The sequence below is a fragment of the Apium graveolens genome, chromosome 3, assembly GCF_009905375.1.
Source record: "Apium graveolens cultivar Ventura chromosome 3, ASM990537v1, whole genome shotgun sequence".
In the NCBI taxonomy this organism is placed as follows: Eukaryota; Viridiplantae; Streptophyta; class Magnoliopsida; order Apiales; family Apiaceae; genus Apium; species Apium graveolens.
The window spans coordinates 231,489,815-231,560,274 of record NC_133649.1 but is presented as its reverse complement, the minus strand read 5'-3'; the positions used below and the strand labels follow the sequence as shown (position 1 = coordinate 231,560,274).

Here is a 70,460-nt window from a genome sequence, read left to right as displayed (position 1 = left end):
TATCTTTGATTATTTGCTATTCATTTCAAGTATAAGTTTTAATACTTCTACTTCAATTATTTTATAAAGATTATTTTTATGGGAATATTATTTAAATAATAATATTCAGACATTTTCTAAATATTCTGGGGACTGATTTACTTCATTAAATCAGTTTTACTCCAAACACTCTTTAAAGTGTTTTCGAGTCTTTAAAATGATTTTCAAAAGTTAGAGCGGATCCCAAAACTATTTTTATATTTAAGATCTTCCTTTTAAAAAGGGGATTTAAATACTCGCTCAAAACCTGGGGGATCCGGCTCGGTGGTGTGTTTTATATTCACAACAAGGTTGCTGTCTTGGTAAAAGAGTTTTTGATTACTTACCCAATATTCGGGAAGTAAAATTCTTGGAACAAGTCAATCCATTAACAGGCATCGCCTGGGAAATATCGGTGAGTTTTCCTTTCCAACTAGGTACGACTTCTTGGTGGAGCCGTATCAACAAGTTTCTACTTGGGGAAAGGGGGAAACGAGCTTTACGTTTCAGAGTCATGGATTTCATCTGAACTAGGAGTGGCGTAAGTGGTCGAGTAGCGCCGGCCCAGCCTTATTATATTGGCCCAAATGGCCTGGAAGTTCCGCTAAGGCGGTCCATTCCTTAGGAGTTCAGTGTTTGGTTGACAAGTAAATCCGACAGGTTCTCCTCTACATGTAGAAAATGGTGGGGTTGTACTACTACGACTGATCATCGTAAGTGGTCTTCCTGGCGCGGTAAACTCCCGTAATGAGTTCATCATCCAATTGGATATTTCTGCAACACTACCCAAAGCACTTCGATAGAAAGGCTACGGTTGGGCGATTGTTGAGTGTTGGCAGGGTCAAGTTTTCAAAATAATGTTTGCATCAAATGAAGTATCTCATAACTTCATTTTATTTTGATGATATTTTAAAGGTTGAATCTATTCAAGTATTATCTTGTAGTCTCGTCTATGTGATGAACTTTGGAAACTAATTATAACTTGAATGGTGGTAGTTCAAGTAGTATTTGGAAAAGATATAAGTATATTGGAGTATTTTGTAACTTCATCTTTTAAACTTATATCTAGTAAATGATTATCTTATGCATGACAAAGATTTTCAGAAAAACGTTGAGACAAGGTTAGATATATGAGATCACCTTGCAACGATATTTTTATACAGTTATACACTGGAATTCTGTGTGTATTATGCATGGAAGAGGACTTCCAATATTTTGAAAAGTATATATGTATATATATATATACTGAATATTTTGCGACTTCATCGCATTAAGATATCAACTTGGTTCATTTCTTTTGACCAAGACTTTCATGAGTATTATGAGTAGGCTCATATATTGTAAATCATTATACATATTATTTTGGTGGGCTTGCTGCTCACCCTTGCTTTATTTCTTCATCACACAACAACAGTTAGGAAAGAAAGACCGTGACGACCCGGATCCCCGACCCCGGATCTGGGGGTGTTACAGAAATGGTATCAGAGCTAAGCGTTATAAACCTCAGAGATGATGGGACGTTAAGATAATAAGTTCACTAAGATAATAAGAACTCTTGCCAAGTTCATAGTCGGGCTACCTAACGTAGTACTGACGGTTAAAACCCTTATGGGAACCCTTATAAATATCGTGATAGGAGCGTAGTTCGTTATCGTATATGGTAGCGGGACTCTGAACCCTAAAGTTGAGGAATATCAACGCGATGATGTTTTATTAGTTATTGGAGATCAGATTGTGGATCCGATAGAGTGTCCTAATGCAGGACCGGATGGTGTTGATATTGAGGATGTTGTCCTAGTAGGGATAGTTGTTGAGAAGGACCCCATGGAGGATCCTGACAGGATTGGATAAAGGACCACTGATGAATTGATGACCATGGTTTGGTCGACTACCAGAGGTAGGATTGGACGGTCACTACCGGTGGTTCGTTCAAGTTGTAAAGATAGTAGCCCCTTTAACGCGGCTTACTCGTAAGACTGAGAAGTTCGAATGGACAGAGAAATGCGAGAACAGCTTTCAAGAACTGAAGCAGAGGTTGGTGATGGCCCCTATGCTGGCATTGCCGGATGGAAAAAGGAGATTTTGTGATTTGTAAGTGACGCTTCGCATAAGGAATTAGGGTGCTTCTTAGCATAGCAAGATAATCGCGTCTGCGTCAAGACAATTAAGGTAATATGAAATTTGATATCACCGCCCATGAGCTTAGGCTCGTGGCAATAGTTTTACCCTAAAGATTGGAGGCACTACTTGTATGGAGAGAAGTGCGAGAATTACCTAAGCCATAAGTGCTCTAGTACATTCTTACGTAGAAAGAGCTCAACATACGCTAGAGGAGGCGGTTAGAGCTAATCAAGAATTATGATTGGCAGATTCTTTATCATTCGGGGTAAGCCAATATGGTGGCTGATGCCCTTAGTAAAAAGGAGAGACTCAAGATGATAATGTCTTTTGGAGAGTTTATAAGAGATTTTGAGAAAATGGAAATAGTAGTGAAGGTAACCGGAGCCGGTACCGAAAAGCTGTTTGAGATAGCAATACAGCCCGAATTATTGGAAAAGATCATATTGTGCCAGAAAAAGTTATGAATGAAGGCAGAGAGCCAACAAATAGATAAGAGGTTAATATCGAGAAAGATGATAAGGGAATAATGAGGCATTCCTATAGAATTTGGGTTCCGAAAGTTCAAGAGCGTAAGGATGAGATCTTAGACGAAAGCTAGTTTGAGGAATAAGATTTAGAGCAAACCCTGAACGTGATAGTCAGGGAGGTCGCCATCAAGATAGAAGGAACCCATGACATAATGGAGTGGAAAATGAGGATTTTAAATTAAAAGATGACCCCAATTATGGGGAGTAGGATGAAACATTTCATACTAAGGAAATAGAAAGTCGAGTAAGGAAAGGAGACCCGAGACGGTACTCCTATACGGCAATTCATGGACCTGTCTAAAAAGAACTTAGACTATTATCCCCAACCACCACCCTGAGGAGACAGTGCGGTGAGAAATTCTTTCATGTCCTTTAAGTCGCTAAGCTCTCAGAGTTCCAAGGAACAAGCTGACCCAGTCGAGGCAAGAGCCTGGCTAAAGGAAATAGATGAATCATTTGAGATTCTAAATGATTGACGAACCACAAAAGACTGTTTTGTCACTTACCCTCCTAAGAGAGAGACCACCCGCTGGTGAAAGGCCAAGGAAGGCACGGAGCAAGAGATTATAATAAACTGATTTAAGTTCAGTCAATTGTTTTCAGGAAAGTACTTCCCAAGGTTATGGAGATAGTGTAAAAGCTTAAGAGCCAGAACAAAGGCAGACGAGTATGATGAATTATGAATCTAAGTTGTAAAAGTTATCAAGATTCGTTCTGAAGACACGAATCCAGAATGACGGGATGTTTGAAATCAATGCTTATGTTGTGTTGGTTCATGAAATAACGATAAGAGAAAGGAATATAAAGGCAAGAGAGTTTGGGGAATGATAAGGGAGTTGGGTATGAGGAAACCCTAAAGACTCGTAGAAATAGAAATAGAAAAGTATGTAATCGTCCGGATGAGAGTGATTCACCATGAGTTAAATTGATGGTTGAAGGTATAAGAGATACATATATTTTATCCCCTGTAAGTTGGGAAGATTCGAGGAAACCTTGAGATAATTCGAAGGATAAATATGAGACGCGGATAGACTGAGGAGACAAGGAAGTAAGAAATTAGGAAAATTGGATGAAGGAAGTGACCTTCAAGAATGTGAAGTGTAAGACCGGTGGCTTGATACCCAGAAAGGGAGACGCCAGGTATGAGAGATATCCCAACATTGAGATGACTGTTGAGATAAACAGCAAAAGTAAATAAGGAATTATTAAAAAGAAGTTCACGTTGAACATGACCAATATCTTCCAGAACATCCATGTTATCATTACCAAATCAGGAAAGAAAAGCAGATAACCATTGTTATCTTTTGAAGGCCATATGGATTGACCTCAATTTGAATAAGGATGCTATTATGAAGTTAGGTATAGACTATCGAGGTGGGAATGATGAATAAGATAATCTATCAAGGATATATGACTTGATTTATCCATGGAAGGATGCAGGTACCTTTTAAAGGTGGAATTAAGGATATAACTTCGATAACTTGAGATGAACCATAGGGGGAATGCATGAAGGTTGGCATTTCACCCTTAATAGGGATAGTATGAGTTTTGACAGTATGAATTGGAAAATATTAAGGTAATGATGACCTTTAAGTATCAGTGGAGAAAATTTTTCAGAAACATATAGATAATGGTTCTAGTATTAGTATAGGGTATGGTGATATGCCCTGTATCTAGGGAATACAGGAGGAACGATTCAAGGATAACCTTAGAGGTTTTGCAATGAGAAAGGTAATATTCAAAATTCTCAAGAATGGAAATGGTGATAAAGGAAATATGACGTAATTATAATGATGCCAAGTGAGGCACGTGTTAAACCACGAGAAGGTATGGATCGAACCAATAATGGTCGAAATTGTTCAGGGCAATTAGGACTTAAGATAAAGGATGTTCTAATTATGATTGAGAGTCAGTCATGACAGTGATTAACCTCTAAAGACTGAGGCAATAACTTATGGAAAAATGGTGATTTTTTTTTTTACTCATCAGATTTTAAGGAAAACATCTTCACATAAGTTGTGATTGAAATAAGGTGGAAAAATTTATTTGGAGGTGGTTAAAATGACATTGACTGTAAGGAAATTTTACTATCAGGAAAGGCTAAAGAGGTGGCCGACACTTTAAAGGTAAGAGGATAATTATAGGCGCTTGTGCCAAAGGAATACAATGATGATGGTCAAAGCTATGCAGATTGTATTATGGTTTGGAAGATTGACATTCCTTCTGATGACTGTGCAATACCCAACCGTAATAGTAGTTGGCAAAGGTTGAATTCGTGTAATCGCCATGAACGGGCTATCTATCTTATAAGGTCCTATCTTGAGATAAGCCAGAACCATGTTTCAAAAAGGACTAGATGAACCCTTGAGTTAATTCTTCTATTTAGGGCGTATGATTAAGAATGGTATTAACCTGCTATCGTTGCTTCGATTGAAACTCTTCTGCACTTTTATTTGCTTCATGTCATGTATGTATGTCAGGATCACGAGTGTTCTTCATGAATTGTGATTGGTGGTTATGTTAATTTCTTAGGAGAATTAGATACGACCTGTATGGACTCCGTATGGTTAGCTATTAAGACTTCATGGAAAATGAATGACGACAGTAGGTCAGTGGTGGACCATAGTGAGGCAGCAATGATTCTGCGAGTATTGAGCTGATTACAACCGTGAGAGTTGTATTGGAATGGGTGTTGAGATTGAGTACCACTAATCGGGTCGTGGTAGTGTATAAGTCATCATTAATAGACTAATTAAGTAGAGTATCTACATAGTGAATTATTATTCTTTCTTATCAATAGAGAGTCGTATTATTATACGAGGAAGGTTGCGGTGCAAGCATAGAATTCGAGTAACGATGATGTCTAGAATGAGATCCCAGATTCGATTTTCGATGTCGAGGGAGTTTCAAAGGTAATTGTGTATAAGCTCGAGGAAGAGCATGGGTCCATAGAATGATGGACGGGATAACGAAAATATTTAGGCACGTGAAATACGATGCTATAATACTTGATGTTGATATAAATACATATATGTTTTGTTCTCCTATGACAAACCTCTATAGTTCAGAGGTAGATTCCAAGCCAGATATTTTGTGGCAGTATATTTTTTTTCATATATACAATTCTCTTCAGTTCGTTCTTTTCTCTTCTTTTCATTTCATGTAAGCTGAGAAGAACAACCCTTCCAGAAAGGGGAGGTATTGCCGAATGACTATCTATCTGTGTGATAGAAGCCTAGTAGGATACCAGCTATTGTTTAATTGCTTGTCAAGTACTAAAGGCTGGCCACCTTCTGTACTAACTATGCGATATAACAAGTGTTCATGATCTTAGTGATCTCTCAACAAATTCCTTTACTTCTATTTGATTGATCAAATTTTGGAAAATAGAAGCAACTGAAAAAGGAGTAATAAAGTGGTGGTAGTATGCGGAATGGGAACACATTCGTGATACTAAGGTTGACGTGGTTATTAAAAGGTTATAGAATGCTAACGAGCAAAAGTATAACCAGTATAATATTAGGAACGGAAGGTAGTAGCGATTACGAACTGGAAAAGAATGGGTATTGAGAAGCAGAAGCTCTAATGTTAAAAGCAATAATGAGAGTCTGTGTAATAGACTTGAAAGAATTTGGAATGATCACTTAATTCGGATTGAGTTATCTTACGACAATAGATCATATGTCATTATCGAGATGTCGCCTTATGAGATCATTGAGGGAAGATAATGTCGATCTCCCTTATGTTAGGATGAAGTTGTAGAGCGCAAGATGCTCGGACCCGCAGTAGTCCAAAGGACCAAGGATATGATAGATCTAATCAGAGGACGGCTGGTAGTAGCCCAAGATGGTCATGATAAGTATGTTGATTTGACATGAAAGGATAAAGAGTATGAAATAGGGGACCTAGTAATGTTATAGGTATCCCTTGGAAAGGATTGATGAGGTTCGGAAAGAAAGGAAAGCTAAGTCTACAATTTGTTGGACCCTTGGATATATTAAGACGTTTGGGAAGTTAGCATATGAGCTAGCCCTAACCCAGAACATGTAGCTAGTCATAACGCGTTTCACGTATCAATGTTAAGGAAGTGTAATTCAGATGCCAGATAAATAGGGGCATATGAGCGCATAGATATGCAACCCGACGTAACCTATATGGAGCAACCAGGAAGGGTTATAGAGTGAAAAGGAACGAGTGCTTAGGAGAAGGGTTATCAAACTAGTAAGAGTTTGATGGTAGAACCACAATGTGGGAAAATTGACTTGAGAGTTAGAAAGTGCAATACTAAGAAAGTATCCCTATTTATTTCTATCCGATTCCGGGACGGAATCCTTTTAAGGAGGGGAGACTGTAATAACCCCAATTTTTTTGAGAAATTTTGAAACCCTTATGAATAGTGTTTTTGCTGAACGAGAAAACTTTTCATGCCACGCTATGTAGGGGTTCTGATATTGATCTTATGGGATATTATTAGTACTCTATGAAGTATATAAGTGTATGTAAAGATCGTCAGAATCCAATTCCGAACACTTTGGTTTTTCCCGGAAATCCACAAGATACGGAGAGAATTAAGTATAAGGTAACAGGATAAAAAGGATTTAAATAAAAGGATTATAGGAGAGGATCATAAAAGGGATATAATATATTGAGAAAGGTTAAGGGAACCTAAGTAATAAGATCCCGGGTATGATCCCTCAAACGATAAACGAAAACGAAAGTTAAGCGAACCGTATAACAGATCAGCGGTCATTAGGCAAACGATTAGGAAGTTAATCAAAGGGATTAGTGGGAATGATGTCATCCAACCAATAGAAAGAGGACAAGGAAGGGAGAATGACATCATGAGGATGACATAGGCATGACAAGGAAGGAAGGAGATGTGGTGACTTTTTAACCACACAAAAACCAAGGGCAACTAGGTAATTCACTAAAGCAAACAACAAAAATCAACCAACCAAGCAAATCATTTCATTTCACCAAGCAAAACACAAAAATATCTCTTCTTCTTCTTCAAGCTCTCGGGTTTTTTCTTAAAAAATGGAAGTCCAAGCTCCTCCACTTACTATTTAGCAAGGTAATTATCTAAGCTTCCCCATGGATAGTTACATACTTCCTATAAGTTTAAGCTCCTAATTCCAAGCCAATCTTTTTCTATAAATCATGAAAGAAGATGGTGAATAGTGTTTTCAAGAACTAAAATTTGTGTTCTTGAAGTTTTGTTTAGATTAAGCTTGGATAAGGGCTTTAAAGGTGATTCCAAGCCATTCTCTTGACTCTCCACTCTCCAAGGAAGGTATAAACTACAAACCCTAGCTTTAGTCTTGAGTAATTAGTATTGAATGTGTTTGATATAGCATATGTGAAGCATGATGCTTGATTGGTTGAAGTTTGGTTGAGTTTGTAGAGATTAGTTGGTTTTGTTGCATTGTTGGAGTTGTAAATCTTGGTAATTAGTTAAAGAACCTAAGTAAAGCTTTTAGTTCATGTGAGGAATAGGTATAAATGGTTAATGTGGATTTGTTGGGGCTGTTATGATGTGGTTTGGAGGGATATTGGTTGTATGATTGATTTGGGGTTGATTTGTGGTTGGTATTGAATGGTTTAAAATTGGGAAAACGCGTAAACATAGCCGTCGTAACGTCCGATTTTCTTTAGACTGTTTTTGTGCATAACATTAGGACCCGAGAACCCCCTGCTAGATTATGACCACTGCCATGATTAGATAGCTCATGTTACGAGCTTCGTTTTGATATGTAGTTCGTTCGATTCCGATGCACGGTTTAGGAGAAACGACCGTTTCAAGTAACGGCGTTTCGCGAACGAAACTTTTTCCCTCGCCTTACTTTGAAACATAGATTAAAGACCAAAAAGGGTTAATTAATGTATGAAACATTTATGGTAAGTGTGTTAGGCAGTTGGTAAGACACTCGCGAAGGAATCGCTTTAAAACTCGTAAAGGTTAAATTATTAAAAATGGTGGAGCCGAGGGTACCCGAGTGGCTTAAGCGAATCAGTGAGCGCAAAACAAGCGTTAGAGTCTAAGTTAGTTAAAGTATAGATTTACAAGTGATTTTGGTTTAATTCCAACTTACTTGTTGTTTATAGGTTACCAGACTCGTCCCGAGCCATTCGTAACCCCAGTCGCTCAGGCAAGTTTTCTACCCGTTATACTGTTGTTGTGATGTAAATATATGTATATGCATTATCTTGTGATATTGCATGATTGTTATTAGCAAATTTTGCGATATATTGGAGCATGCTAATATGGTATATATGCATGTCTGTTTCGTAATCTGGTTATCTATCTGTTGATTTCAATGCTTATAGTTGCATAATACCTATGCTAGAAATAAGCAAGTAGTTGCGTATACCCTTAGTATAGGGGATAAAAGGTGAACATATTTCTAAACCGGGAGTCGATGTTCCCGAGTATATATATATATATATATATATATATATATATTTATTTATATATATATATATATGGATATAGTTTTTAAAACTATTAATCGAATAAGGTTTATTCGATAACTTTAACTTTATTTTATTATTGAATATTATTTCAAATATTATTCGAAGGCGTATGACTCCTTTACATTATTTATTGAATATTATTTGAATATTCATTTGAGGATGTATGACTCCTTTATTTTATTTAATGAATATTATTTATAATATTCATTCGAGGTATTATGACTCAGCTTATTTTATTTATTGAATATTATTTGAATATTCATTTGAGGATCTATGACTCCGATTATTTGCTGAGATATATTCTTTAATTTATTAAAGAATAAGGTGTCGATAATCAAACTTATTTTTGATTATTCAAATAAAGATATTACTTTCGTATAAGTATATCTTTGATTATTTGCTATTCATTTCAAGTATAAGTTTTAATACTTCTACTTCAATTATTTTATAAAGATTATTTTTATGGGAATATTATTTAAATAATAATATTCAGACATTTTCTAAATATTCTGGGGACTGATTTACTTCATTAAATCAGTTTTACTCCAAACACTCTTTAAAGTGTTTTCGAGTCTTTAAAATGATTTTCAAAAGTTAGAGCGGATCCCAAAACTATTTTTATATTTAAGATCTTCCTTTTAAAAAGGGGATTTAAATACTCGCTCAAAACCTGGGGGATCCGGCTCGGTGGTGTGTTTTATATTCGCAACAAGATTGCTGTCTTGGTAAAAGAGTTTTTGATTACTTACCCAATATTCGGGAAGTAAAATTCTTGGAACAAGTTAATCCATTAACAGGCATCGCCTGGGAAATATCGGTGAGTTTTCCTTTCCAACTAGGTACGACTTCTTGGTGGAGCCGTATCAACAAGTTTCTACTTGGGGAAAGGGGGAAACGAGCTTTACGTTTCAGAGTCATGGATTTCATCTGAACTAGGAGTGGCGTAAGTGGTCGAGTAGCGCCGGCCCAGCCTTATTATATTGGCCCAAATGGCCTGGAAGTTCCGCTAAGGCGGTCCATTCCTTAGGAGTTCAGTGTTCGGTTGACAAGTAAATCCGACAGGTTCTCCTCTACATGTAGAAAATGGTGGGGTTGTACTACTACGACTGATCATCGTAAGTGGTCTTCCTGGCGCGGTAAACTCCCGTAATGAGTTCATCATCCAATTGGATATTTCTGCAACACTACCCAAAGCACTTCGATAGAAAGGCTACGGTTGGGCGATTGTTGAGTGTTGGCAGGGTCAAGTTTTCAAAATAATGTTTGCATCAAATGAAGTATCTCATAACTTCATTTTATTTTGATGATATTTTAAAGGTTGAATCTATTCAAGTATTATCTTGTAGTCTCGTCTATGTGATGAACTTTGGAAACTAATTATAACTTGAATGGTGGTAGTTCAAGTAGTATTTGGAAAAGATATAAGTATATTGGAGTATTTTGTAACTTCATCTTTTAAACTTATATCTAGTAAATGATTATCTTATGCATGACAAAGATTTTCAGAAAAACGTTGAGACAAGGTTAGATATATGAGATCACCTTGCAACGATATTTTTATACAGTTATACACTGGAATTCTGTGTGTATTATGCATGGAAGAGGACTTCCAATATTTTGAAAAGTATATATGTATATATATATACTGAATATTTTGCGACTTCATCGCATTAAGATATCAACTTGGTTCATTTCTTTTGACCAAGACTTTCATGAGTATTATGAGTAGGCTCATATATTGTAAATCATTATACATATTATTTTGGTGGGCTTGCTGCTCACCCTTGCTTTATTTCTTCATCACACAACAACAGTTAGGAAAGAAAGACCGTGACGACCCGGATCCCCGACCCCGGATCTGGGGGTGTTACATAAGTCACATAGTTGATTTAAATTTACAAATATTTTTAGGTTTGGCAGTATACTTATATACACATTAATAAATCATACCTGATTCGTTTTCTAATTTTCTGAGATTTATCGAACTCGTAATCACAATTAATAAGATCTGAAATGAATAACTATCGAAATTCAACTCGTCTCCGAAAGAAATTAAGATTTAAACTATTTTAAATGGAATCAGGTCATTTTTCTAAGTCTAAGGGCTTTTGTTTCGATTAAATCAGATAAACGGTCCAATTATTACGCAATAAACAACAATAAATCAATTAAAGTTCATTATAATTAATTATTCAAAAATAATTAAAGCTCAAATTTATTTTTAAATAAGTATCTAGGAAAAATCAAAATTTTAAAATGATTACCCCTAATTTTTGGAAATTAAATAGGATTTATTAAAAATTATTCAAATAAATTGATTAATTATAAAATAATTAATCAATTTAAATAAATCATAAATAAATAAGATATAAATAATTAAATAAATAATTTTTGGATTTTCTAAAATAAGAAAAACAGTTTAAATTTATTTATAGAATAATTTAAATAATTAATTAATTTAATTATTTGATTTTCTAAATAAAAGAAACTAATTTTCTGAATTTACAAAAATAAATATAAAATAAAATATCCAGAAATCAGAATTGGGTTTTGAAGATCAAAATCTGGTTTTAGTTTCAGAAAAATGGGTTGGGTCCGGGTTGGCAAGAACAACCCGCCGATATTCTTCACAACCCAGAACCCGGCGAGGTTTCGGCCACCGGAGCCCAACTCTGGCGAACTCAAATCCTGCCCAAACCCCTTCGTTTGCTGCTAGTTTTTGTCCCAAATAATTGTAAATCATTCCTGCTATCCAGAAATCATCACAACCCTGCCTATTCATCCCTGGAACTCGTTTGCCGGCCAAAACTACCAAAAATTCCGACGAGCTTCAACGAAGTCCGGTGAGGTCGATTACCATCGATCCCGGAATCGTTCGAATCGAATCTTATATCGATTTCACTCAGAATTTTACCGGGAATTCAACCATACCAACGTCTAATCCTAATAACCCTACAACTCATTTTCCGATTAAATACAAAAATCCGGCCAAATACCAATCTCACTAATATGTACATGAAAAATTACAAATAATAGTTTAAAATAAAGCTATGACATCTATAGTCAAACCCTATCATCAAAACAACCTCAGATTCATATAAACAAAAAACGATTGACGCAAATTTCACATAAATCCTAAAACTTGAATTACTACTTGGGGCTATCGTTTGATGCAATTAACCGTGCAAATCAGTCATAAACAATCATATAAAGCTATCCCATGATCAATTTCATCCCATAACCCCAGAATCAAAAACCCCCAATTAACTGCTGACATGAAGTATAAAGGGAAAGAGAAGATAGGAGAGAAGTCAAAATTTTCAAAGTCTAAAGCCAAAGCCGTTGCAAAGAAGAAATCAGTATCTAAAGCAACTAAATCACAAATCCTGATAGATCCAATCTATACAGCTGCTCAATCTTTTGATACTGATGAAATTACTGAAGAAGAAGAAATGAGCCAAGCTCACCAAAAAAAGGGAGATTTATGGAGCTGACTAGGATGATAATTTTGAAATTAACCACTGACATTTCTCAAGCTAAAGAAGAAGCTGTTATTCAACCAATCACAACCTCTGATTCTACTCATGTTGTTGATTTCTCAAAACCAATTCAAGGAGAGTTATCAAATCCTGATTTTGAAGGCATAGTCTCTCATAAGCCAGAACTTACTTTTGAAGAAAAAAAGAAGGTACTGTGGGGAAGCAAGAAACCAACACCTAGAAGAGATTCTTCTGAAACATTAAAGAAGATTTACAGTGGAAGTTCTCAATCTAGAAAACTGAAATCACAAGTGGTCTTGGAAAATTAAATGCTGATGATCCATTTATAGGAGATGCTTTGACTTTAAGAATGCATTCTAATTTGAAAGAAATTGGAGAAAATGTGATGCTTGAAGACTTACAAAAGATCATATCAGTGCAAATTGTTATTGATCATGTTGAAGAGAAAGTAATTTATTTTCTGGAGTCTGGGAGAAGCTTAAGGTTGAATCAAGAACAGTTAAGAGATAAACCATGGCAGAAATTGGAACTTATTGCTACAATTCTCAAGGTAACTAATTTTGTAACTGCCAGATGGTTTGCATTCATAAAGAACCTAATATAGTTAAAGCGGAAAAGAATGCCTTAGAAATCAAACTACATTCCAAAGTACATTGATCAAACTGAATATGTTGTTGATATGCTTATTGGAGGAGCCAAGATAAAAATGAGTCTAGGTACTAAAGTTTTGACCTTTAATCCTTATAGAAAGAAAATTGGGTTTCTGGAGCTGGATGATCTATCTCTTGGAAATTAAAAGTTACATAATATCAGGGTTGCCATCTATCAGAATGATGAATCAACAGATGAACTAAATGAACATAAACAAAGGATGCAATGGTATTTGGATGTAATGGAAGAAAATCTGCTAAGGAAGTTTCTTGAAGATTTTCCAGACTGTGTTAGAGTTCCAAATGAAGAGTAAAGTCTGATATTCACTAAAGTAAGAAAGAATATGGTTACTTGATTTATGCATTTAGATAGTTTTGACATCATCAATAAGAACTTGTACATATTACCATAATGAACAAGTTGGGGGAGATTGTTAGATATAATTGATAATATCAGCAGAAACTATCAGAAGTTCATATCAGGACTTATATAAGTATTTACTAAAGAGTGACGTCATCGGTACTTATATCAGTACTTGATGATCATCTAATGATGTCATCAGGATTTGTTATTGCAGTTAATATTCAATATGGAAAAGGAAAGGAGGAATTCAAGGCGGTGAAGGACTTTATCTCAGAAGCACTCATACATGAATAGTTTTCCTTATTGTAGTATAATAGGATTCCTTATTTGACTGTGTAGCTGTGCTCTATATGAAGCATAGATTAGGTTCATGCTATATACATTGCGAACATTGTTATATCATTCGCATAACCTAGCAACACTCAATGATATTTGTTCATCCTTTTGAGAGAGTACGTTTGTAATCAGTTTTTAGCTGTTAATATAAAAACTGTTGATTCTGTTGAAACTTTGTCGAATTAATTGCATAAACTGTATTCACCCCCCCCCTTTATAGTTGATTACGGACCTAAAATTTTGAATGAGTGACTTGGTGAGATGTACAAGAGGAAGATGAACAAAGATCTTGAGGTGGCTAAGCTCAAAAAACTGGCTAAAGAAAAACTCTTGCAAGACCAAGACAAGCTGTAGATGACACCCAAGAGCGCACACGAAATTTTCGCTTAAGTTTTGTCCATTTAACCATGTAGTTTTTGAATTAATACCAAAACTGTGTTCTCATTTTTTTCATTTTCATTTTTTTTGTTTATTTTGTTGACTTGTATGAAAAACAGGTTTATGGCATGTTCAATTTACAAACAATTCCTGTCAATGTTTTTTAAGAAATATGTTATATTAGGTACTTTAATGTTACAAAAAAATTGGTATAATATAATACAAATAATTATAAAATTGTTACGGCAAGGAAAAAACTTGTTACAATAATTTTATGGCCCACATGCGGGGCCTATAAGTGGGGCCCATATGTGGGGCCCATTTTTTTATATAAATTATACATGCAAAGGTAACATATATAGTGTGGTGTGATACTATATATATAGTTTGATATTACCTTTGACTGCTATTGCAACACAAATGTCAATGTTGCACCAGGTCAACAGGGACGTTACCTTAAGGGCCAAAGGTAACTCGGAAAAAAGAAACTTAATTTTTATGTTACCTTAGGGATTTAGCTGGCTGTGGTAACATTTTTTTTGGGCATGTTGTAATATTTTATGGTTGTTTCTATATGCCATCTGTGGCGCAGTGATTCAACTCCAAGCTTCTGTATCATTTCTCTAAGGCATGATCTATGTTGATCTTCTTCCAGAATTTATTCCTTAGGCTTGAACTGTTTACAGAAAAATACTCTTGTCTAATCTTCTAACCATTTTATAGACTCAAGTAATACAACACAAAATATAAATTTAGATTACTAATTTTTGACCGAACAATTGGTAGATGGAACTTCAGAACACCAAGATCCTGCAAAAATAATTAACACAAATTGCTTTAAGGCGTGATCCTATCACTTTCTTTAAGGATTTATTTCGTCCTAGTTATTTGACAATTTGCTAAGAGGTTACTAGAGAAATTATTCTTACAGGATACAACAATGCATGAAAGATGGAAACTAGTAATATTGGTATCCTTCCTAATTACTTAGGAACAAGAACTAATAATTGTGTATAGGATTTATTTCTATGAGAAAATTCAGAAGCTCTGTATCTTGTCTATCACATACAAAATATGCCTCTATATATATAATGTGCTTTCAAAAAATTTAACTCCTCAATTTTTAATTAAATGTATGACTATTCTAATAAATATAGCCATTTAATTTTAGGAGTTTCATTTTGAAAAAAACACACATTATCTACAACTTTTATTTTCTCATCTCCTTTAAATATAAAAAAATTTAAAGATATAAAAAGATTTCACAAATATATTTTCTCATTTTATTGGTTCTATAAAACCAAAATCCAACAATCCCCCACTTTTGTTTATAGAAGCAATAATTTCAACACAATTAATTCAAACATAGACAATATACATAATAAAGGTATCTTTCGATTTAAACCTCTATTTAGTACCAGCATCTTAAAGTTATCAGAATTTTAGTTGCCTTAGCATTAAACTAGTCATCTATACAATAAATCAGAGAATGTTGAACATATCATTGTCTAAATGTTCCAAGTAGTAATTTTCACATGTTTTTGCACTATTATGGCCATGTGCTCATGCTCCTGTTCTCGTGAACTCTCTTGAGAGTAAATCCATAACTCCCGTAAGAAACGGTACCACTTTTAAGTTCACATAGGTGAAATGTTTTTATGTATTTCGATTATTTCCAGCACACTATCAATATGGTCAAAATATTTCATTAAAAGTCTAACTCAACCCTCGCACATAACAGACGATATTGACACCACATGTCGGGACCAACTACGTCAATATCTACAATTATCTGTAACTTGTTATTACCCATTAAACCTTTAAACTAATAACTTATTAGAGCAAAGGTTGGGTTACCATTAATAAATAATTTAATCAATAGATTTTAGTCCCATTTCCCAACTAGTTGTCTTCATTACCTCTCTCGACAGAGGTTTAGTAAACGGATCGCAAGATTTTTACAAGATTTCACAAAAACAATTGTCAATGTACCATTTTGTAACAATTGTTTCACATGTCCATGTCTCAATCTTATGTGTCTAGACTGCCCATTATGTGTACTTTTATAAACTATTAGACATAGTATTTTGACTATCATAATGTATAAAGATAGGAGGCATCGAACTAGGCCACAACTTAATGTCCAACAATAAGTTTCTAATCCATTCAACCTCTCTCCCACATGCTGCAAGAGAAATGAACTCTGAATCCATAGTCGAATGAGATATGCATGTTTGTTTCTTGCTCGACCAAGAAACTGCACATCCTTCCATGATAAATAACCAATCATTGAAAACTAAACCAAGATTTTTGTATTTTTGCAAATAACCAAAAATCCTAGTTACACATTTCCAATGCTCCATATTTGGATTACTAGTGTATCTACTCATTTTGCCTACTGCAAATATAATATCTGGTCTTGTGCAACACATTGCATACATTAAAGAACCAATGGTTCTAGCATACTCAAGTTGTGCAACATCTCTTCCTTCATTTTTACACAACTTCACACTGGAATCAAATGGTGTATTTACCTCTGTCAATCCTAGATGATTAAATTTATTTAATATCTTCTCAATATAATGAGCTTGATTTAAAGAGTAACCTCCACTATGTTTTCTCACTTTAATTCCCAAAAAAGTATCCACTTCTCCAAGATCTTTCATTTTAAAATTCGAAGATAAGTATTTTTTCACTTTATGTATGCCTGTAATATTAGTTCCAAAAAGTAACAAGTCATTAACATAAAGACAAACAATTACTCCATACTCATCCATTAATTTAGAATAAATACATTTATCTGCACCATTATGCACAAAATCATCACGCAAAATAGTTGTATCGAATTTTACATTAATCTTTAGGTGCCTGCCTTAAACCATAAAGTATTTTACAAGTTTATACACCTTATTCTCATACCCTTTTAGAACAAATCCTTCAGGTTGCTCAACATAAATCTTTTCATTTAAATCACCAATTAAAAATGTTGCTTTAACATCCATCTGATGCACATGCAAATGATATATAGATGCCAATACAAATAAAACTCTGATTGAAGTGATACGAGCTACTGGTGCATATGTATCAAAATAATCCATTCATTCTTTTTGTTTATAACCTTTGACTACTAATCTAGCCTTAAAGGAGTGCACCTAATGGTTAGTATCATATTTTCTTCTAAACACCCATTTACATCCAATAGGCTTAGAGCCTTTGGGTAGATCCACTAAAATCCAAGTATTATTCCCAACTATAGAATCCATTTCATCATAAATAACTTCTTTCCAAAAGGAACTATCTCTTGATGACATGGCTTCACTGTAGGTTTTTGGATCATCATTAATGTTTAGAACTACGTTGTGCTTATTAACAACATTATTATGTTGATCCCCTTTCACTAAACACGCTATAAACTCTGAAGAAATAAAATCAAGATGTAGTGATTTTTCTTTCCTCAAATGTTTCATTTTTTGTTCTCAATAAATACACATGCAAGTATCTACTACAATCATCAATAAATGTAATAAAATATATTTTTCCTCCACGAGTAAGCATGCCGTTAAATTCAAAAATATCAGAATGAATTAAATCTAAAATTTTAGAATCCCTTTTTACACTTGGAAAAGGTTCTTCACCATTTTAGACTCTACACATGTCTCACATTTATCAAGTGCATCAGTAAAATTTATTAATCCCAATTTATTCATCAATTTCAAAGAATTAAAATTTACATGTGTTAAACGATCATGCCACAAATAAGAGGACTCAACCATATAAACAGAAGATTCATGTTCATTATTAAGAGAAAATTTAAACATACCAGCAGATCCATACCTTTTTCCTACAAAAATACCAGCTTTGGACAAGATAACATTGTCACTCTAAAAAATAACTCGAAATCCTTTCTTACAAAGTAAATTAACAGAAACTAAATTTTTTCTCATATCAGGAATAAACAAAACATTAAAAAGAGTTAACTTTTTGCCCTTGTGAAATCAAGCTCCACAACTCCTTAGCCGACAACATTAATGCATGCCTTATTACCCATTTGTACCTCTTTAACAAATGAGTTCGCTTCAAAAGTTTTGAACAATGACCTATCCTTGCATACATGAACAGTTGCTCCAGAATCAAGCCACCAACCCAAATTCGTCGAAGTTAAATTAACCTCGGATATCATGGCAACCAGTTTCTTTTCCTCAACAATATTTGCAGTAGCCTTTTTTCTAGTTTTCCGAAAGCGACAATCTCTTGCAAAATGTCTAGACTTACCACAAACAAAGCAATCTCCCTTTTTCTTAACATTATTACCCTTCTTTTTGAATTGTTCCCTATTCTTTTTAGTTTGTATGGAAAGATTTGCCTCTCTAAAATTATTTCCCTTGGTGATATTAACTTTGGAGTCAAATTGACAAGAAATTCCCACATCTCTGTTAAGAGATTCTTCTTCGATACGAAGAATTTTCTGCAACTGTTTCAAAGAAATATCCTCACTTTTTGTAATCAGTTTCTTTCCGAATTCTTTCCATGATGGTAATTTTGCAATAATAGCCCCAACTTGAAAAGCCTCGAGATTTTCAATTTTGAGAGAAATAAGTTTAGACATAATCACTTGTAATTCATGTATTTGCAACAACAAAGGCTTCGTGTCAACCATCTTAAAATTCAAATATTTTGCAATAAGAAATCTGTTTGTACCTTCTTCTTCAGCGTAATAATTAAATTGAAGGGCTCCCCAAATCTCCTTTGTCGTTTTCATCTGTTGGAAATAGTCATAGAGACGATCCAGGTCCAGGATATGAAAAATTTTCAACGCCGTGAGAAGGAATTTCATCTTGTCTTTCCAACGTGAAAAATTACTTCCATCAAACCTATCGAGTTTCACCATATCTTAATTCATCAATTTGAGAGACTCCATTTCCATCACTGGCAGAATAAATCCTTAAAATTGTTGACTGAACAATTGGTAGATGGAACTTCAGAACACCAAGATCTTGCAAAAATAATTAACACAAATTGCTTTGAGGCGTGATATTATCACTTTTTTTAAGGATTTATTTCGCCCCAATTGTTTGACAATTTGCTAAGAGGTTACTAGCGAAATTATTCCTACATGATATAAAAAAGTATGAAGGATGGCAACTAGCAATATTGGTATCCTTCCTAATTACATAGGAACAAGAACTGATAATTGTGTAAAGGGTTTATTTCTATGAGAAAATTCAGAAGCTCTATATCTTATCTATCACGTAAAAAATTTGCCTCTATATAATGTGCTTTCAATAAATATAACTCCTCAATTTTTAATTTAATTTTTGACTATCCTAATAAATATAGCCATTTAATTTTAGGAGTTTCATTTTGAAAAAAACACACATTATCTACGGTTTTTATTTTCTCATTTCCTTTAAATATAGAAATATTTAAAGATATAAAAAGATTTCACAAATATATTTTATCATTTTATTGGTTCTATAAAACAAAATTCCAACACCAATAAATCTTAGTTTTGTCAATTTGACTTAATCTTATTATTCTTGTCCAACAGTTAAGAGCTAAGATTTTATAATATATTTGAAGAGTGATTTAAGAGACTGGTGGACATGTTTTAAAACAAGATAAAGAGGATATAACAGTAAAAGCAACTAAAATTAGGTAAGAAACGACACCGTTCCTCTACATAACTTCAGATATAATATACCCCGTAATCAGGGTTTTAACATTTGCCGAGTTTTTCCATTCCCTGGACTCTTAAAGCGCAGCAGCAACCCATTATCTCTCAAAATCATCTCAGGTTAGTTGATTCCTTTATTGAGTTATTTATTTTTTATTTGTGAACTGAGTTAGATTTGTTATAAAGTTTTATCATATTGGTTTTGATTACTTGTACTTATAGTTGATGAAAATGATTTATTTGGTTATGTTATGGTTTTGAATTGATGTGGCTTGTGGGTATTCAAGATTACTACTACGTTCAAGAACCCTTGTTTTAGTTTTCAAAATTAGTACTTTTTTAGCCTTGATTTCTGTATATTAGGAATGTGGTAATATATAGTGTTGCTGATGAAATTGAGTGAGAATTTTTTACTTTGCCATGTAAAATTAGTAATTTAGTAGATTGGTCTAAGTGGGGATTGCATTATTAGTTTTTGTTTTTTTGTTGATGTTAGATTGTGATATGATTAATGATGTTTTGGTTTAAATTTTTGGGTTGTGGATTTTTCAAGAAGGTATATTTGGTGTTGATGTGTTGACATTTACGATGATATGTTAATTCATTGGGTGTTTTTTTGTTTTGCGTGCAGAATGGATACTTCGCTTAAGCATGCTGTTGTTGTGAAAATTATGGGTCGCACTGGATCCAGGGGTCAGGTGACGCAAGTGAGGGTCAAGTTTCTTGAAGACCAGACTCGTTATATTATGAGAAATGTCAAGGGGCCAGTTAGGGAGGGTGATATCCTTACCTTGCTAGAGTCTGAGAGGGAGGCAAGAAGACTTCGTTGAAGTGTTTTGTGTGTTTACCTTTCTATGTTAAGCTGCATTTAGCTACAGATATCTTTGATATTTTTTTAAAAATTTCTGGGTAGTGTATGCGTTGGATGAACACATATGAAGTTCTTAAGCGTGTCTGAATATGCAGTTATGATCTTTTGAAGCTAAATATCTGGTTTTCTAATTCTTGGGAATGTCTTTAGTACTAGTGCTTGCCATAAGATTTTAATATCTTGGTCTTATTTTGAGCTAATTATGACCGTGTATTGTTGCATGTTATCTTATATTCTTATGTATGGTTATTTTAATGGTCTTACAAATAGCATTGAACTTTGAACTAAGATTATGTTGCTGGACTGAATGAACGTTTTTTTGGTGATGTCTATCTTGGTGAAAAACTGAACTTATTTGAGTCATTCTGGCATTGAACTTAATTTAAGATGATGTTGCTTGACTTAACGAATGCTGAGTAAAAAAAAGTTTTGGAAGGAGTTACAACTATTATCTGATAAAATGTTTATGTACAGTCTGCTTTGTGCTTACTGGTTGCGACTAGATAATTCAAGACCTTGGATTTGGTAATTGAAGTCTATGTGTTAATAGCTTTGTATGCATCTAGTTTTGAGGTCTAAATACGTATTCTTAGTTTTGAATTAACAAGTAGCCTCAAGGATTATTAGGTTGACTATATTTCTATCTGTCTTTGATGTGTAGGACATTGAATTTGTCTTCACAGTAGTTCTGTAGTTAATTTTGGGCATTGTATTTAGGCTTCTATATGCAGAAGTTTGCTAGAATAGTGGTCATGAAGTATGATCATATGGTTGGCACATATATAAGCCACATCTGTGTTAGTTTCTATCTGGTTCAGTTCAAAGCATGTCGATTGGCATTAGAGATGATTGTGATCGAAGAATGTATTTTTTTTATGTAATCACTATATGTTGATATATTTTTAGAGAATCAGACTTAAAAGAAAAAAAGAACAAAACGAATGAATGAATACACTATGGAAATTAGGAGTTCATTTTTTTTTGACTTGCGGGATGGGATATACCAAGGAAAAAAAACAGGGTACTATGGAAATTAGGAGTTTATTCTGGTAATAAGCCTTTACCAGAAGGGTATCTCCTGATCCTGACCTCGACGTTTACTGTGGAGTGTGGACTAGTAATTTTTATGATATTAATTCCTTAAAATTCTTTATATCAGTATTATGCTAAAAAATAGAAGAAACCGAAAGTATTAAGCTTGTGTTATCGTAATGATTAGAACCATGTTCTTTTTCTGCTGTATTTTATGTCCTAAAACTAGTTGTGGCTTTCCCTTGCAATTGAGTGAATTAGTATGTCTTACAAGTTGCTGGTAAATTCTTGGTTGAAAACAGATGTAATGTTATATCAAAGTTTCTGTGAAGAACTGTGTTCTTTGAAGTGTATGAGCAAGTGCCTTGTGATTGACGTTTGATTTGTTTGGGTTTGGTAGACAGGGTACCTGATATGATTTGGTTGTCCACAAATAAGGGCCCTGAACTCTCTTCTCTAGCCATCTAATTATAAACTCCACAACTCCTGCTGCTAGCCTGGTGATACCTTGTTTTTGTAGTGTTATCTGTTCCTGGCACAAAGATAATCGAAGAATGTTCCTGTACAAGCTCACCCGCCTTATATAAATTTTTCGGCTCCTCGAAGGCATTAGAGTTTAACGAAAAATTATTAATTTCCAGTATTTTATGTTCACATTATTATTTTTTTTTCACAAACGCGTAGGTAGTGATCGAAACAGCCACTCTAGTTTCAAGTAGTGAAGAAAAAACTCACTAAATGGAAGGACCTGCTTCCTCGGTCAACATAATCTTGCAACAATTCGCCAACATGATATATAACTTTTATTGCATTTGAAGAGAGAATCATTTTCTGCGTACCAAAGTCAAGCAGTCAGCATCAACCTGTTGAACACTTATATGATCAATTTTTTATCCCTGAACACTTTCTTTAGAGCAATAGCTTCAACAACTTCCGCCAAAACTATTCCGTCGTGTCCGGAAATACCAGCAACAAAAACAACCTCGCGATCCCAAAAAGGGCAAATCCAACAGTGATCTAAAAATCTAAATTTGGAACATATTATCCTAAATTCTCCTCCAACACTCATACAAATGATGATCCAAATTTGGATTAGTACTATACTATTCATTGATCCAAATTTGGATCACTTGTTTTAATATAAAATAATGATTTTGTTATTTGTCATTTATGAGATTTTAAATTAATTTTTATTTTTTTAATTATATAATTAATAACAGAATATAATTAATAGTTAACAAAATTTATTTTTAAACTAAAACTTAAAATAATGAAAAAACATAATTTTATTAAAATTTAAATAGAAGTACATTGAAGAGTCAGAAGTGCCGGATACAGAAGTTGAGACTATTCCGATTGATGAAGATACTTGATTCCAAGAATTCATGGACCGCTTTACAAAGATAAAAAATAAAGAGGAATATAATGCACTTTGGTATGCATTAATTGAACATTTTTGGGAAAAATATACTAATTCGAAAAATTAGTGTGTATCAATAATATTTTGTATGTTAATTATTGTAATAAATGTATTTTTCGTGAATTAAGTGCATAATTTTAATATTTTTATGTGTATTAATTTTTTTTTGATTTAATTAATTTATGAAATGTTATATAAATTGTTTATAATGATTAAATGATAATTTAAGATAAAATTGCTTAATATGATATTTACATATTATTATATATAAAATTAATTTGGATCAAATATTTGGATCATATTAGTGGAGTTGGTTAGAAATTTGGATCAGGTGATCTAAATTTGAATTTTTGGAACCGTTGGTGATGGCTTAACAATACCACCAAAACTATACTTGTCTTCCTTATCATAAATAGCAGCATCAATATTTAATTTACTTCAAGTTATTAGCATCTGCTTTGTCCAAAACTCAGCCCCATCCATCAATCTGCCATGAATCTGCAGATGAATACAGAGTCATGCTCTGAGCTTTACTCCATTGGCGGGTCATGAGATATGTAAAATCCCCGAGAGATTTTTTTTTAAATCAAAAAACTGACAAGAAATAAGATTTTAATAGTGTCTTTGTCGGTTCTACTAAGGGCGAAAAATATTTTATTTTTAAGTGATCTTTTTAGAATAAAAAAATTAAAATGTGTCCTAAAATTTATTTTTATACCTATATTTTCTTTTAAAATTTTTTCTTTTATTCCTTCATGTATATCATAAAAATGTACCCCTCGGTTCCCATTCGTTAGTGATAACTCCGGTGAGCGGGCGGCTCCGTCTGACGCCGTTCCTGGACCTTCTGGGTATGGATGAGGTGTAACTGCTGGTTGGGCGCCTGCAAAACAACACCGAAAGGGGGGTTTGGCTCCCATGGCGCAATAAGAACAGGGCTTTGAAGAAGATGAAGATGTACCTCCGAGTTCTTTTGCCTCTTGTTTTAGCTAGGAGCCTCTCCTCCTCCAGCTGCATTCTTTTCTGAATTTTTTGCTCCAGCTTTTCCTCTTCTTCCTTTCTTATCTGTTCTCTGATTTTTTCTAACTTGTTCTTTCTGGTTGCTTCTGTCTCCTTCTTACTAGGCTCTTTTTTATTCTTCTTTGCCTTGGCCCCAATTCGGTCGAAGACAGATCTCCTAGATTGTTGAAAGTCCCCGGACTCTTCTTGCTCATCATCTTGTTCAAATTCTATCTGAGTCGGGGCTTGTTCGTCTCTGTAGAGCCTGATTGCTTCAGCGAGTTCATGGCTTGTTAAGTTAGCCATATGTTCCTCTGCGACTGGGACATTGGTGTACTTGTACTGATTGAGCTCTATGACATTTCTAGCATCCCTGACCGGGGTATGCTGCGTCAGTGGTTGCTCCTGGAAGGTCTCCCTGTCTCCTCCAGGTTCTTGAACTTGAGAGGGGTCTTGATCCTGAATATGGGTACTGGCGGGGGGCCTACCAGCGGTACTTTTTCCTGCTCTTGCCATTACCACAATTGTACAAACAACTGACCAAGATTTGAGGCTACAAATGCAGATCTGAGGTTGCTTTTTTGAAGATTACAAAAAATATCCAGAATAACAGCAAGCAAACTTTCTGGGTTTTGCTAACAATAATACTAAACAAGAACAGCAGGCTCTTGAACACAAAAGAAAATATGCAAGCTAAAACAGTTCTTGGTTTTAAAATTACCAAGACTTTCAAACCCCAGGCTTCAAGACTATCAAGATTATCAAACCCTAAACAACCAAAACTTAACAAACAAGGGTGGGCTCACACAAACGTGGCCTAAAGTAACGAGCTCACACAAACATTATTAAAATGAACATTCATATTCAAGAAAGGGTTTGGTTGCTTGTGCTCTTATAGGTTTAAAAGTGGACTCTCTCAAGAGTTTGCTGATGAAGATGAATCCAGGGGCACCGAGACCCAAGGATGGAGTCCCCCTCCTTCTAGCGCCAAATGATAACTCCGCTGAGCGGGCGGCTCCGTCCGACACCGTTCCTGGACCTTCTGGGTATGGATGAGGTGTAGCTGCTGGTTGGGCGCCTGCAAAACAACACCGGAAGGGGGGTTTGGCTCCCACGACGCCTCCGGTGTAAGAATAAGAACAGGATTTTGAAGAAGATGCATGTATGTATGGAAAGGCTGCTGTGTGTTTATGAATATATGAGAGAGTGTGAGTGTGCAAGAGTGTGAAATTTTCCAACCCCTAAACCCTTTAGCCTTGGGAGTATATATAGCCCCAAGGTAGGGTTTAGGGGTAGTTACCTCTAAATCTGGGCCGTTGGATCTTGGGAGCGGAGGACGCCTAACTTGGGTGGATTGCTTACACGTGTCCAGGGGAGGACCACCTCCAGAGTGTCCTAACGGCCTTCTGACACGCGTCGTGCTTGTCTGGTGTGTTGGTTGTTGATAGCTGTCATAGTCACGAGCCTACGTACCCTTCCTTGGCGTGTTGTGGGATGTGCATGTGTTTGCTGGGCCCCCCCTCATGGTGGTCTGAGCCCTGATCCGGATCCGGGTAGGCACTAGGTCCGGGTTCCGGGTTGGATCCGGATCCGGGTAACGGGATGGGCCCGGGCCCGGTCTCCCCATTTGATTGTTCTGGAAGAGGGGGGTCTCGGTCAAACGATCGAGCCTGGTATCCTTTAGATCCAGGTTGAATCCTAGCCGGTTCTCTTATACCCTATCATTTAGCATAAAGAGTTTAACCTCATGTGCTTCCTTACTTTTCTCAGAATCTGATTACGCACATCTAACATTGCATAAAGGCCCCACCACAAGTCCTCTCATTCAGATGAGTACAAATGTGCAAAAACCAGTCCCTAAATGATCTCTTGTCTTCAGGCATAAAAAACATACCACTAACCCTCCAACCCCTTAGCCAAATTACAGGTTACCCCAACAATTGTGGGTTTAATCCTAAGTTGGTTTTGTTTTATTTATTTTAATAAAGTCATTGTCTCTCTTGAAGTAATAGTCGAGCTAGCTATTTTGTAGGAAGTTGATTAGTCTAGCGTTAGTTGAGTCTGTATATGACGTGTATGAGTACATGTCCTGGTTTTTACCTTTTCTGTAGTCTACTATAACTCTTTCTGTTATTGAATAAACAAGTAATGCTTCTGGCAACCAAACTTCCTAGCGTTTGTTTACATCATTGTAATTAATACGAATTCACGTTTATATTGAATCTATTAACAATAATTGGTATCAGAGCGAGGAAATTTTCAGTGAAAGGTGAAGAGCATTGTGATGGACATCAACAAGTACAAAGGTGGAGGGTCGATAGGCTTGAGCTATCCAACGTTAACCAAGAATAACTACACCATTTGGGACCTAAAGATGAAAGTATACATGCAGGCACAAGGGGTTTGGATGGAAATAGAGCAGGCGGATCCCAAAGCAGTTGTCGAAGAAAAGGTAGATAAATTTGCATTGGCTATGCTGTATCAAGGACTACCAGAAGAACTGGTGCTTTCAATTGCAGGATAATGAACAGCTAAAGAAGCATGGACAACCCTGAAAATGATGTGCCAAGGGGCATATCGTGTGAAAATATGAAGGTTTAGACGCTAAGTACTGAATTTGAATCACTGGCCATGAAGGATAACGAGTAGTTAGACGATTTCTACCTGAAATTGAACGGGCTTGTGATACACATACGAGCTCTGGGTGAAGAAATGAAGAAAAGCTATGTGGTTAAGAGATTGCTACGTGCAGTACCAGCCAAGTTCCTTCAAAATGTCTCTACTCTGGAACAATTTGGAGATTTAGAAAAGCTGACAGTGGAAGAAGTAGTGGGATCGTTGAAGGCTCACGAAGAAAGAATAAAGGAAAATGGAAAAGGTGAATCCAACGAGGGATAACTGATGTTGACAGAATAAGAATGGTAGAGACGTGAGAGTAGTGAAAGTAAATTACTACTTACTCGTGATGAATGGATGAAAAGGTCGAACAAAAGAAGCACATATAAATCATCACTAAATTACAAATCTCGAGGAGGAAGAGATAAGAGTAATCTAAAATGCTATAACTGCTCAGCATATGGTCATTTTGCTGCAGACTGCAGAAAACCGAGGCGAAGCAAAGAACAAAGGGAAGAGGTAAATATGGAAAAATTTGAGGACGATGGGCCAGCCCTGTTACTTGCAAAATGTGAGAAAGAGGGATCATGAGGCACTCATTTAAATGAACAACGAGTTACTCCATCACAAATAATGAAGATGCAAAATGAATCAAATGTATGGTACCTAGATAATGGAGCCAGTAGTCACATGACTGGCTTCAAATCGAAGTTCATGGAGCTGAATGAGCAGATACGCGGCCTGGTAAGTTTTGGAAATGGTTCTACTGTGCGAATTGAAGGAAAGGGATCTGTGGCATTTGAATGCAAGAATTGAAAAACTTGCACTCTGGATGATGTTTATTACATTCCAACTCTTCGAAATAACATCATGACTCTAGGACAAATGACTGAACAAGGAAATAGAGTTGCAATAAAGGGGGATCTGCTGTGGGTTTATGATAATGAAGGAAAGCTTCTCATGAGGGTAAAACGATCACCTAACAGGCTTTACAAACTTGTCATCAACTCTGCAAAACAAAGGTGTATGCTGTCGAAACAAGATGAGATATCGAGACTGTGGCACAAATGTATGGGCCTTGTAAATTATCATGCCTTATCTTTAATGTACAAAGACAAGATGGTAAATGGAATGTCAAGAATTGCAGTGCCTAATAAAGTGTGTACAGGATGTCTTATGTCGAAGCAAACCAGGAAACAATTCCCATCAAAATCTAACTACAGTGTAACTAAGGCTCTAGAATTGATCCACGAAGATCTCTACGGTCCAATACAACCAGAAACTACTTCAGGGAAGATATTTTCTTTTACTTGTAGATGATTATAGTCGGTACATGTGGGTATATTTCTTGAAAACAAAAAATGAAGCTTTGAGTGCATTCAAGAATTTCTGCATTCTAGTGGAAAGAGGACCCGAGAAGAAAGTAAGAGTATTCTAAACAGAGGTGGGGAGTTTATATAAAACGAATTTGAATTATATTGCAAGGAAACTGGAATTAAAAGGCATTACACAACAACACCTTATACACCGCAACAAAACGGTATGGTGGAACTGAAACTGGCATCGACTATGTGGGTTGAAGCACTAAGACATTCAATTTACTTGCTGAACCGTCTACCAACACAGGCACTAACAAGAGTAACTCCTTACGAAGCATGGAATGAGAAAAAGCCACATATAGGACACATCAGAGTTTTTGGGTGTGTTGGACATATGATAATTCCCACTCAACACACGCAGAAGCTAGATGATAGAAGCGAATAAGTGATTAATTTGGGTAAAGAGTCTGGGACCAAGGCCTACCGGTTGTACGATCCAGTTAGTAAAATGATACCTGTGAGTATGGAAGTAACTTTTGAGGAAAGTAAAGCATGGCCTTGGGATCATAACAAGGAAGAAGAAGAACAAACATGTATATTTATAGTGGAGGAAGTTGATAAAATTGGTGAAGAGGAGTCTCAAAATAATTCTGGAGATAGTGATCACAGTGACATGAACATCGACACACCTCAAAGCAACAACAGTTCTTAGAGTGGTGGGACTTCACCAAATACACCAACTGATGGTGAAACATCAGCATTACAAACACCGGTTCAAAGGCTTAATCCGGATAACTATGATGATAACACTGAACCAAAGAGAGTCAGAAAATTGCATGAAATTTATGATGAGACTGAAGAAATACAATTAGATAAGGAGCTATACCTCATGAGAATTGAAGAACCAATGAATTATTCACAAGCTGTGAAAGATCGAAACTGGAGGACAACCATGGAAAAGGAAATGCAGTTGATTGAAGAAAATAACACTTGGAGGCTGACTATCTTACCACCTGGAAAGCAAACGATAGGGTTGAAGTGGATTTCAAGTTAAAGAAGGACGCAGAAGGGAATATTGTAAAGCACAAAGCGAGGTTAGTTGCCAAAGGTTATGTTCAAGAGCACGAAGTTGACTTTGATGAAATATTCGCTCCGATGACGAGATTGGAAAAACTGCGTCTATTGTTGGCTTTGGCTGCAAAGAACGAGTGGGAAGTGCAACATTTAAATGTAAAAACTGCATTTTTAAAAGGTGAAATAAGTGAGGATGTTTATGTAGTGCAGCCTAAGGGATTTATAAAAGAAGAAAAGGAGGAGCTTGTATATAAGCTAATAAAAGCCATGTATGGTCTTCGCCAATCACCGCGGGCCTGGTACTCTAAACTGAATTGCTATCTTGAAAGTCTTGGTTTTAAAAGGTGCCCATCGGAACATGCAGTTTATACAAGAAAGATGGGAGAAGAAAAACTGATTGTGGCTGTGTATGTGGACGACTTATTAGTAACTGGAAATAGTGTGTGCATGATCGAGGAGTTCAAAAGTCAAATGAGTCAATAGTTTGATATGATGATAAGTGGATTTTATATCAACTTGGAATGCTTTATTACAAGCTTAAATTGGTGTTTTGGACTCAAGTTGTTGGTATTTTGATGTGTTTTTGTGTTATTGCATTTCAGGTATCAGTTATATGAAGAAAAGATCTTTTAAAGAAAATATGATAAAAAGTGATCAGAATTGGAAGCCAAGACCATTGTCAAGTTGTAGAGAATCTCGTTAGCTTCGCGTGGGCAGTTGAATCGCCTAATTCTTACGAGTAGAACTCAAGTTATGGCCAAAACAAGATTCATCATAAATTTTCCCAGTCAGTAGCTGAGCACCCGCTCAGCAGAGCTGAGCGGCCGCCCAGGAGCTGAGTGCCTGCTCAAGAGAGCTGAGCGGCGAGCGGCCGCTCAGGGCGCGGCTGGTCGCTGATTTCGCTGAAAAAGCCTTTTTTGAGTGGAATTTGACGATTTTAAGGGTCCAGGTCCACTAGGGGCGTATATATACTTAAAAAAGGGTTTTCATCATCCGGGAAGATTGGGATACCAAGGAGAAGACCTAGAAGCACATAACAACTCCGAAAAAGAAGATCTTATTTTCAACTTGTGATTCTTTGAATTAGTTGTAACTTTGGATGCTCGTTTTCATTCTTGTTGAACCTAGATCTCGTTTATTCGTACTTTGATTATTATTTAGTTTATTAAGACCTTGTTTTATACCATGCTTTCATTGGAACCCATGGTGACGATGAGTTCAATTATGGGCTAATCGTTATTATGTGGTTCTAGAGGATTTACTTATGGATTTCAATAATTAATTTGTTTTGATATCTTGGTGTGTGGTGATTGATTGATATCCTAGTATTGGTTGTGCTTATTCGTCTTATGTGCGTAGCTAACATATAAGATAGCGTGTTAATCTCTATTGAAGCGACAGTGAATATAAAGGTTTAGAACTTACCATGCTAGCATAGGTTCATGTATGTGTATGCATGATTCGTAGGTAAGTCTAACCGTTTGACTTGCCCTATGTAATCAAGATAGATAATTTGTTCTTAAACCCTTATGTTGTCAAATTCTATAGATATATAGGGTCTCAATATAATTGGTGCCTATTCAGCTTCTATCTCTTTTGTGGATGTCTGGTAGAATGGTACTCGTGCAACAAAAGTTGGCGTTTATCAGTTTCGTGTTATCTGATTAGTGTCATCACCATCAAATGCTAAGGTTAAGAATGAAAAGGCTATTGAATGAAGTATTTAATGAAGTTAGAATTCCATGTTTGTCATATATAGTAATTTAACCTCAATTCTCTTAGTTAATGTTATTTAGTATAATCTCTTAGTTTAATAAAAACCCAATTTATTATTTGTCTTAGCATTGAGCGATAACCATACATTGTTGCATAGGTGCATAAATTGAACTTAACCTAAACCAGTCTCTGTGGAAACGAATCTGATTTATATCTTATACTACTTGCGAACGCGTATACTTGCGTGAATATTTGCGCGTGTTTTCGCCCTAACAAGTTTTTGGCACCGCTACCGGGGATCGAACCCGGGTCACCCGCATGATAGGAAAGAAGCCAAGACCATTTTCAAGTTGTAGAGAATCTCGTTAGCTTCGCGTGGGCAGTTGAATCGCCTAATTCTGACGAGTAGAACTCAAGTTATGGCCAAAACAAGATTCATCAGAAATTTTCCCAGTCAGTAGCTGAGCGGCCGCCCAGGAGCTGAGCGCCCGCTCAAGAGAGCTGAGCGGCCGCTCAGGGCGCGGCTGGTCGCTGATTTCGCTGAAAAAATCTTTTTTGAGTGGAATTTGACGATTTTAAGGGTCCAGGTCCACTAGGGGCGTATATATACTTAGAAAAGGGTTTTCATCATCCGGGAAGATTGGGATACCAAGGAGAAGACCTAGAAGCACAAAACAACTCCGAAAAAGAAGATCTTGTTTTCAACTTGTGATTCTTTGAATTAGTTGTAACTTTGGATGCTCATTTTCATTCTTGTTGAACCTAGATCTCGTTTATTCGTATTTTGATTATTATTTAGTTTATTAAGACCTTGTTTTATACCATGCTTTCATTAGAACCCATGGTGACGATGAGTTCAATTATGGGCTAATCGTTATCATGGGGTTCTAGCGGATTTACTTATGGATTTCAATAATTAATTTGTTTTGATATCTTGGTGTGTGGTGATTGATTGATATCCTAGTATTGGTTGTGCTTATTCGTCTTATGTGCGTAGCTAACATATAAGATAGCGTGTTAATCTCTATTGAAGCGACAGTGAATATAGAGGTTTAGAACTTACCATGCTAGCATAGGTTCATGTATATGTATGCATGATTCGTAGGTAACTCTAACCGTTTTACTTGCCCTATGTAATCAAGATAGATAACTTGTTCTTAAATCGTTATGTTGTCAAATTCTATAGACATATAGGGTCTCAATATAATTGGTGCCTATTCAGCTTCTATCTCTTTTGTGGATGTCTGGTAGAATGGTACTCGTGCAACGAAAGTTGGCGTTTATCAGTTTTGTGTTATCTGATTAGTGTCATCACCATCACATGCTAAGGTTAAGAATGAAAAGGCTATTGAATGAAGTATTTAATGAAGTTAGAATTCCATGTTTGTCATATATAGTAATTTAACCTCAATTCTCTTAGTTAATGTTATTTAGTATAATCTTTTAGTTTAATAAAAACCCAATTTGTTATTTGTCTTAGCATTGAGCGATAACCATACATTGTTGCATAGGTGCATAAATTGAACTTAACCTAAACCAGTCTCTGTGGGAACGAATCTGATTTATATCTTATACTACTTGCGAATGCGTATATTTGCGTGAATATTAGCGCGTGTTTTCGCCCTAACAAGTTTTTGGCGCCGCTGCCGGGGACTCGGTGTTAGTTTTTAGTTTACGTGCTTGTCATCAGTGGTCGTTAAAGTTCACTAACTCAGATTCTTTTACTTTCACGGTTTATTTGTTTGTGTTTCAGGTACTCATTACAATGGGAGATCCAGCAACACGAACGAAAGCCTTGATGGATTTTTCTCAACCCAAGATCAATGACATTCAATCTAGCATTGTCCGGCCAGCTATCACAACTAATACCTTTGAGATCAAGCCTGGCATAATTCAATGGGTGCAGAATTCAATCCAGTTTGGGGGTTCTTCAACGGAAGATCCCAATATGCACATTAGGGATTTCATTGAGATCTGCGACACCTTCAAGTTCAACGATGTTTCTGAAGATGCTGTGAAGCTGAGACTGTTCCCATTCTCTCTAAGGGACAAGGCTAAGAGCTGGTTACACTCTCTACTAGCTGGTTTGATTACTACTTGGGAGGATCTTGCTCAGAAATTCCTTACTAAATTCTTCCCTATGGCGAAGACAGCTGCAATGAGGAACGCTATTACTCAATTTATGCAGCAAACGGGAGAATCGCTATGTGAAGCTTGGGAGCGCTACAAGGAGATGTTTAGGAAGTGTCCTTATCATGGAATTCTTGATTGGATCATCATCACTTGTTTTTACAATGGGTTGGGAGCACAGTCCAGACCCATGCTTGATGCAGCATCAGGTGGAGCATTATGGGCAAAGAGCTATAAGGAAGCTTATGATCTAATTGAACTGATGGCTGCTAATGAATATCAGTATCCAACCCAAAGATGTCCACAGGGCAAGCTAGCAGGAGTTCTTGAGGTGGATACAGCTACGACTATCACTGCTCAACTAAAGGCGTTGTCTATGAAGATCGATTCTCTGGCTAACTATGGTGTTAAGCAGATAACCAGTGTTTGTGAGCTGTGTGCAGGTCCGTATGCGACAGAGCAATGCGCTATATCTAGTGACTCAGCTCAGTTTGTGAGCAACTTTTAGAGATCGCAGCAGCCAGTTCCTGCCACTTATTATCCTGACAACTGGAATCATCCTAACTTCAGCTGGAGCAACAATCAGAATGCGATGCAACAGCCGTTCCAGCAGTTTGCAAATAAGCTATTTAACCCTCCTGGTTTTCAATAACAATTTACACCAAGACAACAACTCCAACTTCAACAACAAACTCATGATGCGGGTCTATCTTCGAATGAAAAATATGAATTGGAGGAGTTGAGGCTTATGTGTAAAAAGCAGGCTCTTATATGCCAAAGCCAGGCTGTTTCTATTCAGAATCTGGAAAACTAAATAGGGTAAATTGCTAATGCCTTATTGAATCGACCACCAGGAACACTTCCTAGTGATACAGAAACAAATCCAGGCAAGAGGGAAGTTGAAGAACATGTGAACGCCATCATCTTAAGGTCTGGAAAGGTTGCAAGCCCCCAAGTTTAGCAAGACGAAGAGCCAGAAAAGTCTCAAGTTCCGAAATCTGAAGTTTTGGTTGAAGAAGATGTGCAGAAGGAAGTAGAGGTGGAACCAAGGAAGACTACTGTGGAACACACTCCTCCTGAGGGTAATACAGGGGAGAAACAGATCTATCCTCCACCTCCTTTTCCTAAGAGGCTGCAGAAGAAAAAGCCGGATAAGCAATTTGCTAAGTTTCTGGAGATGTTCAAGAAACTTCATATCAACATACCTTTCGCTGAAGCTCTTGAACAGATGCCTAGCTATGCGAGGTTTATGGAAGGTATTCTCTCTCGGAAAGTGAATCTCGATGACTTAGAGACCGTTGCTCTCACGGAGGAATGCAGTGCTGTGCTGCAACAGAAGTTGCCTCCGAAGCTTAAAGATCCTGGAAGCTTCACTATTCCTTGCACCATCGGAAACTTGTCGTTCGACAAGTGTTTATGTGATTTAGGAGCTAGCATCAATCTGATGCCCTTATCTATCTTCAAGAAGCTTGGTCTGCCTGATCCGAAACCAACATACATGTCATTGCAACTAGCTGACCGTTCCATCGCTTATCCACGAGGTATAGTGGAGGATGTCTTGGTCAAGGTGGATAAACTCTTCTTCCCTGCTGACTTTGTAATTCTTGATTTCGAGGAAGATAAGAAGATTCCCATTATCTTGGGAAGACCATTCTTGGCTACAGGCCGAACTATGACCGATGTGCAAAAAGGAGAGCTTTCGATGAATGTTTACGATCAAAAGGTCACTTTTAATGTGTTCAAGGCAATAAAGTTACCCATAGAAAAAGAAGAGTGCTTTAAAATAGAGCGGGTCGACTCAGTTTTTAAAGATGAAGGAGGAGTAGAACAACTGCAGGTTTTGAATGCACCTCCGTGGGAGAAGAAGTTGGATATGCCATTTGGTTCTCTTGGGTTAACAGAGCTGAAAATTTCTCAGGAGCGTTTTGAACCATTTACTCAAGAAGCTCCCATACTTGAGCTCAACCGACAGCCAGATCACTTGAGTTATTCATTCTTAGGTGGACCCCCTGACAAGGGGTTGTGATATATTTTTGATGATGTAGAGAGTGGCTGGACGGATCTTCTAGTGCCTACAGAGGGTTCTTCTCATGCGCCACAAGTAGTTGATAGGACTGGTATTGGTGATGCACAGTATAGAAGATTGACTAGGCGTATGGAAGCCATGCATGTCATCCACCGATATTTTGTTGAAGATTTGGCACACGCTTTCGGTACTGTTGTTCGAGACACTGGTGGTGAGGTTGATTGGCCACCTGATCCTCCACCCGACGAGGGTGAATCTCCCGCTAATTAGGTATGCCTGAAATTCTTATTATTGCCTTCAATGAGGACATTGAAAATTTTAAGTTTGGGGGTGATAATGTAAGGATTAGTAGTGTGTGTCCATATAGATTCATATAGATTCATGTTGCATGTTTAGTTGTAGTTCATTCATATTTTTGTATGATTGTTCATTTAGGACATATTTGTTTGTTTTTATGTGATTTCATATAGTTGCATTTGCATGCATATTTAGCATGATCCCTTAAGATGAACTATGATATTTGATAAGTTGATGTTGATTTCAATATGGTGATGAGGAATAGAGGGATGCTTAAGTCTTAATGAATTGAATTGTATGCCAGAAACAAATATTTTCACAAAGTCTGATAGGGTTGCTTTTGATCTAGATCATGATCATACTTGTTTGTTGTTGAGATTTAATCGTTTGGTTATATTTAGAATTTGTGATATTCTCGTAATGACGTAAAAACACTGATTTTTTTTATCTGGAGAAAAACTTGGATTTCATTGCTAGTTGTTGTAAGGCTAGGCGTCAAATGGCTAGTAGCCGACTCATATTTTAATGAGTAGTCTAGGGTTGAATGAGATGGAGCGAAACACACTCATTTAGAAATTGTTGAAAAAAAGAAAAAAAGAAAAAAGAGAAAAAAAAAGAGAAAGAAAAAAAAGTATGTGTTTATGCATAATTGATCAAGAGTGAGCTCTTTAATACTCGAGTTATTAAGTTCTAGGGGACTTTGTGCCTAGTGACCTAAGGCTTTTATAGTCTGAGATCCACTAACCTAATGCTCGCTACATGGGTATTATTGCATAAGTCTTTTGGGACCTCATTCATTGCACGGTCAAATAAGCATCTTTGCTATGTGTTAAATAATAGTGTGAATCCTTGTATAACTCTAGTAGAAAGGAGGTGTTGTGAGTCATAATGCGTTTATTGTCTATTCTGTTTATAAACTTTTGATTGTTTCGATGATAGATAAGTTATGGTTATTGATCTAGTATCGAGAGATATCTATTATGCATTCCACACACGCACGTTTCTGGTTTGTGAGTTGGTTTGTGGGATTTATTCGAGCTCTGTTTAAATTCATTGCATTCTTAAAGGCATTGGCTTATTCATTTGGTTATGGTTATTCTGAGGGGATCGATTACATTATCATTTAGTTGCATTCACGTAGTTGCATTCATGCATTAGGTTTGTTTTGTAGTTTTGAGTCTGTTTATGCTTGAGTACAAGCATCGATTCAAGTTTGGGGGTGTGATAAGTGGATTTTATATCCACTTGGAATGCTTTATTACAAGCTTAAATTGGTGTTTTGGACTCAATTTGTTGGTATTTTGATGTGTTTTTGTGTTATTGCATTTCAGGTATCAGTTATATGAAGAAAAGAGCTTTTAAAGGAAATATGATAAAAAGTGATCATAATTGGAAGCCAAGACCATTGTCAAGTTGTACAGAATCTCGTTAGCTTCGCGTGGGAAGTTGAATCGCCTAATTCTGACGAGTAGAACTTAAATTATGGCCAAAACAAGATTCATCAGAAATTTTCCCAGTCAGTAGCTGAGCGCCCGCTCAGCAGAGCCGCCCAGGAGCTGAGTGCCCGCTCAGGAGAGCTGAGTGGCCGCTCAGGGCGCGGCTGGTCGCTGATTTCGCTGAAAAAGCCTTTTTTGAGTGGAATTTGACGATTTTAAGGGTCCAGGTCCACTAGGGGCGTATATATACTTAAAAAAATGGGTTTTCATCATCCGGAAAGATTGGGATACCAAGGAGAAGACCTAGAAGCACAGAACAACTCCGAAAAAGAAGATCTTATTTTTAACTTGTGATTCTTTGAATTAGTTGTAACTTTGGATGCTCGTTTTCGTTCTTGTTGAACTTAGATCTCATTTATTCGTACTTTGATTATTATTTAGTTTATTAAGACCTTGTTTTATACCATGCTTTCATTGGAACCGATGGTGGCGATGAGTTCAATTATGGGCTAATCGTTATCATGGGGTTCTAGCGGATTTACTTATGGATTTTAATAATTAATTTATTTTGATATCTTGGTGTGTGGTGATTGATTGATATCCTAGTATTGGTTGTGCTTATTCGTCTTATGTGCGTAGCTAACATATAAGATAGCGTGTTAATCTCTATTGAAGCGACAGTGAATATAGAGGTTTAGAACTTGCCATGCTAGCATAGGTTCATGTATGTGTATGCATGATTCGTAGGTAACTCTAACCGTTTTACTTGCCCTATGTCATCAAGATAGATAACTTGTTCTTAAACCGTTATGTTGTCAAATTCTATAGACATATAGGGTCTCAATATAATTGGTGCCTATTCAGCTTCTATCTCTTTTGTGGATGTCTGGTAGAATGGTACTCGTGCAACGAAAGTTGGCGTTTATCAGTTTCGTGTTATCTGATTAGTGTCATCACCATCACATGCTAAGGTTAAGAACGAAAAGGCTATTGAATGAAGTATTTAATGAAGTTAGAATTCCATGTTTGTCATATATAGTAATTTAACCTCAATTCTCTTAGTTAATGTTATTTAGTATAATCTCTTAGTTTAATAAAAACCCAATTTGTTATTTGTCTTAGCATTGAGCGATAACCATACATTGTTGCATAGGTGCATAAATTGAACTTAACCTAAACCAGTCTCTGTGGGAACGAATCTGATTTATATCTTATACTACTTGCGAACGCGTATACTTGCGTGAATATTAGCGCGTGTTTTCGCCCTAACATATGACAGACATGGGTAAGCTGAGCTATTATCTAGGAATCGAGGTGCAGCAAGAAAAGGGGTGCATAAAGCTAAAGCAAACAGGATATGCAAAGAAGATTATCGAGAAAGCAGGAATGAAAGGCTGTAATCCAACCAAGTTTCCAATGGACCCTAAAGAACAACTTGTCAAAGATGATGGAGGCAAAGCGATGAATGTTACAGAGTATAAGAGTACAATTGGGGAGCTAAGATATCTGGTGCACACTAGGCCAGATATTGCATCCTCGGTTGGCATAACAAGCAGGTTCATGGAACGTCCAACGGTTTTACATCGTAATGTTGTTACGAGAATTATTCGTTATGTTCAGGGTACTTTACAGTTTGGATTGGTGTACACAAAGAACAGTGGCAACAATGTATTGACCGGTTACACGGATAGTGATTTAGCAGGGAGTCTGGATGACAGATGGAGTACGGGAGGTATGTGTTTTTATTTAAAGGAGAGTCTTATTACATGGGTTTCACAAAAACAACGCTGTGTTGCTCTGTCATCCTGCGAGACAGAGTTTATGGCTACAACTGCAGCAGTTTGTCAAGCCATTTAAATTCAAAATGTTTTAAATCAGATAATAGATGAGCAAGTTGATCCAGTGGTGTTGTTCATTGATAATAAGTCTGCACTGGATTTGGCTAAAAATCATGTCTTCCATGGAAGGATCAAGCACATCCATGTGCATTATCATTTCATTAGGGAATGCGTAGAACGGGGGAAAATTATTCTGAAACACATAAGCAGTGAGCGTCAAAATGCAGATATCTTAACCAAGGCATTGACTACACTCAAATTTGAAAAGATGAGAAGGTTGCTGGGAATTGAGAATCTATCTGGACAACTCTAAGATTAATGGGGGATATGTTGGTTTAATCTTAAATTGATTTTGTTTTATTCATTTAAATAAAGTCATTGTCTCTGTTGAAGTAGTAGTCGAGTTAGCTAGTTTGTAGGAAGTTAAATTAGTCTAGCGTTAGTTGAGTCTGTATAGGACGTGTGTGAGTACATGTCTTGGTTTTTAGTTTTTCTGTTTCTGTAGTCTACTCTTACTTTTTCTGTTATCGAATAAACAAGTAATGATTCTGAAGACCAAACTTCCTTGCATTTGTTTACATCATTGTAATTAATGAGAATTCTCGTTTATATTGAATCTATAACAATGCATAATGGATTCATCGGCCAAGTGGAATACCGGACAAAATAACTAAACATCCACATGCTTCACTTTTTTTAAACCCCGTCTCTCATGGTTTGGGTTTCCATCTAGTCTAGTTAGAGATGCACAAAAAGCCCGGGCCCAAAAATCTGATTATTCTAATATATTTATGAATTCACATTTACTATAAATATAAATAATACTTTAAATACATATATATTTACATATTTGTGATTAATATTATTATTTATATATTTCATTGCATAAATAATGAAAGAAAATATAGTAAGTACACTATATATATCTGGATAACAATGATAAAACATATTATACTATAAACATGTTTATTTTTTTCCGAACTTAAATGTTTTCAACGAAGTAATGTTTTCATAAAATATTCCATGTAAACTAATATATTTTTACGATGATCTAGTTGTTAACATATGTAGTATTCGGAATCTCTAATAAAACTCGATCCGATTTAAATTAGAAAAAGTCCGGCCCGATTCGATCTGGCCCGAAAAAAAGCCCGATTAGGCCCGCCTCGAGGGTCCAAACGGGCTCTGACATTTTCGGAAGGCCCAGCCCGGTCAAAGTCAAAGCCCGAAAAGCCCGACCCGGTCAAAGTACGGGCTTTTTAAGGCCCGGTCAAAACCCGGACTGATGGGCCTTTTGTGCATCTCTAGTAGAGTAGTTTATGATATAAAAATACAAGTGACACGAGGACAAGAACATGTACACTCATTTTTTGATGCAAACCAACATGAACGATAACCGAATTATATATACATATATGATAATTTTCGCACAAAATCTATCAAACTGATACATATACGTCAAAAAAGAAAAAGAAAAAGACAACGGTATATATTATATAAATTAAAGTGATCATTGATATTACTGTATTACATATACGAGCTGATCATGATAAATTAAAATAATATTTTAAAAAATTAAATTTAATAAATTATTTAAAATAAAGAGATTAATAGTATATATTTTGGAAATTTATTTGGAATTGAACCCCAAAATTTGGGGATGGATGGGTATAATAAAAAAATATAAATTTTGCTAAATTTTCCCAATTTAATTATGTTGACTCTCGAACTTAACTGCCCTAATTTCCCTCCGAGTGCAGTGACAGTGTACCAGTTAAATATATATACATGAATACATTTCCTATAATTTATATATTTATAGTTGAATTCCTACTATATCTACGTTTATCAAACAAACTCAAATGCCAAGTCCAACTGAAAGGCTTTTTATTTCACTATAAATTCAGGCTCTCTCCATGCACACCTCATCACTCAATGGTGACTTATACTCAAATGGCACTATCAATATTTTTATTGATTCTTAATTTGCTAAACTTAACTCACGGGCAGCAGCTAGACTTATCAGCAGAGTCGATGGAGCTGGACACTGGTGGGCTTAGTAGAGACAGCTTCCCTCAAGACTTTTTTTATGGGACAGCTACTGCAGCTTATCAAGTTGAAGGAGCTGCTCATCTTGATGGTCGTGGAGATAGCATTTGGGATGCTTTTGTTAGAAAACCTGGTAACCTTAGTCCCTCAGTTTTAACATGTTTCTCGTCCCATAATACTATATGTGGTGGTTGTATATAATGGTTAATTTACTTGAAACAGGAGTTGAACCAAATAATGCCACAGGGGAAGTTGCTACAGATCAGTATCATAAATACATGGTAAGTGACGGAGATGGTTCTACTTAAAGTATAATTTCAGTATTTAGTATGTTGTTTTAAATAAATGTTGTCTAATGTCTTAATTCAGGAAGATATTGATTTGATGGTCAAACTGAACTTTGATGCCTACCGGTTTTCAATCTCATGGTCCAGGATTTTCCCAAGTAAATATATATCGTCACCTTCCCTTAGCGTGTGTGTTTATGTGTGCGCGGGCATCCTGATTGTCGTTTAAATGCTTTGCAGATGGAACTGGTTCTATTAACTGGAAGGGAGTTGCCTACTACAACAGGTTGATAGATTACTTGCTTCAGAAAGGTAATTACATACATTGATTTCAACTATGCTTGCTCCTGCTTTTTTGGTTTTTTAAGACTTCAAAATCTGATTAAGGTTCGACTATTATGTTAGGCATTTTTGGTGATATATATATATTTACATAAATGCCTTTCTGGTTGGTTTCCAATGCAGGCATTAAACCTTTTGTTAATCTTAATCACTATGATATTCCTCAAGCACTTCAAGATAGATATGGTGGATTCTTAAGCCGCCAAATAGTGTAAGTATTGCAACAAATATCTATTTATCACTTTCCCTAAAACAAGAGCATATTATCAAAAAAATTACAATGACAAAGTTGATAAATGTTGATTATTTTGTACAGGAAGGATTTTACTGATTATGCAGACTTCTGCTTCCAGATGTATGGGAACCGTGTTAAAAACTGGTTTACCTTTAATGAACCTAGAGTTGTCGCTGCTAAAGGATTTGACGATGGTACATTCCCCCCACAAAGATGCTCTAAATCATATGGTAACTGCTCGGTAGGGAATTCTGGGACGGAGCCTTACATTGTTACTCATAATACAATATTGAGTCATGCTTCAGCAGTACAAAGATATCGTGAAAAATATCAAGTAAGACATGCGGTGTAAATATTACCTTGCATATATATGCCTTAATTGCAATACAAGAAATCCTGTAATGACTTGGAAGCAACTGTTTCCAGGAAACACAGGAAGGGAGGATCGGAATAGTGTTGGATTTCACTTGGTATGAACCTCTAACACGAGGATTAACTGATGAATATGCAGCTCAAAGAGCCAGAGACTTTCATTTTGGATGGTATGACCCCTTGTACTTCAATTAATATGTTAATTTTGTATGTACTTGTTTCAGAGGGGAAATGAAAAAAGTTTCGATGTTTCTACAGGTATCTTCATCCTATTATATACGGAGAGTATCCGAAAACCATGCAGACTATAGTTAAAGACAGGCTACCAAAGTTTGGTGAGGAAGATGTTAAGATGGTTAAAGGTTCTATAGATTACGTGGGCATAAACCAGTACACTGCTTACTATACCCAACACAGGGCAGTCAATAATTCATTGCCACCTGGATATCAGAATGACTGGCAAGTTTCATTTGTCTGTAAGTTTTTTTGTTCATTTACCCTTTTTTTTATGTAAAACTAAGATCTCAATTATGCTTCTTTGCCCTAATGAGTGTTGATTTATTTGACAGATGAGAAGAATGGTGTTTCTATTGGTCAGAAGGTTCGTCAAAAATTGCATTATTAAAGTATATGACAAATTTATTTCTCATGCTAATCATCTAAGATGTTAATTTTGAAATCTTCAGGGAACTTCAGATTGGCTCTATATAGTTCCATGGGGTCTTTACAATACAATTATGTATGTTAAAGAACGATATGGAAATCCTACTATGATTTTGACTGAAAATGGTAAAATTTATTCGATTTCCTCATTATTGTCTATAAATATCAACAGTGTCCAAGAGATCCAAGTTCTAACTTTATATCATATATGATTATATTGAAGGCATGGATCAACCAGGAAATGTGACCATTCCTGATGGTTTGAAAGATACAGAAAGGATGAGCTACTACAGATCATACATACAACAGTTGAAAAAGACAGTTGATGATGGTGCAAATGTAATAGGTTATTTTGCTTGGTCATTGCTTGATAACTTTGAATGGAGATTAGGTTACACTTCAAGGTTCGGCATAACTTTCGTCGACTTCCAAACTCTTGTGAGGATTCCTAAAATGTCAGCATATTGGTTCCAAAAAATGCTCCAAAGAAAGCAGTAAATTGCAGTAGGCTCTAAATTTGGTTGGTTAGGACTGTAGCTTAGAGTACTTGTGTACATGAATAAGGCTTCAGACGTTGCTTGCAGTGTATTCTCATTATTCTGTTTTTATAATAAAAAGTGGCCTATTGCAAGTTTATGTGTTTATACAATCTGTACTCAACACACAAACAATTCACTTTATCAGGATTTGCCAATTTGGTCCTACAATTCTACAATGCATAAACAAATATATATGAAACCAATTCAATCATACTGAGAAGTGATTATATGGGTTTAAACATTAAGGATTACACTCTAGCAAATAAGTTCAAAATACTGTAGTCTGTTAATTCAAAGAAATTCAATTCATACCAATTAAGTTGTAAGTTTTAATTCAATATATATATATATATAGAGGATATATATTTGATTACCAGGTAACCAACCATACCATATGAATGAATCAAACATCTCACGAACCAAACTGTTCTGTTAATTTTTCGACTATTAAAAACATTTGCAAAAATATAAAGTTATCTACAAGTTTTGATTTGGTTATCTAAACTGTTAATAATATATATACTGTTTCGAAAGTAATTTCAAAACCTTAAGCAAGGATTGAACACAATCTTATGATTATTATTTGTAAGAGAACATATTTATATCAAAATATAGAATCATGAGATTATGCTGGGGTTTATGATATGAAGAATCACATTTCCTGTGTCAAAAACTAACCTGGAGAAGTACTAACACAACAAAGCAGTCAATAAAAAAGTATCCAGAGAGATAACTGAGAGCTATTCTTTTGGATGGTCAACTAGATCACCCGAACCCACAACTCTAGTTTCAGGAGCAACATAAGCCAATCTAAACTGCAAGATGTAAATGTAAATACATAAAATACAATCAAATATAAATAACAACAGTTGTTCTTAATGTGCATCAATGTGTTCATAATTTCTTGCACAAATTACATTCAATAGAACTAGATCAGAACATAATATGATGCTATCATGTGCTTCATTTTGTCGCACAATACTCTCAAAATTGTAACATGTTTAATGCTACAAGGTTGCCAGAAACAACACTATATAAAACTTAATCAGTTAATCCTAATTTTTTATTTTGCTTCAAGTACCTGTGTCGATCAGTTGACTCAGCCATTTTTTTTACGCCAAAAACATGAGAAATTTTCAGAATATTGTCAAGTTCAACACTCGGACACATATCCATTTTTTATTAAAGCATAGAATTATATTAAAACTTGGTAAATTGTAGCAGAAAATGACTTCAATTATCATGGTTCACTGCCACATCTATGGAAGGTAAGAAAGAATTTACATATCAGTAAATCAAGCGAGACTTCTTAGACAATAATTCATAAAGACCTCAGGGAGCAATGCCAGAACACCAGAAACTAGTAATAGTTTATAACTCTTATCATCTACAGAAAGATGTCCTACCTCGTTTACGGACAGCAGAAAAAAGAAAACCGTGTCCAAAAAACTGCAAATAAGCACGAGATGACGATGAACTTATTTCAATTCTAAACAATTTGAGCATGAGAATTCATGACCCCGGAATATATATTGATGGAGTCAAGAAAAGGTTCTCCGCGCCCAACCTTTAGCATCTCCGTAGTTGATTTTAAAAAATTGCTGCCCAAACACAAGTAGTGAACTTTTGAGAATATACAGATTAGATTCATGCTAAAAGTAAATTAAGAGAAGGAAGTGAGTTCTGAGGATCGTTAAATACATGACAGTTAATGTAAGTAAAGGACCGATTAAGAAGACTCGTACACACAACTTATATATCTTCTATGAGAAGCAGATAAAGATAGAATTTCTCAAGTCTGCACTTAATACAACGAAGGAAAACATGCACATGAAACAACAAACACCACATTTTACACCCAGTTCATTCCTCGATGTCCGCAACTGAAATTCCAGTTTAGTCATAATGACTTCTTTTTAACATGTTATCATTTGAGTTCTAAGTGGTGGCCAGTATTTATTGTCTTAATTCTAGCCAATAGAGAGCATGTGATGTACTTAAATCAATCCAATCTTGTCGCAAACATAGAAACCTTAATGCATACCCATTTAAACAAAACACTGCTAAGAAGACAACAAAGGTACACGGTACACCTCAATTGCTTTATTAAAGATAATCTACCACATACATGATTTGGAAGGTTCAACAGTGTCGCAAGAAACTTTGTAAATAAACTTGGCAATGAAGTGTGCCCCGTGGACCAGGGGTGTACGCGGTTGAGATCAGATCGGTTTTGGGGTAAAAGTCGAACCAAATCGCGAAGAGCGGTTTTAACCGCAGTTACGTTTAATCGTGTCAATTGCGGTTGCGAATTTGCGGTTGCGAATTTGCGGTTATTGCGGATCGGTTTGCGGTTCAACCACTTATTCTAAAATAATTAATAATTTGCAAAAAAAAAAATCATAATATTAATAAATTGAAATTTAAGTTACGTGATAAATTACATTCAAAAATAAAATATAAACTAATGCTCCGTGTGGAGTAGGGATATTAAAAACATTGAAAAATATGGAGGCGGGAGAAAAGAAAAAAGAAAAGGATAAAAAAATTACATGTTGAATAAATTTTTTATTTGTTTGGTTATATATCTTATAATAATTGTAAATCTTATGAACGAAATCTTAACATTAACCTAAAATTAGTTAATAAATGTGTCTACTTATTAATTTATATGATCAACTATATTTTTGGAAATATATTTTATTATAAATATATGTTGCGAGTTGTGATTGCGATTTTGCGGTTTTCAAGAATTTAAAACCGCATCCAAATCGCGAATAAGCGGTTTTTAAAATTTAAATCCACAACCAACCCGCGTTTCGCGATTATCCGCAAAATGCGGTTCGGTTGCGAGCGGTTGAACGGTTGGATACGGTTAGAGCGGTTTGTTTGTACACCCCTACCGTGGACTGGGTAATGAACGCACATAGCCACATATATATAACAATGTCATCAGTGCTAAAGTTCTCGCTAAAGTTCTCACAGGCATAAATTTTGAAAGAAAAAAGGATAAGGATGTAAACACATAGGCAAACAGAGCGGAAAGAAGACCATGATCTTTCAGACAAGGGAAGGAAGAGGATCAAACCTTATGGTCAAATACACTAGATGCTTTAAGCTCTTTCGTTGGGCTCCGTTTGGTTTCTGGGTCAGTTGAAGTAAATTTTGTTAAAGTAACCCAGTTAAACATAATCTTGCAAAAATAGGTCACTACACCACTTGAAGTGGCGCTGACCCCTCTGTGCCATTGAAAATGGCATAGTCTTTATTTGTTTTCCCCCGTTTTTCTTCTTTCCCTGTTAGCAGATTAATAACATTCAACAAGGTTTTTGGGAGCATTAGAAAACATAATATATCCTTATAATTTTAATTTTTTTTGCTTAATGTTGTAGTAAAAGTAAACTACTTTTATTTGATTAAAAAAAATTAGGGAAAAAAAATTAAAGAAACTATATTTATATGTACCCGAACATTCTTCCTAAGAAGGAAATGTGAATTAGTATAACGGAGAGTGATTTTTATAATCTTTAAAAATATAGTTATTTACTCCAAAATTTTAATTTTATAAATTTATATAGTAATATTTGTACACTACTTTGACAAAAAAATTGAAATTAAGAAAAAAATAATTTAATAAAAGATTTTTAACCACCCAAAAATGGTACAGAAATATAAGAAAAATATTTGGATGAAGTGGGTAATTTATAAAATAATTGAAAAAATATAAATATATTAATTTCCTACAAATTGGTTGATGAGACATACATATGTAATTCAAAAGATTGTGTTCTTGAAAGGTATTTTCATGGACGTATAAGTATTATCAAAATTAATACATGGTAGCTTAATAAGACTTGCAAATATGAATATTCTATCATATTTCCTGAATGGTAGCTTAATAACAGTATTACCATCACCTTTGGGATCATTATCACAATTAGTACAAAAGTTTCTGTAATATTGTAGACAAATAAATGTGATGATGAGTACATTTTTTATTGAAATGGGGAACAAAGTACAATTCAAGGGAACATCAAATAAGTAAACATAGAATGAGAAAAATATATTACATCTAAAAATGGGAAAATGAAAGAAGCTCTTAAATATTTTAGTCATCCGCAAGATTAACTACGTATTGATCAAACTCTGGGTCCTCATTTTTGTTAGCAATCTCATCATCTACATGCTCATCCTCTTGTATCTGAAGGGATGTACGCATATGACCTCCCTTCCCATTTCCGTGGGTCGAGGCGTACGTACTCGCTCGAGTATGACGCGATGGCCAGGGGTCGGAACCCTCTGTGCTATGATAGATGGTTGTAGCCATATCAGCATGATCGTGGCCTTGAGAAAAATCCCCAAGTTTGATAATATATTTCGCATATTTTTTATCCCACTGCTAGTCCTCTTCACGTTTCCTTTCAGCCCTACAGCTTGTGACTGCATCCTCGTACTCCCTTTTCCTCATCTCAAGCTCGTCCTCCATGAAGTGGTAGTGTTTGCACATTTGCTTTAACTCATAGTCATGTTCCTCCTTTGAAATGTGTCCAGCGTTGAAACTCTTGTTAATATTTTCTTCATACTCGATCGAGGATTTCATAAACTTCAACTGCATTTCCCCATAGCCAACAAACTGTTCATTGTCACGGACGACATACCCTTGTGCGGCCCGTATACATCACATTCTTCTAACAAATTATTTGACAAGACAGATTTCTGCTCGTTGAGCTACAGTAGCTACCTGAGATTCGGTCCATTTATACCAATTAACTTCCCCGTTATTACCAATATCAGAACTTGCGTGTCCCTTGCCCTTGTCCATGACCTGAGTGTAGCACTCTCAAAATTTAGAAAATGTATTACTAGAAAGGTGAAAATGTAGTTGATGACTTATAGTTTTCCAGATATTTATAGGCAAAAGTTTACATTGTTAAAATGTTATATGAAGTTGTGCTAGTTAAGAATGTGAAAATATTTGATGTCATTGGTGCAATAATTTTGAAGATGAAAGTATTCATTTATGTCATTGATTTGAGAACAGAACCTGAGCTGTCAAATCATTTGAAACATTTGCATGTGACTACTCTTGTGAATTTATGAAATGTGCAGTTCCTTTAAGTACACACTGTACTTATTTTAACTTTTCATATTTGTGAGAAGATTCGCACATGACATGTTTTACTGCAATTTTGTGAAATCATTTGACAAGTCGACTTTACTTTTTAAAAGTTGGCAAGTTGAGTTTAGTTTTTAAAGGTTGATAAGTCCAGGATCTATGGTGGATACTGAATTTTTATAGATGTTAGTAAGTTGTTTTGATGTTATGTTATTGTGAGGGTGTTTAAAAATAATTTGCATCATTAAAGACTTTTGTAATGTAATTTTGTGTAGATCCACCTTATGAATTCACGTGAAATTGGAATTAAAATCATAGTGAAAATTACATTATCATATTTATGTAGCTGGGCGCAATGGACATTTTTTACTCCATTTTGTGTGACCTACTTGGCGCTGCATTTATTGGCCGAATGTGAAGCATCCATCTCTCTAGGCTAGGCTATAAAATATATGTAATTCATTGAGAAACTAGGCTATACAATTCCAAGAAATGGAGATAACCATTTGTCCATCTCTGTTGTTATACATAGTCCTGGGTGAACAGAAGGATTCAGATTATAATTATGTTAGTTTAAAAAAAATTATTATATATATAATTTAAATTATATCTACGTATATGTATTAAAAGAAGGAAAAAATATAATAATAAAAATTTAGTACAATCAAAAATTGAAATCCAACACTAAAAAAATTATATTACATTAAATATAAACAACAATTATCTTAATCAATATAATTATATATAATTTTAAAAGGGGGTAAGAGGTAGTATATATTCTTGAATATATATTATTCATTAAGAATATACATTTTATTTAGGGAACAAAATAATTTTATTTAAATATTAGTTACAATAACCGATAAGTTTTAATTTTTAAAATAAGGAACACATTTAGATTATATCTACTTATATGTATTAGAAGGAGGAAAAAATATAATATTGAAAATTTAGTACAATAAAAAATTGAAATCCAACACTAAAAAGATCATATTATATTAAATATAAGCAGCAATTATCTTAATCAATATAAGTATATATAATTTTAAAAGGGGGTAAGAGGTACTATATGTTCTTGAAAATATATTATTCATTAAGAATATAAATTTATTTAGGGAACAAAATAATTTTATTTAAATATTAGTTACAATAACCTATAAGTTTTAATTTTTAAAATAAGGAATACATTTATATTATATCTACGTATATGTATTAAAAGGAGGAAAAAATATAATATCGAAAATTTAGTACAATAAAATATTGAAATCAAACACTAAAAAGATTATATTATATTAAATATAAGAAACAATTATCTTAATCAATATAAGTATATATAATTTTAAAAAGGCGGTAAGAGGTAGTATATGTTCTTGAAAATATATTATTCATTAAGAATATAAAATTTATTTATGGAACAAAATAATTTTATTTAAATATTAGTTACAATAACCTATAAGTTTTAATTTTTAAAATAAGGAACACATTTATATTATATCTACGTTTATGTATTAGAAGGAGGAAAAAATATAATATTGAAAATTTAGTACAATAAAAAATTGAAATCCAACACTAAAAAGATTATATTATATTAAATATAAGCAACAATTATCTTAATCAGTATAAGTATATATAATTTTAAAAGGGGTTAAGAGGTAGTATATATTCTTGAAAATATATTATACATTAAGAATATAAAATTTATTTAGGAACAGAACAATTTTTATTTTTTAAAATAAGGAACACATTTAAATTATATTTACGTATTTGTATTAAAAAGGGGACAAAATTTGTGCTTTAACGTGAATTAACAATATTTACGTATAGTTAGAATAACGTATAATTTCATTCATTAATTTGATTCTGGTTTTAATTTGATCATTTTCCATGTAACAGGATTAAATGGCTCAACGTGAATTAATCCACCCTGGACCTGTGAGTGCCGAGTTGCTCAATCGACAACATGGGCATCGTTCAGAGTTAGTTTGAAACGGACAGGTAAGCAATAATTTTTTGGATTACTTGTGGCAATGCATGTTAATGTTGCAAGCCTCATTAGTTTTTTTGCAGATCACACAATAGCACCTACGGCTCCGTTCGGGCTTCAAGTTATATTGGGATACAGTTGCTGAATTTCCACCTCCACCACCTGTTATGCAGGGCATTAGGGATGCCGGTTTTGAGAGTGTTTTCCTTACCGGGATGATGAGACAAGATGCGGGGTTGATTACTGCTTTTGTTGACAGATGGCGCCCAAAGACACATATATTTTATTTGCATTTTGGGGAGGCCACTGTGACACTGCAGGATGTATATTATATATTAGGCCTCCGTGGTTCTAGGTGTTGCCTCTGAGACCGGCTTCATTGTATCAAATAATATAAAGATCAGTTGGTGGGTTCGGGAGTTTGGTAATTGTACACACCTTGAAGAGGCCAGTGATCCTGATTACGATGATCAGCTGTTGTTCCACATCCGTGCACACCTTCTGCTGATTATAGGGCCACTCTTCCCAAACTCGTCTAGGAACTGCATTAGCCTGCACCTCCTTCCATATATGAGAGACCTTGATCAGATTGGTACTTTTAGCTGGGGAAGTGCATGTCTTGCCTATCTATAAAGCCGACTTTGCATTTCTAGCATAGGGAATGTCGTCGAGTTATGTGGGCCGATGACTCTATTGCAGGTACATGTCATTTCACTTTTTTTTCACTTATGAATTTTTCAGTTATAATTACATGATAAACACTTTTAATATTTTCTACCTATTTACATGGTCTATTAGGTTTGGATATACGAGTCGAGGAAATTATATCATGCGACATCCCCGTGCACTTAGGTAAATAACTAAACTACAAAAAATTCTGCCATTATTTACTTCAAGTGAACATATCTTAGTAAAATACAAAATTGTTTCAGGTGGATGGTCCCAGTGGAGGATGTACATGTGCAGAGATATTCAGCTCGTGGAGTTCGTTACGAGCTTGATCACATGGTTGAGTCTTCCTTCATATGGATGCCCTACGGTGACTCTGCACCGTAGTCCCATGGCATCCCAGCCGGCGAGCTGCAACTGATGAGCGCCCCCCTCCCTTGATATACATGCGTGTTATGGAGTGGGGTTATACTGATCGCGTCATTCGCCAGTTTGGTTTTTTACAGCGGATCCCTACTGCCTCCCCACACATTGGTCATCATACTTTCCATGGCAGTAGCAGTGGATGGCACTTGAGTATAGAAAGTGTTCTCGAGCTTTGGGAGCACTGACATGAGGGCATAATTGCTACGCCGACATACATGCCTAGCAGGAGACCCATGTCCGTTGATGGATATCGCACATGGTATGACAGAGTTACTCGCCGATACATGATAAATCCCACTCTCTGGGCCTCTGAAGAAGGTTTTTTGGGGTCGCAGGGGCTTCTTCCGGTAGCTGTAAGTCTCGACTTTTTACTTTCATAGTTGTATATGATCTTTTCTTGTCAATTCATGCCCTTCTTACAGTATTTTATTCGTTGTCAAACAGGCTGAGGGTTTGTCCAATGCTTACCATGAGATACAGAGTTCTGAGGTGGCAGCTGATGATCCTATTATTGATAGTGCACTACAGGGCATGGAGGTCACACTGGATGACACAGGTTTTCATGTCCTACACGCGAGACGCCCCCATCTACCTCCCATGGTTCCTACTGAAGGAATTTACGGATGAGCGGAAGCATGAAATAACATTTATTCCGTAAAAACTATATACCGCACATATAGAAAAACGTATAAAAAGGAAAAACTGAGGAACCGTAACCATACCTTGTGAATCGAAGCTTTATAAAAATGGAGTGCTAGCAGTTGCTGCTCAGTGTGTGAAGCACTCTACCGGTATCCACCAAGAACGATCCTCTTCGATGAACCTTTTTATAAAACCGAGCTTTTATAAAATGGAGTTTTTGGGAGAGAGAGAGGAAAAAGATGGAGGCTAGGGTTTTCACAAAACCAAAATTGTGTAAATAGAATGAGCCATCTCATTCTATTTATAGGGCTCTCCTAGGATTATAAAATATATTTTTATATATATATATTAACCCCCATATTTTATTTTATAAAATACTTTAATAATAATTAAAACTATTTTAATCATTATTTCTTTTTCAAAACTATTTAGAAAATAATTATCTCTTTCAATTTCATCAAAGAAAATATTTTTTTATGGTGTGACCCTGTAGGTTTAATATTATTCCGGTAGTAGAAATAAATAATAATAAACTTTTATTAATTATTTATATGAATAATAAAATTCACTAAATATAATTAACTGATTAATTATATTTATTCTACATCGTGAGTGATGCTTTTCAACATATCGCGATTATCCAGATAATATGAATTCACTGCTTAGAATATCAAGAACCTGTCAGTGACTAGTTACCGTACAATGAATTCCTTCTACCCTTATAATATTCCGATTAAATACAAGGCATAGATCTCGTGTCAGGCCTATAAAATTTAATCATATGATTTCTTATTCATAATGGAAAGTTCATATTAATGCAAATTAGAAACTCCTTTCTAATTTCATACACTCTGGCCAGAGATTCCAGAACTCGCATACTAAGAATAATATAGGATATTCTCTTCCTATACTGGAAGGGGTAGATCCTCTATTGATGTTAACCATCTCTGTACACAAATCCCTATACCTAGAATAGACCTAATGGATGTCCTTAAGACAAAGGACTAAACCAAAGCACAGTTCATTATATACAAGATAACTTTAACGATGTCAAGTCTAAGGACACTTGTACAACTATCACTCAGTGAACCACTATTGACACGTGAGTAATCTCCATTAGTTGTTCAACTTATCGAGTCATGTTCAGTGAACTTATTCCCTAATAAGCACCTACATACTAGCTATAGTGTCACCACACAAATGCCTATGAGAACAGACATCCTCCTGAAGGGAGCAAGCATAGTATGTACTAATCTTTGCGGATCCAATAACATCCGATTAGTTATCCTATGATCAGGAACTATTTAAGTCTAGAGTTATCATCTTCTAGATCTCACTATTATAATCTCATTATAATTCTAGAAGCTTTACTCTAAACTATGGAACATCTTATTTAAAACACTTTAAATAGATAAAGCCCATAATAAAAACATTACAAGTCTTTTATTAATTTCAATGAAATCAAATAGGAATACAAGAACGTTCTTCCTAACTCATCATACATGATTGGATTTAGGACAAACACTTTCACCTACTAGACGTAGAAGACCTCGTACTAGAGGTGGGAGTACTAGTGTAGCTTTTCCTCACCCTAGGCCAGCTCCTTTGGATGGATATGTACCGTGGGGTCAGGCCATGGCTAGGGATGGATCAACATGACATGGTTTTACTGGATCTCCTTGGGAGCACGCTATTCAAGGGCATGGGCATGCATCTACTGGATCTACTTCGCAGCATCCCTATCATGGGTTTTGACAGACTTCTCAGGGGCAGGGATTTACTGGATCTCCTATGGAGCATACTTCTCAGGGTCATGGATCTGCTGGTTCTTATATGGAGCATATCTATCAGGGGTTTGGACAGTCTACTCAGGATTTTCATGGTACTCATCCCTCCACATTTTAGCATTCTCAGACAGGTGAGGGTTTCTGGGGCGGGACATATGGCAGTAGTTCTTCCTTTCAGACACCAGAGATGGGTTTTCAGCCGTTCATGTTGCATGATACCTCCGGGAGTAGATATGCCTCCCCTGTCGTTCGTGAGGACGATGATGATGATGATGATGAAGAGCTTCATAATGCGCAGGCTAGGCAGCAGCCCCCAGAGTGGTGAAGGGCCAGGGGAGGATCTGTCACACCGATGGAAGGTACTGTCGATGATTGTCTTCTCAGTAGTTATAACAGTTGCACCTCTTTCGTAGGCTTTCTATATGTACTTCATTATATTTGGAACTGTTTGTTTAATTTGTGCCACTTCTATTTGGATTTTCAAAAATGTAATTTGTTTTATGAAATGAAGAGTACCCTGCCTCACTCTAATTATGCCGCAAAATTCAAACATAGAAATTGCACATTACGTATTACATAAAATAGGAACATGAAAAATAATTACAGCATGAGCAACCAATTACATTAATTTTAAAAAATCAACAAGGTTAACAACATAATGATCAGACTCATCATCCTCACCCTCGATCTGTTTTTCATTCTCATCTTCCCCCATCTCTAGATATTGCTCATGAGCTTCAACGTGCCTTGCTATTAAGCTACCTTCTTGTTCAATAAGGTTAATTTCTAATTTGTCATATTTTCTGTAAACTTCATCCACCTGGCGGATACTTTCCTCCTCGGGGAGGAACTTATCTTTATAAGCCATTTCAATCTTCTTTTTACCGGCTTTTATTGCATCCAAGATTTTCTTTTTCTGCTTTCTATTTGATTTCTTCCCAGTTTTAGAATCTTTCTTTTTCTTCCCACGTTCAACGGATTCAGCAAAACTTAGCTGACGCATAACTCTCTTAACATTTGTAGGTGTTGCTTACCTTTTTCCCTTATCCATTTTATGTTTAATACGATGCAAACACTTTGCACATGTGGTTTCAACTTAGAAAGGATGAGCTATTTATAGGACAAAATGACCCATATTATCAACATATTATCATTTTCACGTTGATTTGATTATACTACTTTCATTATTTATAGGTCATTGTGCATTCTTACATTAAAGTAAAAGGTTGAGTAGCCGAATCAGTTTGAACGAAGTGTACAGGAAAGGTAATACATAATTTGACCAAGACAACATAACAATATTTATTTTTGACAAAAAGATATAAAATACTGCATGACAACGTTACGATAATCACATTACTTACGAATAATAAAACTAAACACATATTTTACAACCTGAAACACTAAACTCATTGTTGAAGGAAATTTTATTAACTTATGGTTGTATTTATCTTACTCATCGTCGGACAATGAACAATCAAAAACATAATTCAGCACCTATAGCAAAATGATGATACATCATTGCAGTGTGTAGGTCGCCGTCTTCAGCATACTCCTTACTTCTTGTTTGTAGCTCTTTACAATTTAAGCGCATCCTCATTCGATTTTCTTCCTCTCTAGCACAAAATAACGCTATTTCCAACTTTGGAGGGGTGTCTCGCTGCATGTGTATGGCGCATTATTTTGGTATTCTTACTCCTTCCTCAACACATTGCCCTATACAACTTTGGAGACATCCAACACACCATTCCCACTCCCTATGCATCGTGCTTACCGAACTTCTTGTGTAACGTTCATTCAGATCCATTGAGTACCTAAAGTCGTCATCACAAAACCATTTCCTACCAATTGCTTGGCTAATATCACCAGGTGTGTAACTCATTTTTCTTCAATTACTACATTGTACCAGTGATGACAACACACTATATTTATAACATAAAAAACTTGATGCTTACTTCATTTGACAATATTTTAAATATTCAAAACTATGACTTTCCCAATCATACATTACTGACTTGCATGTTATTTCTTCTGTATGATTGTATTACATGCAAACATTATATCATCTATAAATGTTGAACATGCCAAAAGTATGATTTATCTAATCATATAATAATGTAGGTCATTTATTCAATATCTTTATTTCATGTCAACTGCATTTTCCACCATTTGTTTGCAGGATATCCACTTTATCTTATCTTCAAAATTTTCGTATGATTCTCAATACTGTTACTGTTACAATAATTCACCCAACAAAGTTTCCTATAGAAAATATTAATCCGTATGCTAAAATGGTTAATAACATTACTACAATGTCATATAACATAAATTGCAACTGCTTGCTAATAGAAAGAGATGACGATTCTGTTAGTCTAAGGGTTAGTGATCCAAAGGAGTACTTCTTCGGTGTACGTCGCGAATGGGCTTATCGACATGAAGAATCCGACCGGCTGAGAGATGACCTAATTGATATGGGTATAAGGGTTCTGGTTCGTCAATCCCTTACCATGTATTCTGAAGCCGGGGAAAGTCCTACTTGGTCATAATTTAGGAGAAAAGTGATTAATTCCGTGGCACGTATAAAGAAGGAAAATAATCGAATGTTGTTGCGTAGGAGTCATCACTACATATTTCAACTTGCGCAAGATTCACTCCGTGCTATTGAAAAGAGCTTACAGAAGCGGAGCAACACAACCTATTACAAAATCAGAACTACCTTTCCGATGATTATATGTCCGATGATTCCCTTTGAATTATGTGCTCTTCTATTTCGTACCTTACTATATTTCTGTACTTATTTTTATTAATGCAAACTTAACTTCAAACAAAAATTCCATCATATAAAACCTAAAAAAATTGATTTTAGTAATAGTTGGAGTTAAAAAATACACGGTTACATAATAATACGAGGATATAACACGTTACATTGTCCATAGACAACGACAACACGATACAGAAATAGAAACTATATGATACAATAATACAAATATTTTTTAACCAGCAATATAGCAAACAGGTCATTCAATTGTATCATCAGAGTCATCATCATCTCCATTGATGTTCCACGTGTGGGAGTCGATGAACGCCTTTAATCTCTGCAATTCCCTCATTGCCTTCACTTTTTCGCGCTGCAACTCACGAATTCTTGCACGGTGGGCTACAATATCAATGTTTATTTCTTCCCTGAGCATTTCAATCAGACCTGCTGCACGGGGTTCAAACAGCTCCTCGATCTAACGTTCATAAATGCAAACACCGTCAGGACATTTGATAAAATGCCTGCCTGCGTCAATACTCTTCCAGTAATGCACTAAAACAACTACTTTCCCACAAAAATAAAGGTCCACATTTGGGAGTGAAGACATAATTACTTTTGACGTGTGCAAATTCATGAGGTTCTAGCTCTCTTTATAACTGGTTTGGTAAAGAATATGTAAATTACAAATTTTGTCACAACTGTGAAGCTACTTTCAATAACCGTTCACGGGAAACAACAAACTACAAACCTCTGACAAAATTAATTCATACATGCAACAAACTATTCATGACCTTTTATGTAATTCAGACACACAATAGAATACAAATCACTGATAAAATTGAGCGCTCAAATCTTATCTATAACAGTAAGAAATTTCAAATCACATGTTCAATCTTTATTCACATGCTAAAGTGACTATACAATCACAGTGAATTTTTCCAAACTTCAATACACACACTGAATGGTCATTTCAATTTAATTGAAGAAGGAAGCATGTGACCTTTGCTGACTATTCATGACATCATAAAGCAAATTGCTTCTGCAACTTTTAAATAGTTAATCCAAAATATTATACCAAATCAAATCTGTGATAAAGTATGGCAAATGATTCCGACTTGGATGTTAGTTATCATTTAATTTAACTGATAAAATTAACCACTACGAAATCACTACTACATATTTCCACTGAAATATGCTCAAGGGGCAATATTAAATTGTTTGTTCAATTTTCATTCACGAGCTATAGTGACTATACAATAAATTTAAATTCTGTCACAACTGTGAAGCTAATTCCAATGACCGTTCATGGGAAACAACAAACTACAAATTACTGATAAAATTAATTCATACACGCAACAGACTATTCACGACCTTGTATGTAATTCATACACGCAATAGAATACAAATCACTGATAAAAATAAGCGCTCAAATCTTATCTGTAACAGTAAGCAATTTCAAATTACATGTCCAATCTTTATTCACGTGCTAAAGTGACTATACAATCATATTGAACTTTTTCAAACTTCAATACACACACTGAGTAGTCGTTTCAATTTAATTAAAGAGGGAAACATGTGACCTTTGCTGACTATTCATGACAGCATAAAGCAAATTGCTTCTGTAATTTTGAAATAGTTAATCCAAAATAATATACCAAAACAAATCTGTGATAAAGTATGGAAAAAGATTCCGACTTGGATGTGACTTATCATTTACTTAAACTGATAAAAGTAACCACTATGAAATCACTGCTAAATATTTCCACTGATATCTTGTCAACAATAGGGGCAATTTCATATTGCTTGTTCAATTTTCATTCACGAGCTACAGTGACTATACAATTACAATAATTTCTTGAAAACTTCAATATACGCAGTGAGTAGTCATCTCAAATTAATACAATCAGAATGCATGTGATTTTTGCTTTATTTCAAATCACATATTGAAAATTGAATCAAAGGGATAAGATGTCAATCAAGTGATGATCACAAAATCTGCTGGGATAAGATGTGAATCCAAAGGGATAAGGTTGCTTTAAATTCTTCCCTATAAATAGCAGTTTCCATTTTCTTTTCTAGCATAAGTTTATAATCTCATACATATTTATCTTAGCAATTGTTGTGATGGAGAGGCAAGAAATGTGTTTCTGTGGGGTGGAACCTGAGATATCTAATATGTGGACCGGTGGTGTTGCCGGTAGGCATTGGGAGCGATGTGCTAGCCGGAAGTGTGCTTACTTTGTTTGGCTCGATGAGCCTCTGAGAGACCGTGCTTTGGAAGCTGTTCACCAGCTTTACAAGGAGATGGATAGGAAATACTATGACATGAAAATGGAATTGTGGGCATATTATCAGGAGAAGTTAGCTGCGATTCGTGCTCAGGTGATTGAGAAGGTGCGGGAAGTGGAAACCACCATCAACGATACTCAAATTTAATAAATCCAAAGATCAGATTGTCCCCATTTGTTTTCAATGTAGAAGCTGTATTTTTCAAGTGGTGTTGCTTTCAAGTTGTTGTACTTTCAAGCTAGAACTTGTATTTGAGATAATACTATAATTCCTATATAGTAATCTCAACTTAACTATTTTACATTTCCTTCTTTCTGTTCGTGAGCTTATCTAACATTTTTCTTACTTTCTTACCGTTTTCGGGTGGCTACAAACCACGCATATAAATATTTTTTTCTTCATTTGAATTTTTTTGTCAAAGTAGTGTAGAAATATTACTATATAAAGTTACAAATTTTAAATTTTGGAGTAAATAACTGTATATTCAAAAAATATAAAAATCACTCTTCGTTTAAATAGTTCACATTTCCTTCTAAGAAAGCATGTTCGGGTGTCTACAAATATATCTTCTTTGATTTTTTTCCCTGATTTGTTTTGTCAAATAAAAATATTGTACTTTTACTACAACATTAAGTAAAAAAAATCAAAATTATAAGTCTATATTATGCTTTCTAATGCTCCCAAAAACCTTGTTGAATGTTATTAATCGGCCAACAGGGAAAGAACAAAAAAGGAAAAAAATAAATAAATAAAGACTACGCCACTTTAAGTGGCATAGTTTGGTCCAGCGCCACTTCAAGTGGCGTAGTGGCCTACTTTTGCAAGTTTATGTTCAGGTGGGCTAATTTCACAAAACTTGTGTTCAACTGACCCAGAAATCAAATGAAGCCTTCTATCAGACCAATCACTTTGATCCACTTTTTTGAGTGAAGGGTAATCATCAAAAGTAGCCTCCATTCCTTTGCTTCCCATTGCACCTTGCGTAGGCTGAAAATAAATTTTCTTTCCCACAGTTTGAGTATAGAGGATGTTGTGCATGACATGCCTCTGCATAACAACAAGACTAAGTCCTAAGGATAAGTAATATGCTAATCTAATTTATATTCTGTAATTGTATTTCTTAAGTCTGTAAAAATAAATAGATTAGACCGGAGGATTTTTCTCTGAACAGTCTTCAAGCTAATGAATAAACTCTGAACAAAGATCAAATCCTGATCATGCCTCAGAGAAAAGTGTATAACCTTGAATTTGAATAATGTTGTTCTAGAAAAATGTTCTAAGTCAGATATCGACAAGTCACAGATTATGAAATATCAAGAAATCTGTCGAGAAGTCCAAAATGACTTCTAGAGAAGTCCCACGAGATATCGATAAGTCAAAATGCATGTAGAGATCTCTGATATTGACAAGTCAAAAAGTCTGTGTAGAGAACTGGAAATATCGACAAGTCATATTTTCATGTAGAGATCTATTCATGTAGAGATCTAGAGGTATCGACAAGCTAAATTTAAATGTAGAGAACTAGAGATATCGATAAGTCAAAAGCCTATGTAGAGAATTGGAGATATCGACAAGTCATTCTACATGTAGAGAACCGAAGAGCTCGAAAAGTCAAAAACACATCTAGAGAACCCAAGATATTGATAAGTCATTATACTTATCGATATGTGACATCTCTGCAGAACAAAAAAGATCTCGACAAACTATCTCAAAATTCAGAATGCAGACAAATTCAATATTCAAGATTATTAGTCAACAAATAATTGTATCGCTAAATTGGAAAGACTAGAAATGCAGTTTGAAGAATTCAAGATGAAGGGACAAGATTCACTAGACAAAGGAGGGTCACTGACCTATAAGATTCTGCACAGATTTGCTAACACTGGAAATGAAAATAGACAAGATAGCTTTGGAAACCGTGTTTGCATTTTAGTGCAAGTTTTGTAAACTCGTGTTGTTGGTCTATTAAGCATGCATGGGTCTTTAGTTTAGAAATATCAAACAGATCTAGAAAATTATCTTGGATTCTCTCTCAAGATTTGTAGCTGAGTTTATATTTCTAAAAACACAGATTTGTAGCAAAATAAATTTGATTAATACAATCAAGCATATTTTTGATAATTTGTTTATGTGCTTACAGTTAAATATTTTATCACTACAAATTCATATCTGCTTTGTTCAATTAAGCAAATTATTTTCAAAGTTGATTAAACACCAAAAAACATATTCACCCCCCTCTGTGTTATATATTACTGCACTTAATATCTAACAAGTGGCATCGAAGCAAAATCTAAAAGTAAACAGATAAAGATCTTGAAAGAATGATTGCACAGAAGATAAGCAGTATCAAGATATCAGTCTTTTACAAGATAAACTATACCCCATCTGAAAAAATGATTTTTTTCATAAGGATGGCCAATCCAATGAACATTGAGATTCTCATGCATGGACCATTTATTCATATGGAAAGGGATCCTGAAGCAACAGATTGAGACATGGTCATACCTGCACACTTTGTACCTAAAGATACCTCTACCCATACAGAACCTGAAAAAGAGAAGGTTGAACTGGATAGTGGCTTACAACTCATAATAATTGAGTCTTTTGATAATGTAATGTATAATAACATTATTAATTGTGAGTCAGCTAAACAAATTTGGGAGCAAATAGAGATCTTGTGTGAAGGAACATCAGAGGTTAGATCTAATCAAAGAAGGATCTTGGTTTCCCAATATGAGGATTTTATGGCTAAACCAAAGGAAGGCATAACTGAGGTTTTTGAAAGGTTCAATAAACTGATAAATGATTTGTAGATTCATGACAAGTATTATGAAGCTAAAGAGGTTAACCTAAAAATTTTACTCACTCTTCCTGACCACCTAGAACAAAAGATATCTGCAATAAGAGAGGGAAGAGATTTAGGAAGAATAACTTTGGAGGTCTTATATGGTATTCTCAAGACTTATGAGCTGGAAATATTACAGAGAAAGTCATTGAAATCTAGTCAAGGGCATGTTGTGGATGTGTCAAGTGTCGTGGTAGCAAATGATAACAAATGTCTGAAGATGAACTGGAACCCCAGACTCAAGTTGTTGAAGCTGTTGAGCAGAAAAAGAAGGAGCCACAAAAGTAAGTCATTTTAGAGCTAGAAGAGGATTAGTTTTAAACTCTTGATGAACCAAATGAAATGGATCAGTCAATGGCTTATCTTGCAAGAAAAGTTTTAAACATTAGAGTGAAAAAGCCTAAGTACTGGAAGAGTAAAGGTCAAACATCCAACAACAACAAACGGAAAGGAAAAACTCAGTTTAATGATATTGGAAAAGGTGGATACAAGGAAAATTAAAGATAAGGTGCTACAACTGTGATGAACTTGGTCACTTTGCCACAGAGTGCAAAAAGCCAAAGAAGGTGAAGAAAGACAAGGCTTATTTGGAACTACAAGCAAAATATGAAGCACTCTTGAGAAAGCAACTGGGAAAAGATTATATTACATAGGGAAAAAGTTGGGATGATACAGATGATGAGGATGATTGTGCAAAATATGAAAATTATGCTCTCATGGCTTTGGAACAAGGAGAATCGTCTGCATCTAAATCAGAGGTACCAATCTTAACTACAATTGATTTAAATGCCACTCAATATAAAGAAACTATTGAGAAAATGAGTGTCGAAATATTTCACATTCATACAAGCATGATGGAAGCTATTGAGGAAGTAAGTAGGCTATCAAAAATTAATGAAAAACTTGAGATTGAGAAACATGAGCTAGAACTGCAGCTTGCTGGTCTTAAAACAGTTGAACAAGAAAATGAGTACCTCAAGAACAAGCTTAAGTGTGCTGGAGAAGTGGAAGCAGTGTGGAGAGACAAAATTGAAAAAAATGATTTAAAGCTCAAGTATTTCAAGAATGCATCTCAGTAAATTGGTCAGTATCATGAGAAAAATAAATCATGTGCTAACATAGTTATTGGTTTGGACTATGAGGCCTTGAATTCTCACATAAAGTTGAAGCTGACAAAGGAAAAGACAATGTGAATCAAGATAGTCCTGTAATGTTGAAGAATGTAAATACACCTTTGTTTAAAGCTTGTGAAGTAAATTTCAGTGAAGTAGAGTTGGTCATCAAGTAAGAAATTACAAATGAAGACAAAGAGAAAAAAGATGCATAATCCACTCCTATAATTGAATGTGAGAAGAAGCCTGTAGTAGGACAAGCTGCTAAGACAACAATAAAGGAGATCAAGACTGAAAACACTAGAAAGAAGAAGAAGAACATAAATGAAAAAATTGATGTAAACAAAAGAAATAACTATGCCTATGTTGCAGATGCTCCAAGGAAGCAATATTATAAATGTGGCTCAATAAATCATCTAACTCACCTTTGTAAGATGGCTGTTAGTGAGCCAAACTATGAAGCATGAAAGTACAATGAGGCACAAGCTGAAGATCTCTATTCCTTCTGTGATAAGTTTGACTGCATTCCTTGCAACATGAAAGTTATGACCAGTTTTCACAAGTTGAGGAAAGATCTTAAAGAAATCAACTTTAGATCTGTGATTAAAAATGAAAATGTTGATCAAACTAAGAATGTTGTTTCATTTGAATGTTCAAGTTCTACTTCTGCAAATTCTGTGAAAATAAAGTGCCTAACACTACTTGGGTAGCTAAACACACTTTAAACTCATTGTGTGCAGGGAAAGAAGAATAAAGTCATATGGATCATTAACGGTGGATGTTCCAGGCATATGATAGGTGATAAAGCCCTACAATCATAATTTGAAGAGATGGTTGGCCCGTTGGTGACTTTTGGAGATAACAACAAAGGATTCATAATGGGATATAACAAGTTGATTTCTGGTAATGTTGTGATTGATGATGTAGCACTAGTTGCTGGTATTGAAGTGAATCTTCTTAGTGTCATCTAATTCACAGATAAAGGTTTTAAAGTAATATCTGAAAAAGAAGATTGTTCAATCATTATGAAGAAAACTGGAGAAGTTGCTCTGAAAGGAGTAAGGAAAGGAATCTTGTTTGTTACGGATTTCAATTCAGCAAATAAGGATGTAATATGTTGCTTCTACACCAAGGCGTCAAGTGAGCAAAGCAAACTCTGACACAAGAAACTCTCTCACCTGAATTAGAAAGTAATCAACACCTTGGTGAAAAAGGAATTAGTAAGAGATATGCCAGCTCTGAAATTTGCTCAAGAAGAAATTTGTGAAGCTTGCCAAAAAGGGAAAATGAAGAGGTCCAATCATAGGAGCAAAACTGTAAATTCAATAAGTGCTCGATTACAGCTTATTCACATGGACCAGTTTGGACTAGTTAATGTCATGTCTATATCAAGAAAGAAGTATGCATTGGTGATGGTGGATGATCACTCAAGATACACTTGGGTGGAATTTATGCATTCAAAGGATGAAACTCCACACAACATCATCATTGAATACATAAAGAAAATTGAGAAGCAGGCTAAAGATCAAAATTATGTCAAAATATTGAGGAGTGATAATGGTACCTAATTCAGGAATACAATTCTAAGTGAATTCTGGAAAGTCAAAGGCATTGTTCAAGAGTTTTCATCTACAAGAATACCTCAACATAATGGTGTGGTTGAAAGGAAAAATAGAACTCTAGTTGAGGCTGCAAGAACAATGTTGCAAGATGCCAATCTGCCAACCAGTTTTTGGGAAGAAGCTATTAAAACTGCATGCTACACTCAAAACATATATCTAATCAACAAAAACCTTGGCAAGTTATGCTAATCAATTTTGTCAAGCCTACTATAAAGTATCTGCATGTGTTTGGAAGTAAATGTTTTATGCTCAAGGACAGCTCTGAATATGTTGGAAAATTGACTCTAAAGTATTTGAAGCTATTTGAATGGGATATTCATTGGAAAGGACTTCCTACAGAGTCTATGAGCTAGAGAAGAAAATAATGGAAAGCACTAATGTGACCTTTGATGATGAAAAGTGTGCAGGCTTGGAATGCCTTGATGAAACTAAAGCCGAAGCCTTGAAATTTGAAAATCTCAATATTAATAGTGATTCTGAAGAAGAAGCAGAGGTCAATACCAACAATAAAATGGAGGAAGAATCAAGTGAACCAGTGAACTGTGGAAATGAAAATTCTTCTTAAGAAAGAAGAACACCTGAATTTGGTGGCACAAACTCAGGGGGAAGAGATGATAGTTCTACAAGTCATGCCAATAATGAAGAAAATGCAGATAATTTTAGTCAACAAGATTATACTAGAAAATGGGATAAGAGTCACACAAGAGATGCTATAGTTGGTGATCCCAATGCCGGGGTAATGACTAGATGTACCACTATAAATGAATGCTTGCATGCATGCTTTCTGTCTCAAATTGAGCCTAAAAAATTTAAGGAAGCTCTACACCTGACTGGATAACTGCTATATAAATAGAGATAAATCAATTTGATAAAAATAAAGTTTGGGAATTGGTGCCTGCACCAAAGAACAGAAGTATCATTAGAACAAAATGGGTGTATAGGAATAAAATGGATGAAAATGGAATTATGACAAAGAACAAAGCAAGACTGGTTGCCAAATGCTATTCACAAGAAGAAGGAATTGACTATGATAAAACTTTTACTCCAGTTGAAAGGCTTGAAGCAATATGAATCTTTCTTGCATTGGCTGCACATTCAAATTTCAAGTTGTATCAAATGGATGTGAAAAGTGCATTCCTTATTGGTGAATTGTAAGAGAGAAGTCTATGTGCAACAACCATATAGTTTTGAAGAACAAGAATTTCCAAACTTTATTTATCAACTGTTAAAGGCTCTTTATGGATTGAAGCAAGCACCTTGATCATGGTATAAAACATTGTCAGAATTTATACTTAAACATGGATTCACTCGAGGGATAATTGACAAGACTCTATTCTACAAGTAGTATGATAATTACATTATCCTAGTGCAAATTTATGTGGATGATATAATTTTTGGTTCTACAAATGAAAAGTTGTGTCAAAGATTTTCAAGACTCATACAAAGTGAATATGAGATGAGCATGATGAAAGAACTAAGTTACTTCCTTGGCCTTCAAGTTAGCCAAAGAATTGATTAAATCTTTATCAATCAAACCAAGTATGTCAAAGATCTGTTCAATAAATTTGGAATGGTGGACTGCTCACCTGTATCAACTCATATGTCTACAACCACCAAGTTGGATGAATATAAGAAAGGAAAAAGTGTAGACATATCAAGTTACAGAGGAATGATTGGATCTTTCCTGTATCTAAATGTAAGTAGACCAGACATCATGTTTGCAACCTTTCTGTGTGCTAGATTTCAATCAAATCTTAAAGAATCACACTTAATGGTGGTTAAGAGGATTTTCAGATATTTGAAGGGAACAACAAACTTGGGATTATGGTATCCTAAGGGAACTGGTTTTGAAGCTGTTGGATATACAGATGCAGATTTTATTGGATGCAGGGCAGACATAAAAAGTACAAGTGGAAGCTATCAGTTCCCAAGGCTTGTATCATGGTATAACAAGAAATAATAATCTGTATCAACTTCCACAGCTGAAGCTGAATACATAGCTGCTGGAAGTTTTTGTGCTCAAGTGCTTTGGATTAGAAACAACCTGATGGACTATGGCCTAGTGTTACAAAAAATTCCAATCATGTGTGAAAATATTAGTGCAATATCTATTGTGTCTAATCCAGTTAATCATTCTAGAACTAAGCACATTGATGTAAGACACCATTTTATTAGAGAACATGGTGCAAATGTACTATTGAGCTTATTTTTGTTCCAACAGAAAAATAATTAGCTGATATTTTCACTAAACCTTTGAATGAAGTAACTTTCACTAGGCTTGTAGGTGAAATTGGTATGTTAAATTCTTCATCCTAAATGCAAGAACTCGTCTAATGTGCTGCAGCAGATTAACTCCTGATAAATTAAAATTTATTTGATTCAATTAGGTATTAACTGAAATATGATTTATAAATATTTTAGAACTCCATGTATATTTATTTTTCAAAAATAGAATTTAACTTGGAATTTTTCTAATTTCAAGAAAAGATGTCTAAATGTTAATTCACATTTTCAATATGTGAAATTAATATAAGACAGAGTTGAGAAAGAACAAAAGTATGTAAAGGACTGAGTTCTCCATAAGTCTAAATGACTTCTCGACAAGTCCTTTTCAGACTTCTCGACAGAGTTCTCTATAAGTCTTTTCCATGACTTCTCGTAGACTACTCGATAGGCCTCCTTGTGAATTCTCAATAAGTATTGAAGAGATCTCGATATACTTTGATATGAAGTTCTCTACAAGTTCAAATTTTAGACCTCTCGATAACTCAAAACTGAAATAATTTAATTTAATAAATTATTTCAGTAAAATACTTTTGATATAAAAATAATTCTTATTTTATGCTGATTTATTTAATATAAATTAGAATAATTTTGTCCAATACGGACAAACTGGGTATTTGTACAACATCTCGCTAAGTCACTATCTAGTTCTCGATAAGAGTCAAGAAAGTTACATCTCGACATGAGTTATCTATAGGTCATGTGACTTCTCTACAAGCTAATACCCACCGTCCATTCATCATTTATCGATAAGTCACATCTATATCCTGTAAATACCCAGATATCTCGACATAACCCATCTTTACGCTTTCGAGATCTCAATTGACCAAATTTCTACAAATCTTCACCATCTTCTACTATTTCAAGCTTTTTCTTCCTGAAAACACTTACCCATTTTAACAAAAACTCTTCAATGGCTGCCAACAACGTTAGAGCTATCATTCCCAAGGATAGAACCAACTGCTTAGCCTTTATGGATGCAAACCAAGCTCTTAATCCCTTCAAGTGCTTTGTTAAATTTCTTTCTGAATCTTATCTCTTAGAGCTTTGACTGCAAACCCCCTGCTTTACCTGAATGTGTTGAATGAATTCTGGAATACTGCTATTATCAACACTATTGTCCATGAAAATCAAGCAGTATCTTTGGTGGATAACTGCACAATTAGGGGTGTAGCTGTGGAATTCAATGCTAATGATATCAACAAAGCTTTGGGTATTCCTACAGATAAAATAGCGGAGGCACCAACAACACAAGAACTGGATGAGTTTATGGATTTCATAAATAACAGTGTGAAGATTGACATGGCGAGACTAAACAAGAAGAATCTGAGGAAAGAATGGTCCTTCATATTTGACTCAATCATAAGGGCATTCACATGCTGAAAAACTGGCTATGACAACATCTCTTGTGTGGTGTAGAAGCTGGTGTATTCCATTGCCTACAACATACACCTTAATATTAGAAGCTTGATCCAAGAAGAACTGAGCACAAGGCTGACCATGCCTTTGGTAAGTAGAGGTAAGAAATTCTTCTTTCCTAGATTTATAATGTCCACTTTGAATCATAAAGTAGCTGACATTCATATGCTAGAAGGTATAGATAGAAATTAAATAGGCAACTGTAAATAGGTGTCCAAAATCCTATTTGGTTCACTAATTATAAAGATTCAGGTAAAGGTAACTTTAAATATCACTGACTTCATGTTAGAGAAATTTAGATCTTACCCTTACCCTATGCCTCATATGAGAACAAGTGCAATATCCAGTTCAGCCATGGCCTCTGCACCCGTTGAAGAAACCAAACTGGATAGAACCCACGGGCCTCCCACAGCTGAGACCTTTGCTTCAAAACCATTAGCTGCTAGGAAACCAACTACTTCATCCTCTCAACAGGGTGGAGTTAGTAAAAAGAAGAGAAAGAAAACACATTTAGTAGTTGTTACTGAGAATGGTGAGGACCATACACAAATTAAGTCACCCTTGGTCAGAAAATCAAAGAAGCAAAGGAAGGTTGAGTTGACCACTCAAATGACCACCTCTGTATCTTTTCAAAAAGGGGCAGTTGTAATATAAGGGAAAAAGCAGACTCTAATGACAGCTTCTCAACAAGGTGTCACTATTGAATCAAGCATTCTCCCCAATTCACCTTGTAAAGAGTCTGAACCCCCTCTTGAGCACTCTCAAGAGAGTGAAAGAAGTTAAATGGTTGGCACACACACACTGAGAGCACATCAATTGAAACTCCCTCATCTATTCAGGGGGAGTTTTCAACACTTAGGCCTGAGTTCACTCATCTCAATTCTCAAATTTCTTCATCCTTTAATGAGGGCCTTGAATCTTCATCTCAAATTTTTCCCAAATCAAGTGAAACAGTTCATGAAACTGTGCTCACTACCCAGATACCAAATTTAGATGGTGAGAGGCTAAATGCTGAGTTAGACCTTGATGACACCATCACAAACACATAAGTTTTATCAGTTTTTTAGTGAAGTCCCTGTACAGGTTATAAATGCACCTTCATGTGCACAACAGTCTTCACAAACTTAAAGGTTTGAGGGTAGTACTCTTGAGGGGGAGCTACTCAAATCCTCTCAAATTCAGTTGGAGGTTTCTTATACAGAAACAACTCCCCTCACAACTGTAGCTAAAATTGCCTTATCAATTCAATCTAGGAGTTCAATTGTCAATGATTCAGCTATTGAGGAGGCAAGTATACAAGCACATTTAAGTTCCAGACTCTTGAAAGAGGGACAAGGGTTTGAGGTCATGGTACATGACAGTAACCTGGTGAAATCCCCTTCAATTTCAATGAAGGTTCACTCTACTAGTGAACAACACACTGTGATAACCACAGTTCCCACTGTGAATTCAACTGTGACACCTATCACAGGTATAGTTTCAACCTCTATTCCATCAACCTCAAATACTTCAAACCAACCCTCAACCTCTAAACACTCACCACACATCTTATCCCAATGGCTAAAAGACTCTCAAACACCAACCCAAATAGTGGATAAAATGCTGGTAGATCAGATTAAAGGTTTTGCAAACATTGCTCAACAACTTCTCATCTCCAACATGTCAAATCAAGATTACTAGGCAATCCTTCTCACTTATAGGGAAGAGGTGGAGAAACATCAGCAAAAGATTGTGGATGAGGCTGAGAAATATGGAAATATAGATGATTGGCTCTCCAAATCATATTCCATCAATATGAAGGAAGTATTGGAAAAAATCAGGGAGAAGTACCTAACTATACTTGGAAGCAATGCCAAGGTATTCACTCCCAAAATGTATATGATGCCATCACAGATATCTACAGGGATTAACTCAAGGATTTCAACTTCATTGGAAAGGCCATTGAAAAGACTCTGGTTGGACATTAAGGTCGAATAAAGGAGATAGTGAACAACAGAAAAGCTGAATTGATGCCAACTCTAAGTGACATGAAGAACAAGTACATAAGATTTTCAGACAAGCTCCAATCTCTCTCTCTTACACCAATTGAAGACAAAATCAAGAAGCTTAGGGAATTATTTATAGCTTCACATGATGTGATCCATACATAGATCACTAACAATAATGACACAAGGGTCAAACTGGATCAATTATACTCTGCTAGAT

At 35.3% G+C, this 70,460-nt stretch overlaps 3 protein-coding genes and 1 non-coding gene across 4 annotated transcripts; 3 read left to right on the top strand and 1 right to left on the bottom strand.

The window, feature by feature from the left end:
• The first annotated feature begins 20,005 nt into the window (after positions 1-20,005).
• Positions 20,006-21,029, top strand: LOC141710999 (small ribosomal subunit protein eS28z/eS28y-like). The gene is made up of 2 exons (XM_074513464.1): positions 20,006-20,162; positions 20,674-21,029. Exon 2 carries the CDS (start codon positions 20,675-20,677, stop codon positions 20,870-20,872), a length of 198 nt encoding a protein of 65 aa, XP_074369565.1. The 5' UTR covers positions 20,006-20,162; position 20,674; the 3' UTR covers positions 20,873-21,029.
• A 12,215-nt stretch (positions 21,030-33,244) lies between these two features.
• On the bottom strand, positions 33,245-33,351 carry LOC141715367 (small nucleolar RNA R71). The gene has a single exon (XR_012572133.1). It is a non-coding gene; the product is annotated as a small nucleolar RNA R71 (small nucleolar RNA).
• A 4,908-nt stretch (positions 33,352-38,259) lies between these two features.
• On the top strand, positions 38,260-38,835 carry LOC141714882 (secreted RxLR effector protein 161-like). Its single transcript, XM_074518378.1, has one exon. The coding sequence runs from the start codon at positions 38,260-38,262 to the stop codon at positions 38,833-38,835; it is 576 nt and encodes a 191-aa protein (XP_074374479.1).
• Positions 38,836-40,751: 1,916 nt separating this feature from the next.
• Positions 40,752-43,398, top strand: LOC141710998 (beta-glucosidase 44-like). The gene is made up of 11 exons (XM_074513463.1): positions 40,752-40,998; positions 41,088-41,146; positions 41,235-41,310; positions 41,393-41,464; positions 41,618-41,705; positions 41,811-42,063; positions 42,156-42,271; positions 42,360-42,577; positions 42,671-42,702; positions 42,788-42,890; positions 42,988-43,398. Exons 1-11 carry the CDS (start codon positions 40,752-40,754, stop codon positions 43,260-43,262), a joined length of 1,539 nt encoding a protein of 512 aa, XP_074369564.1. The 3' UTR covers positions 43,263-43,398.
• Positions 43,399-70,460: the final 27,062 nt, after the last annotated feature.

What these genes read in the sequence shown, in the direction of transcription:
- LOC141714882 (XM_074518378.1), top strand. Translation starts at nt 38,260, where the DNA reads ATGGGTAAGCTGAGCTATTATCTAGGAATCGAGGTGCAGCAAGAAAAG.
- LOC141710999 (XM_074513464.1), top strand. Translation starts at nt 20,675, where the DNA reads ATGGATACTTCGCTTAAGCATGCTGTTGTTGTGAAAATTATGGGTCGC.
- LOC141710998 (XM_074513463.1), top strand. Translation starts at nt 40,752, where the DNA reads ATGGTGACTTATACTCAAATGGCACTATCAATATTTTTATTGATTCTT. An exon ending in TGCTTTTGTTAGAAAACCTG is followed by an intron (nt 40,999 to 41,087) that starts GTAACCTTAGTC and finishes TACTTGAAACAG; the next exon opens with GAGTTGAACCAAATAATGCC. An exon ending in TATGATTTTGACTGAAAATG is followed by an intron (nt 42,891 to 42,987) that starts GTAAAATTTATT and finishes ATTATATTGAAG; the next exon opens with GCATGGATCAACCAGGAAAT.